The sequence below is a fragment of the Balaenoptera musculus genome, chromosome 15, assembly GCF_009873245.2.
Source record: "Balaenoptera musculus isolate JJ_BM4_2016_0621 chromosome 15, mBalMus1.pri.v3, whole genome shotgun sequence".
NCBI lineage: Eukaryota > Metazoa > Chordata > Mammalia > Artiodactyla > Balaenopteridae > Balaenoptera > Balaenoptera musculus.
Window position 1 is genome coordinate 16,575,798 of NC_045799.1, and position 60,948 is coordinate 16,636,745.

General features: G+C 49.1%; 2 protein-coding genes across 2 annotated transcripts; one reads left to right on the forward strand and one right to left on the reverse strand.

The window, feature by feature from the left end:
- Nucleotides 1-18,639: 18,639 nt before the first annotated feature.
- GTSF1L (gametocyte specific factor 1 like) lies at nucleotides 18,640-19,150 on the forward strand. Its single transcript, XM_036827313.1, is given in 2 exon segments — nucleotides 18,640-19,071; nucleotides 19,073-19,150. Coding segments are annotated over 2 exon segments (510 nt in total).
- Nucleotides 19,151-28,385: 9,235 nt separating this feature from the next.
- On the reverse strand, nucleotides 28,386-57,272 carry MYBL2 (MYB proto-oncogene like 2). The gene is made up of 14 exons (XM_036827111.1): nucleotides 57,100-57,272; nucleotides 52,859-52,952; nucleotides 48,517-48,588; nucleotides 47,522-47,614; nucleotides 47,115-47,335; nucleotides 44,873-45,035; nucleotides 41,432-41,719; nucleotides 38,086-38,508; nucleotides 35,723-35,862; nucleotides 34,149-34,248; nucleotides 32,256-32,369; nucleotides 30,896-31,000; nucleotides 29,477-29,623; nucleotides 28,386-28,916 (listed from the first exon to the last, which is right to left on the reverse strand). Exons 1-14 carry the CDS (start codon nucleotides 57,117-57,119, stop codon nucleotides 28,788-28,790), a joined length of 2,109 nt encoding a protein of 702 aa, XP_036683006.1. The 5' UTR covers nucleotides 57,120-57,272; the 3' UTR covers nucleotides 28,386-28,787.
- Between the last annotated feature and the right edge of the window lie 3,676 nt (nucleotides 57,273-60,948).

Here is a 60,948-nt window from a genome sequence, read left to right on the forward strand (position 1 = left end):
GACATTCCACCCAAAAACAACAGAATACACATTTTTCTCAAGTGCTCATGGAACATTCTCCAGGATAGATCATATCTTGGGTCACAAATCAAGCCTTGGTAAATTTAAGAAAATTGAAATCGTATCAAGTATCTTTTCCGACCACAATGCTATGAGACTAGATATCAATTACAGGAAAAGATCTGTAAAAAATACAAACACATGGAGGTTACACAATACACTACTTAATAACGAAGTGATCACTGAAGAAATCAAAGGGGAAATCAAAAATACCTAGAAACAAATGACAATGGAGACACGACGACCCAAAACCTATGGGATGCAGCAAAAGCAGTGCTAAGAGGGAAGTTTATAGCAATACAAGCCTACCTCAAGAAACAGGAAACATCTCGAATAAACAACCTAACCTTGCACCTGAAGCAATTAGAGAAAGAAGAACAAAAAAACCCCAAAGCTAGCAGAAGGAAAGAAATCATAAAGATCAGATCAGAAATAAATGAAAAAGAAATGAAGGAAACAATAGCAAAAATCAATGAAACTAAAAGCTGGTTCTTTGAGAAGATAAACAAAATTGATAAACCATTAGCCAGACTCATCAAGAGAAAAAGGGAGAAGACTCAAATCAATAGAATTAGAAATGAAAAAGGAGAAGTAACCACTGACACCAGAAATACAAAAGATCATGAGAGATTACTACAAGCAACTCTATGCCAATAAAATGGACAACCTGGAAGAAATGGACAGATTCTTAGAAATGCACAACCTGACGAGACTGAACCAGGAAGAAATAGAAAATATGAACAGACCAATCACAAGCACTGAAATTGAAACTGTGATTAAAAACCTTCCAACAAACAAAAGCCCAGGACCAGATGGCTTCACAGGTGAATTCTATCAAACATTTAGAGAAGAGCTAACACCTATCCTTCTCAAACTCTTCCAAAATATTGCAGAGGGAGGAACACTCCCAAACTCATTCTACGAGGCCACCATCACCCTGATACCAAAACCAGACAAAGATGTCACAAAGAAAGAAAACTACAGGCCAATATCACTGATGAACATAGATGCAAAAATCCTCAACAAAATACTAGCAAACAGAATCCAACAGCACATTAAAAGGATCATACACCATGATCAAGTGGGGTTTATCCCAGGAATGCAAGGATTCTTCAATATACGCAAATCAATCAACGTGATACACCATATTAACAAATTGAAGAATAAAAACCATATGATCATCTCAATAGATGCAGAGAAAGCTTTTGACAAAATTCAACACCCATTTATGATAAAAGCCCTGCAGAAAGTAGGCATAGAGGTTGGAACTTTCCTCAACATAATAAAGGCCATATATGACAAACCCACAGCCAACATTGTCCTCAATGGTGAAAAACTGAAACCATTTCCACTAAGATCAAGAACAAGACAAGGTTGCCCACTCTGACCACTATTATTCAACATAGTTTTGGAAGTGTTAGCCACAGCAATCAGAGAAGAAAAAGAAATAAAAGGAATCCAAATGGGAAAAGAAGAAGTAAAGCTGTCACTGTTTGCAGATGACATGATACTATACATAGAGAATCCTAAAGATGCTACCAGAAAACTACTAGAGCTAATCAATGAATTTGGTAAAGTAGCAGGATACAAAATTAATGCACAGAAATCTCTTGCATTTCTATACACTAATGACGAAAAATCTGAAAGTGAAATTAAGAAAACACTCCCGTTTACCATTGCAACAAAAAGAATAAAATATCTAGGAATAAACCTACCTAAGGAGACAAAAGACCTGTATGCAGAAAATTATAAGATGCTGATGAAAGAAATTAAAGATGATACAAATAGATGGAGAGATATACCATGTTCTTGGATTGGAAGAATCAACATTGTGAAAATGACTCTACTACCCAAAGCAATCTACAGATTCAATGCAATCCCTATCAAACTACCACTGGCATTTTTCACAGAACTAGAACAAAAAATTTCACAATTTGTATGGAAACACAAAAGACCCCGAATAGCCAAAGCAATCTTGAGAACGAAAAATGGAGCTGGGGGAATCAGGCTCCCTGACTTCAGACTATATTACAAAGCTACAGTAATCAAGACAGTTTGGTACTGGCACAAAAACAGAAATATAGATCAATGGAACAGGATAGAAAGCCCAGAGATAAACCCACGCACATATGGTCACCTTATCTTTGATAAAGGAGGCAAGCATATACAGTGGAGAAAAGACAGCCTCTTCAATAAGTGGTGCTGGGAAAATTGGACAGATACATGTAAAAGTATGAAATTAGAACACTCCCTGACACCATGCACAAAAATAAACTCAAAATGGATTAAAGACCTAAATGTAAGGCCAGACACTATCAAACTCTTAGAGGAAAACATAGGCAGAACACTCTATGACATAAATCACAGCAAGATTCTTTTTGACCCAGCTCCTAGAGAAATGGAAATAAAAACACAAATAAACAAATGGGACCTAATGAAACTTAAAAGCTTTTGCACAGCAAAGGAAACCATAAACAAGACCAAAAGACAACCATCAGAATGGGAGAAAATATTTGCAAATGAAGCAACTGACAAAGGATTAATCTCCAAGATTTACAAGCAGCTCATGCAGCTCAATAACAAAAAAACGAACAACCCAATCCAAAAATGGGCAGAAGACCTAAATAGACATTTCTCCAAAGAAGATATACAGATTGCCAACAGACACATGAAAGAATGCTCAACATCATTAATCATTAGAGAAATGCAAATCAAAACTACAATGAGATATCATCTCACACCGGTCAGAATGGCCATCATCAAAAAATCTACAAACAATAAATGCTGGAGAGGGTGTGGAGGAAAGGGAACTCTCTTGCACTGTTGGTGGGAATGTAAATTGATACAGCCACTATGGAGAACAGTATGGAGGTTCCTTAAAAAACTACAAATAGAACTACCATACGATCCAGCAATCCCACTACTGGGCATATACCCTGAGAAAACCATAGTTCAAAAAGAGTCATGTACCAAAATGTTCATTGCAGCTCTATTTACAATAGCCAGGACATGGAAGCAACCTAAATGTCCATCGACAGATGAATGGATAAAGAAGATGTGGCACATATATACAATGGAATATTACTCAGCCATAAAAAGAAATGAAATGGAGGTATTTGTAATGAGGTGGATGGAGTTAGAGTCTGTCATACAGAGTGAAGTAAGTCAGAAAGAGAAAAACAAATACAGTATGCTAACACATATATACGGAATCTAAGGGAAAAAAAAAAGCCATGAAGAACCTAGTGGCAAGACGGGAATAAAGACACAGACCTACTAGAGAATGGACTTGAGGATATGGGGAGGGGGTGGGGTGAGATGTGACAGGGTGAGAGAGTGTCATGGACATATATACACTACCAAATGTAAAATAGATAGCTAGTGGGAAGCAGCCGCATAGCACAGGGAGATCAGCTCGGTGCTTTGTGACCACCTAGAGGGGTGGGATGGGGAGGGTGGGAGGGAGGGAGATGCAAGAGGGAAGAGATATGGGAACATATTGTATATGTATAACTGATTAACTTTGTTATAAAGCAGAAGCTAACACACTATTGTAAGGCAATTATACTTCAATAAAGATGTTTAAAAAAAAAAAAAAATCTAGAAACAATAAATGCTGGAGAGGGTGTGGAAGAAAGGGAACACTCTTGCACTGTTGGTGGGAATGTAAATTGATACAGCCACTATGGAGAACAGTATGGAGGTTCCTTAAAAAACTACAAATAGAACTACCATACGACCCAGCAATCCCACTACTGGGCATATACCCTGAGAAAACCATAGTTCAAAAAGAGTCATGTACTAAAATGTTCATTGCAGCTCTATTTATAATAGCCAGGACATGGAAGCAACCTAAGTGTCCATCATCGGATGAATGGATAAAGAAGATGTGGCACATATATACAATGGAATATTACTCAGCCATAAAAAGAAATGAAATGGAGGTATTTGTAATGAGGTGGATGGAGTTAGAGTCTGTCATACAGAGTGAAGTAAGTCAGAAAGAGAAAAACAAATACAGTATGCTAACACATATATATGGAATCTAAGGAGAAAAAAAAAAAGGCCATGAAGAACCTAGTGGCAAGACGGGAATAAAGATACAGACCTACTAGAGAATGGACTTGAGGATATGGGGAGGGGGAGGGGTGAGATGTGACAGGGTGACAGAGTGTCATGGACATATATACACTACCAAATGTAAAATAGATAGCTAGTGGGAAGCAGCCGCATAGCACAGGGAGATCAGCTGGGTGCTTTGTGACCATCTAGAGGGGTGGGATGGGGAGGGTGGGAGGGAGGGAGATGCAAGAGGGAAGAGATATGGGAACATATGTATACGTATAACTGATTCACTTTGTTATAAAGCAGAAACTAACACACCATAAAAAAAATAAAAATAAAAAAAGAAACCTGAATCTTCACAGTAGATGGGGAAAAAAACCAATTTTACTCACTATAAATAGGACAGGGGAGGGACATATGGAGGAGTGGGGAAAAAAGAAAACAAGGATTACCAAAAATTTTTTTAAGTAAAGATTACCATTTGACAAACAAATATAAACAATGACTTGCCCAGGCGGTGAAAGTATAAAGAACAGCGCAGAAATTATCATAAAAGTCAGGATAGGGGTGATCTCTGGGTGAAGGAAGGAGGCTGTAATTGGGAAAGAATAGTGGGAGTTCCCAGAAACCCAACTCACCTTAATCTGAGAAGTCATTACAATCATGTGTTAACCTGGACATATGAGTTGACTGCATTTTTTTCTGTATTTTTATCTCACAATAAGAAAAAGTGATGAAACTTAAAAATAAGCAGTGAAATACAAGTAATTTACAACCACACACCTGAAACTAAGGGAGATGACATTGAGCAGCTGTGTTAGGGGCGGGGACCTACCTGGCCGTGGGATGCTGGGAAGAGCTCTTGGCCTCCTGATAAAACAGCTGGGCAGGGCCAGGAGCCCCGCCTGGATAAATGCTCCAGAAACAGGCTGACCAGCAAGGGGTCTCCCAGGTGATCCACCTCCAGGCAGCAGCCACCCAACCCCACCCCAAGCCCCCTTCCTTCCTTCCTGGGGGGCGGACAAGGCTGAGATTAAAGCTCAAAGCTTGGGGACTTCCCTGGTGGCGCAGTGGTTAAGAGTCCGCCTGCCAATGCAGGGGACATGGGTCTGAGCCCTGGTCCGGGGAGATCCCACATGCCAGGGAGCAGCTAAGCCCGGGAGCCACGACTACTGAGCCCACGCACCGCAACTACTGAAGCCCGTGCGCCTAGAGCCCGTGCTCTGCAACAAGAGAAGCCACCGCAATGAGAAGCCAGCGCACCGCAATGACGAGTAGTCCCTGATCCTGGCAACTAGAGAAAGCCCGCGCACAAAAACCAAGAAAAAAAAAGCTCAAAGCTTGGAGCATGTCTGTGGTGGCCGGGCTGCTGTTGGAGGGTCTTGGGTCCAGGGTGATGAAAACAAAATGAACCCACTCTCGGGGGACAGTTATCACCCCAATCACCAGGCGGGCTGCTCTGGTTCAGTTACGGGGAACTGGAGACCTTCAAGGGTTAGTCACTGACACTGTCCATTCTGATTGGTTGAGTCCTGCACTATGCCAGTTGTTGAATATGTTTGTGATCAGCCCTGCTGATATTCATTAAAGCGTGTGTGTAACTATTAACCGAAGCACGGCCCACCGAAACACCATCGCACATAGCTCACATACCTCCAGTGGGGCATGTACCGAGCCTCAGGGCGGGCGAGGCTTTACCCGGCCCCTCCCAGAGCGGCTCTAAGGATGCAAACATCACCACCAGGCAATCACCAGCGCGGAACCCCCGTACAGAGGAACGTGGGAGCTGGGACGCTCCCAGTACAGGTGAGCATGTTGAGGCCCAGAGGATGAAAGGAATTCCGCAGGGGAACTCACAAGTGCTCTGCTGTCTGTTTCTTATCTAATCCTCACAACACCCCTGCCCAGGAGCAGCTGGGGAAACTGAGGCCGGACCCAGCAACCACCATTCTTTCCCTTGACTGGATTTTGTTTTGTTTTGTTTTGTTCATTTTCCTCCTCTTTTCCATGTGCCTTTCCTTCAAGGAACCCTGCTGCTGACTCACTGAGTGCCGACCCCTCCTTGTCCCACCTTATTAAGCCCACCCCCATTTTTATCAAATGTGTGTGTCCAAGCATAGTGAGGAAATCTGGAAGAACAGACCCCATCACGTTGTTTTCTTCTTTCTACAATTTTGCATTTTCTGATTCTTTTTTATAATAAGGTTTGAAAATGAGAAAATACAGTTGTGTGTTAAGGAAATACAGCAGTGCAGTTTTGGACCATGAGCTCTAATATGAGAATGAGGAGGTGGGGGGTGGGTGGAGGCATCCTCTGCTTTCTAGTTGCTAAGTGACCCTAGGCAAGTCCTTCCCCTGCCTGGGCCTTAGTCTCCCCATCTATTCAATCAGAAGGATGTGCTAGCTATTCTTCACCTCCAGCCCCTACTCCACCCCACCCATTTTCCCACCCTGCTCTGTGCCCCAGAAGTTGGCCCCTGCGGACTGCACCACCCAGACACACTTGCCGGCTGCCTTCTGGGTCCCAGAAGCTGGGAGGAGAGAGAAAAGGCAATATTTCTTCCCTGCTGCCTTCCTCCTTTGGGTCTCATTTCTGGCAATAGCTCAGCCCTCTCCGTGACTACAGTTCCTGCAGGGTGGCCCCTGTTTTATGTCTCCAGTTCTCAGTGGAATCCCCGTCCCCTGCCCTTGTCCACCCACACTCCCATCCTTCCCACTGTTGCTCTTCCCTAGGACCCTGATGCCTGGGTTGGGTCCCTTTACCCCACCATTTTCCCCCTCATTAAATCCACCTGAATTGGATTCTGTTCCCTGCTGGAACCTCAAGTAACACAAGGAGTTGGTTAGTCCATGCAGCAAGTATAAATTTCCCAGACCACGTCCCCGGTATAAAAAACCTATTTCCCTATTTCTTCATATTTAAACCCATTCTAGCTTTTAAGCTCCCATTTCCACTGAAGGTAGGAAACAAAGTGCAAACATGAAACAGAACAGCCACTTCACTCCACTCTTCTTTCAGTAAATGCCCCTTGTCTTCAGATTTCACAGGCCACTCCAAGCCAGAGCCCAGAGGCGAGGGGGGGAGGGGTCACATACAGCACCAGCACCTGGGAGGGTTGTCGGGCTGGGAGTGGTCCTCAGTCCTCACTGGGCTCTGAGTCTGGGTCCCCCTGATTCCTGTTGCTGCAGGAACTAGAGTTCGGCCAAGGCCCCTGATAATTCCTGAGACCCTGAGGCCCACTCAGGACAGCATCCACACTCAGCCACATGCACGCCCTCTCTGGGGGCTTGAGGACTCTAGCCTGCCCCTCTATGCTGTGCTGGAGTCGCTGGCCTCACTGATGCTGTCCTCAGGCCACTCCATTCCTACACTTCCCTCGGCCACTCTGCTCCACCAGTCGGGCGCCATATTGGGCTTCCCTATGAGGCCCTCCCTACCACGTTAACTGGGGTTGACTTGGAGGATGGGATGCTGGACACGTTCTCGGGAACGCAGTAATTCTAAACCCTAACCACAGCCCCTCCATCTGGTCCTTCCACACTCGCTAATTGAACTCATCTCCTTTAGGGCAGGAGAACACTCTTCATCGCCACCCATTCTTCCCCACCCTGCGGTTTATGGTGTAAATTGTGTGCTCTGGGTCCCCTTGGCTTTGTGTGTGATATGCCAAGCCAAGCTTTGAGAACTAAAAAAACAAGCGAACAGACACATTTTTCTCTCTCCTGCATCTGGCTCTTGCAATCAAAAGCCATCGCTTTCAAGAGCACTTTGGAACTCAAAACTCTAGAAGTTGACTCTCAATTGCCCAGGCTTCTCAGGGATCCTCCCTCCCCTGGGGTCTCAGCCTCAAGGTCCACTCTTAGTAATAGGGATGATCTTCAGTGTCACTTGTAGCTGCGACCATCTCCAAATCATTCACTTACTCATTCAGTTAACAAATATTTCTTGGGTACTGTTAGGCACCAGGTGCTATGCTGGCCTCTGGGAATACAGTAGGGAATTGAAACAGACACGATCCATGTCTTTGGGGAGCCTGGAGCCTCCTGGGGAAGGCAGGTGCTCATCAGAAGAGGGACAGTAATGAACGTAAAGTGACAACGGCATACAGTGCTGTGAAGGAGAGGCACTGGGGCTACAAGGGCAAAGAATAGAGGAATTTAACCTAGCAAGGAGCTCAGGGGGCGTTGAGCTCTGAAGGACGAGTAGGAGCTTAACCACACAAAGAGGGAAAACCAGAGGTTCAAAGCAGGAGATGCCAAGGGCCCTTGGTGGCAGAGAGCACAGAGCCCGTGAGAGGCTGAGAAGAACAGAGAAGCAGAATCATCATGCTTCAGGCCCGGCTAGGTGTGCAGGGTCTTGTGGACACCTGAAGAATCCTAACTGTATCTTTTTTTTATTATTATTAAACCATAGTTGATTTATAATATTATATTAGTCTCAGGTGTACAACATAGCTTTTCAAAATTTTTATAGATTATACTCCATTTAAAGTTAGTATAAAATATTGGCTATGTTCCCTGTGCTGTACAATATGTCCTTGCAGCTTATTTATTTTATACATATCAGTTTGTACCCCTTAATCCTCTTCCCCTATCTTGCCCCTCCCCCATATCTTAATAGTAGTGGGAAGCAGGGTGGTGGGGGGTGGCACTGTATCTAGATTTCTAGATATTCCCTCTGGGTCTGGTGTAGACAGAGGTCAGAGGGGAGGTGGGGAGACTAGTTAGGAGACCTTAGACCAGAGCAGAGACAATAGTCCCTAGAATTAGTGCAGTGGTGATGGGATGAAGAAATCTGGATAGATTCAAAAGTTGCCCCGAAGTTAAGAGTGGTGGGACTTGGTGATGGATTTGACATGGGTGGGACAGAAGGGAGTGAGGGAAAGAAAGATTAGGGTCCCTGTTCTGCAGGAGTGGATAGAAGTGGACAGGTGATGGCGTGGTCGGCTGAGACGGGAACTCTGACACAGGACCAGGTAGGGCAGGAAGGTTGTTTTTAGACGGTTTGGGGCAGGCTAGGTGTGAGGGTCCCATGAGATGTCCAAGGGGAGGCGCCAATTAGCAAAGTGGATTTGTGGATTTGCACTCAGCAGGTGGTTTGGATCTTGAGACGCTTATTGGTGAGTTGTCTGCATACAGACAGTAAGAGTGAGAAGAGCAACCAGAGCCCCGAGGACTCCCGCGTTCAATGGCCTGGTGGCAGAGGATAAGACTGAAGAATCCAAACAGCGAATTCAAGCGTAGGGTAGAAACAGTACAAAGAAAATAGAAACTAACAACCAGAGTGCATGACAACCAGAACGCAAAAATGCAGGGCTGACTACAAATAATGAGGCATGAAACCCACTCCCAATTATCAGAAATAAGTATTAAAGCTGAAGATACACAATACGTTAAAATAATTTATTATGAATAACCATGATCATAATCATCTGCCTGTAAAAATCCCAAATAATTTCCCCCTAAAATGAGATATATGAGAGGAAGGAAAAGCATATGATGGGAAATCAAGATTTTTGTATTTAAGATAACCTCTGGTATAATAAAAACAAGAGGTATGACTTCTAACCCACCAAAGAAAACTAACTGGAGAAAGCATGGCTCATTGGAAACAAAATGACAGAAGTAAACCAAACATAATAGGTGACACAATAAATGTGCACAGATTAAATTCATCAAAGACTTAGACTGGATCCCAAACCCAAACCCAAATTGTTAGACTTCAAAGTGAGGTTTTCCTGATATTTGATGGTGGTTTGCTGGAAGACCCAGGAATACCAAATCCTGTGCTGGAGGACCCAGGAATACCAATACCAAACGACCCTTTCTCATGAAGTTCCCAAGAGACAGACTCTCCAAAAACAAAAGAAAATAGAAAACAAGTTTCCACATTATTATGTTTAGGCTTGAGCCCTAACAAGGACAAGGGCACCAGTTCATGGGTTGCCAGATACAGCAAGTAAAAATACAGGATGCCCATTTACATTTGATTTCAGATAAACACCAAAGAATTCTTTATTTTTTAAAATAAAAATGATATTTACTTTGCTTTGGAGAAATATGTCATGCAAGAAATGACAAAACAACAACAACAACAAAATAAAACCCAAAAAACTGACATGTTATATGATAGATCCTCTCCAGGCACAACAGCATTTATTAATGAATATTAAAAAGTAATTTTATTATTTTTGTCTGCTCTTTCCCCAGCTTTAACTACTTGTTTTTGGAAGCTTGAGTTTCTAAGAAAATTCCACAGCTATCCCAGCCCCTACGATGTGACTGAGCTTAAAATCCCATTCCCGTCATAGGGAAATAAATTTCTATCCTTGGGGATTCTGAGCTAGACCTTAGGAAGTTTTAAAAAAAACAAAAGGTGGGGCTTCCCTGGTGGCACAGTGGTTGAGAATCTGCCTGCCAATGCGGGGGACACGGGTTCGAGCCCTGGTCTGGGAAGATCCCACATGCCGCGGAGCAACTGGGCCCGTGAGCCACAACTACTGAGCCTGCGCGTCTGGAGCCTGTTCTCCGCAACAAGAGAGGCCGCGATAGTGAGAGGCCCGTGCACCGCGATGAAGAGTGGCCCCCACTTGCCGCAACTGGAGAAAGCCCTCGCACAGAAACGAAGACCCAACACAGCCATAAATAAATAAATAAAAATTTTAAAAAACAAAACAAAACAAAAGGTGCTTTCATTAGGATCCTTCTAACATGGGGAAAATGCAGCCACCGTGCATTTGAAACATGATCCAATTTGGATACATAAGTATATTTTCAGCATAAGTATGTCCCATGCAATATTTGGGACATACTTGAGCTAAAAAGGGATCATTATTTGAAATTCAAGTTTAACTGGGTGTCCTGTATTTTATGTAGCCACCCATCATGCCATAGCAGGTGTATTAGAAAATGAGATCCAGGAAAGAGGGAGATGGCACCCACCCAGCCACATAAGGGGGAACGTGGACCAGCAGGTGACCTTCCCACTAGTAAAAGCGGACTCACCAATCTGCACTCTGGCCAGTGAGGTCGGCACCTCCTCCTGGGAAGAAGTCAGAGTGAGCCAAGGGCAGCAGCTTTCCCTCCCTGTCCTCAAATCAATGATGTGTACGAAAAGCCCACGTCCAGGGAAATGCCACATAAAGGTTAAAAGTGAAGAGGTTTCCAGATGACTGGCGGTGGTATACAGATGCTTGCTGAAATGGTCAAAGGAAAAACACAGGAAAATCTATATGAGCATGTAAACCAGAAAGGAACCCAAACCACATGTTCACAGCCTCGTGGTGAAATGTAATAAGGGAAGGAAGGATTGACTGTTGGTGAGCTGGGTGGAGCTCGTGCTGCCTCACAAGAGCTGAAATTTGAGAGCTGGTTATTAAACCACCGGTAGCTTGAACTTGGCCTTAGCAGGAATGTCTACACCACGGAAATTGGCAGATGCTACAAAGCAAGAAAAAAACAATTTGAGCTGTTGGTTAAACATTTGTTGGATTGACGGCACCATAAGTCACCAAATAAGAGTGTCGGAAGTGGTCAGTGCCTCACCCATATCCGTGGGACCTTTCAGCGTTCTGGCCAATCCACCTCCAGTCTCTGCACTTGGGGGATTCGGGTGGACGGGCTCTTGTTCCCAGAACTGCCCACGCTTGGCAGGTTGGAAATGCCAGGGAAGTTACAAACGCTCCCACGATAGCCCTCAACAAATGAGTCTCTTGGAAGTTGGTGTATACATGCCCCAGGCCCCTCACCCTTTGACTGGGGTAACTCTGAGTTGTGTGCTTTACACCATTTCCCATAGTTTCCCGAAAGGCCTTCAGAAGAAGGGAGATGGCTTGATCACTCATACTGTTACCGAACGCAAGTCCATGTGCCTGACGCACAGTGAGGCAAAACAATACCAAATGTCAGAGTTTGGAGCAGAGAAAGGTTTATTGCAGGGCCATGCAAGGAGACAGGTGGCTCATGCCTTAAAAACCCTGAACTCCCCAAAAGCTTTCAGCAAGCGAGGGAGGGGCGTGGTTAGTTGTTGCAAACTTCTTGGTGTCAGATCTTTTGTTCTTAAGGTCAGGTCACAGTCAGGTCACAGATGTTCCTGTAAACCTCCACCAAAACAAATGTTATTCTCTGTGCTGACAAGAAAGGGCGAGGTCCCAAGGCTCAACTTTCACCCTCCTAGGTCCAGGCCCTGGCTAAGAGGAGGGGGTCCCTGCACGGGCTGGGTTACCCTGCCAGGGAGGGTTCGTCCAGCACCCAGTCTGGGTGCCCAGGCCCGGGTGAGGAGGCAGATATCAGCTGGTGGCGCCCTCAGGGCCAGGTCCCCAGACCCCGCCCAGCCGTCATCACTGAGGGAGCCAGGTGCCCAGGACCCAGCCGGCCCTTGGGCTTTTCATTTAAACTGGAGCGAATCATTTGTATAGGATCAATAGGAAAACGTGCGGTAGCAGATACCCGTCAGGTGAATTCCCAGCTCACAGCAATTGCCCTTCTTTGAGGACAGCCCCAATACAGAGGTGGACCTGAAGTAATGATGTGCAGTGTCCTTGCAACTTAACCCTAGGGGTAGACAGCTGATCTACGCTGTACCAATTTTTGAAACTTGAACGGAGAGACTGAAGCTGGTTGAAGCTGTTACCTTAATGGCAGTGTCCATATACTCCAGTTGCTGAGAGCTCCATGGACCTCGTGAGACACATGGGGACCACCACCGCCATGAGGTTGAGGAGGTGGGGATGGGGGAGGGGTTCACCGCTGCTTCAAGGCCTGGCCCTGGCAGTGGGTGGCCATGGCGAGGGCTCTGGAGTTCTGCGGGACACAGCCCCAGCCAGTCCCCGGGCCCCCCAGATCGCCTGCCAGCCCCAAGGCCAAAGGGTCTGGAGAGCCCCAGGGAGAAGGCCACGATCCGCACCTCTGTGGGGAGGACCCCTGCGAGCTGACTGTTGGCAGAGCGGGACTCTGACTGCCTCCCTCAGGGTCTTGAGATAACAGTCTCATGCTAACGGCTGCAAGCCCCCCACCCCACCCTTATTACAATCCTTTAAACTTTGTAAATTTTTACTCGTTTCCATAAATGTTTTTCTAAATATGATCTTTGCTTGATTCTTCTTGGTATGGAAAGATATGCTCAAGGAGGTTTTAGAAAGTATAGAGACTATACCACTACAATTTTTGTCTCATTCTTTTTTACCATCTGCACGTGAGTGTACATACAAATGTATCTCACTTCCCCAACCTTACCTGCACTTTCTGAATAAACTACTTGTACTTGACTCCTTGTCTCAGGCTCTGCTTCTGGGAGAACGCAGGTGAAGACAGTCACATCCCTGGTAGAACACCATGAAACTGGCGAGCTCCAAGCAGCAGGGAGCACGGAAGCAAATCCACAGGGCACCTGTCGGGGACTAATGCTCAGTGTCAAAGTGACCCCTGGGGAGGTGTGGGAGGGCTGGCTCATGGCACCCCGGGCCATGGCCCCACGTCACACCCCCATCACTGATGTTGGAATGAGGTCTGAGTTGCTCCTGGGGCCAAGTGTGGAAAGGGGGTCTGAATGACTTCAGGCTGCTAGAGCAGAGAGACCCTTTGGCACAGATCCTTGATCTTGGACGTCCAGTCTCCAGAATTATGAGAAAATGAACTTCTGTTGTTTCAGCCACCCAGTCTGTGATATTTTATTATGGCAGCCTGAGTTGACATGCATTCTCCATTGAACCCTCCAAATTAACTAGTGTACCATATGTATTTATTATTCTCTTTGTTTTATTTTTTTTGGCCACACCGCAGGGCATGTGGGATCTTAGTTCCAGAACCAGGGATCGAACCCATGCCCCCTGCAGTGGAAGCATGGAGTCCCAACCACTGGACCGCCAGGGAAGCTCCAGCATTCCCTTTTAATGTGAAAACTCTTCTCTGCAGCTTTGGCTAAATTTCCTTTGCTTTTCTTTCTTTCCTCCCACCCTCCTTCCTCCCCTCCTTCCTTCCTTCCTTTCCTTCTCTCTTTCTTTCTTCCTTCTTTTCTTTCTTTCTTTTCTTTCTTCCTTTTTCTTTCTTTCTCTTTTTTTTGTATCCTCTCTCTCACTTGCTTCCTGGCCCCTCCCTTTAGTGGGCTTTTACAAGTCTAGGTGTCTTATAGCGATTTACAAGTAGCTGAGTCTTAGATTTACCAGTTCTACTGATTTTTATGTTTTCCGTCTCATTAATTTTTACCTTTACTTTTAATTCTCTCCCTAGGTTTATCTTGTTGCTTATTTTCTAGCTTCTTGAGTTGGATGCTTCATTAAGTTTCAGTCTTCCCCATTTAACAACACAAACATTTAGAGCCATGGGAGTACTTGTTTACATTCCATGGGTTTTGCTGTGTGGAGTTCCAATTGTCATTATGTTCTGAATGGCCTATAATTGCAGTTTTGTTCCCTTCTTTGATTTGAGTTATTTAGGAATAAATTTCCAACTGGTTTAATTTTCTTTCTGTTTATCCTTTTGTTTTCAATTTCTGTTTTTTTTATTGCTTTGTGGTCAGATAATGTGGCTGGAAAAAGACTGCTTGTTAGTACCTCGGAGGTTGTCTTTGTGGCCTAGAATGGCATCTGTTTCTGTCAGTTCTTTACAGATGCTTGAATGAAATGTCTTTTCTGTTTGTATTTATTTATGACACTGAACTTATTTTTTCCAAGCTGACATTCCTTGGAGCATGAGTCCTGCAAGTAGCTCTGGGGATCCCAGTGCCACCAGCATGGACCCAGAAGTCCTCAGGCAGAACCACCATGGACCTTGCCCCACTCAGTGTCTCCTGAGTGCGGCCTTTTCTCCCAACACCTCATACCACTTCGAGCAGCTAGTTTTCCATGGAACGTATTTCAGAAAATCCCATTTTAAGGTTTTCTCTTATTTCTTGAGGATCAACTATTTATGAAGGGTCATGGGACAGGCATACCTCGTTTTTATGGCACTTTGCTTTATTGCGTTTTTTACCAATTGAAAGTTTGTGACAACCCTGCATCGAGCAAGTCTATTGGCATCATTTTTCCAATAGCATTTGCTTACTTCATGTCTCTGTGTCACGTTTTGGCAATTTTTGCAATATTTCAAACTTTTAGATTATTATTATATGGGTTATGGTGATCTGTGTTATCAGTGATCTTTGATGTTACTATTGTAAAAAGATTACGACTCCCTGAAGGCTGAGATGACGGTTAGAATTTTTTAGCCATAAAGTACTTTTAAATTAAAGTATGTAGATTGTTGCTTTAGACATAATTGTGTGACTCTTGCACACTATAGTGTAAACCTAACAAGGGAAAGTTCGGGGCGGGGGGGTGGGTAGGAAGCACCCCATCACTATATGACCGTCCTCCAGGGATGCCTGGGAGGGGATGCTGGCACTGGGAGAGAAGGTGGCCTGAATGTCACCAGAAGTCTCTCTGAGGGAATTCCCCGGAGGTCCCTCCAGGGAATGGAGGACTCCGCGCTCCCACTGCAGGGGGCAGGTGTTCGATCCCTGGTCGGGGAAATCAGATGCTGCACGCTGTGCAGCACAGCCAAAATAAATAAACAAACAAACAAAAAAAGAATTCTCCCCAAGCCTGAAGGATTCGGATTCATAGCGACTCTGGTTCTCCATCCCACCCCATAATGATAATTGCTGACTTGGCTGGCCAAGACACACAATTTTTCATTTTCAGGGAACATTGTTTCTGCACATTCTATGACCTCTTCTCCATGCCTGCTTTTCCAGCTGTTGGCAGCGTCTCTCAAGATGATCAGAGTGGGAAGGGAGGGAGAGAAAGCAGATCCGACCTCGCGTGCATTATTGGTCTCTGACGTGCACAGGCCTGAGAACTGCTGCCCAGATAGGGATGTGTCTGCATCCCTCTCTCCCTTCCTGTTGCCATGGTGAGTGACCTGTCAGGTCCCAGGCATGAAGTAGATGCTTGGAGAAGGCTGCAGGCTGGAGGACCATTCAAGACGTCTGTTAGAAACATTAACAAGCCAGGCCTTCCCTCTCTCCATAATGGATTAAATGTTAGCCTGCCCCGCTAATGGGTGCTTGGCCACAAAGAAACCTACAACAACTAATGCCCTGTTCCTTATTATGTGGATTTCAGTGACAGAAGAAATGCTTTCATTATCATCTCCATTAGCAGACTTACAGATGCTTGAATCACTTGAGCCTGGGCCACCCCTGGTCACGAGCATGAAAGAGGCTATGGGCCTGGGAACAAAAAAACATGGTCAACATCATCAACAAACACCATCCTGGGCTTTGGGGACACATCAGAGCAGATGCTGAACCACTTGTTAGCTCCCAGTAGGGCCAATAGTTCCTTCAATACTGGGTTGCAGGCTTAGAGGAAATGGGCTCTCTGTCACGTAAATGGTGTGGAAGTTACAATTTACCAAGGACTCCTTCTCAGCAAAGTATACCAGGAGCCATCCTTGTGTATAGGACATTCAAGTTGGTGGTAGGATACAGCGAGCATGACTCTGCAGGTCTCTCATTCCTCACAGGGGACAGCTTAGCTTCGTTGGAGACACTAGGATTCCCATCAGTGCAGAGTAAGGTCCTGGCTGGAACCCAGGAAGCCCCCAGTGAGCACTGGTTGAGCGTTTTTCACCAAGTCTGAGCTAGGACTTTGGGTTTTCTCTCTTGGGGAGAAGGCATGCTCTGTATGTGTGGAGAAAAGGGAAAAAAATACTGGTGACAAAAAGAACAGAATGGGGACATTCTTAGGACTCTTGTCAAAGTTCCTATTCTCCTCCTTCTGTGCATGTGACAGGCCTGTAGTTCCTCAACCCCTGAAGTTAGGTGTGGCCATGAAACTCACTTTGGACAATGAAATGTCAGTAGAATGAGCATTTACCATTTCAGTGGAAGTAAAAGAATAAGGTAGAAGCGATAACTGAAGAGACAATACCTGACCATTTTCCAAAACGAATGAAAGACACTAATCCATAGATTCCTGAGGTCCAGCCAACAAATAAAAGGAAAGAATAAATAAAAAGAAATCCACAGGTCGACATCATAGTGAAACTGTAGGAAAACCAAAGATAAAGAAAAGTTCTTTGAAACAGACCTATGAAAAGACATAGATTCACTTCAAAAAAAGTGAGGTAACCGTGGGATTCTGAATTCTCAACCACAGGATATAAGTTAGAAAGAAACTGGTCTCTGCTTCAACATGAAGAAAGAAAATAGCACAACTACTCTCAGCAAAAATAACTTCCAAGAAGGAGGGTGAAATAAAGACACTTTCAGACAAATGAAATCAAAAGAGTTTGTCAAGAGGAAATTCTAAAAAAAGAAAACTTTGAGCAGAAACAAAGTGATCCCACATGGTCAGTCTGAGATGCAAAAGCAGATAGAAGTAAATGTGAGCACAAGTGTAAACAAACTAGCAATACTATCTTGCGAAGTTTCCTTTAAAATTAGGCTTAAATACAGGGAACAAGAACATAATAAGGCAGGAGGGAAGTAAATGAAGAAAAAGCCCTGTATTATCCAGGAAGAAGGTAATACTTATTAACTTTAAGCCTTGATAGGTTATCTATAAATGTTTTCATTGTAGAGTAGCCACAAAACGATTAGTTCTACAATGCATAACTTACAAAGTAGTGAAAGAAATGGAAAGTTTTTTTTAACGTGTATTTAAAATAAGGGAAGAAAGGAGGAAAAAAATGAACCAAAGAGTAGGCTAGGAAGCACAAAACAAGATGGTAGATTTAAACCCAAATATATCAGAAATTATATTAAACGTGTAGGTTTAAAGACAGGTAAATAATAAATTAGGAGTTTGGGATTAGCAGATACAAACTATTATATATAAAATAGATAAACAACAAGGTCTCACTGTATAGCACAGGGAACTATATTCAATATCCTGTAATAAACCATAATGGAAAAGAATATATATGTGTGTGTATATATATGTATATATACATATATATATATATATATATATGTATCTGAATCACTTTGCTGTACACCAGAAACTAACACAATATTATAAATCAACTATACTTCAATTTAAAAAAAAGACAACAGTTTTGAATGGCAGCTTTCCCCAAACCCACCTCGTCCCTTGAAATCGACGGACAGCAAGCAGCCTTTTTCTGATGACACACGCTGCCCACTGTGACTGTCCATGACCGCCCCGAGACATCACATAGTTTGAGTCAGTGGCAAGGGCGGGCTGCCACGTACCTTCTTCACCTCCCTGAGGGGCTGCTGTGGTTTGGGCTCTTGCATCTGCTTTGTGTAGTCCTTCTGTCTCATGGGCCATTTGATGACTGTCTGTTCTCTGTGCAGCTGCTCCTAACAGCCCCTTGTCCTTCTTCCAACCCACCGCTCGTGGTCCCAAAGAACAGGGAGCACAGGTTGTTCAGACATGCGCCAACAGAGTTCCAAGGGCCAACGCTGGCAGAGGACTGCTCCATCCTTCTTACCAAAGTGCTTTTCCACGAAGGACGTTTCATTCTGACTCTGGGCATCGGACTACTCTGCTTCAAGAACTATTTCCCATGGAGCCAGAAGCCTTAGAAATTTGCCCTTACAACCCTCAACACCGAATCCCACTCAGAAGATTTCAGTACCACCTGGCATCATGCAGGAGAAAGAACCCCCAAAAGGCCAAAAAGATGGCCAGCTGCAAATACAACGCCTGCCACGTGCTCCCCATCGAAAAGCTGGAGGAGCCTGAGGCTGCCTGTGTCAACAGAAGCACAGTGGAGGAAGAGGACAGCTTGAGCCCTCTGAAGGTCAGCCTTCCGAGTTCAGAGCAGAACGGAGACACCCCTCCAGTGTCCCCCTGGCTCCCCAACCCCGATGTCTGGAATGTAGATAGCACGAATTGCCACCCCATGTTTGTCCTTAAGACTTTTGATCCCCAAAAGCTTGCTTGTGAAAGCGACACAAGAGAGTCAGAGAGAGAGGACCACCCCCCATCCCTGACCCCGCCCCCCAGAAGGTCATCAGACCAGGAGAGTAAACCGCCAGCCGCAGAAAGGAGATGCAGGCCTCTTAAATGCATGAAAGGAGATGCAACTCACCAGAATAAAAGGCATACAAAGTAAACTACAGTGGGATGCTTCTTTTTTTTTTTTTGCTTGTTTTTACCTAACAGATAGGTTTAATAACACTCTGCTGACAAAAAATGGGACTTTCATAACATTGGTGAGAGAATGTAAGTTGGTAAACTTCCCTGGAGGGCAATTTGACAATAGCTATAAACATTATCAACGTGATGGAATAATTCTACTTCTGGGTATTCATCCTGTTAATATATTCACACATGTGGACAATGAGGTAAGTACAAGGGTATTCATGGCAGCATTATGTGTAGCAGCAAAAGGTCAGAATTGATCTAAATATCCATTGGGAGTATTTGATTAAATAAAGTATGGTGCCAGCATGTAATGAAATAGTATGCTGCCGTGAAAAAGAGTGAGGACACTCTTTCCGTAAGACGTGGAAAGGCTAAGACATGTTGTTTAACTCAGAGAGGAGCACACTTTTTCTATAAAAGGCCAGAGAGTAAATATTTCAGGCTTTGAGAGCCATATGGTCTCTGTCACAACTATTCGGCTCTGCCTTGGTAACATGACAGCAGCCACAGGCAATATGTAGACCATGAACATAGGTTCCAACAGAACTGTTTACAGAAACCGGTGATGGGCTGGATTTGGCCTGTGGTCTATTGTATGCCAAGCCCTACTGCAACTGATCAAAGCCAAGTCCATGCCACTGTTTTTGTAGATTTGTGGAAGAGGACTGTGTAGGGATGTGCTTGTACTTGCGTAGAATTTCTATTCAAGGGTACATTAGTACAGGGGTCTGCCCACAAAGCCTGAAATGTTCACTGTCTGATCCCTTACAGAAAATATGTGCTGCCCTCTTCCCTAACATCAGCTGCCCCAGGGAAGACTAGGTGATTGCAGGACAGGGAAGAGAGAGTTTTTACCTATAGTACCTTTTATATATGAACACACTTGAATGCATCATCTGGTCAAAAAATTAAAATACACATTTTTTCTAAAACAGCAAAAGACTTCAATCTTTTGAAAGTTTTTCAGAAGGAAGTCTTAACTGCTAAGTTTTTTTTTAAGAACTCATAACTTTGTCACCCCTGGCCCCTTCAACTGTTTCTACAAAGTGTTACATAAAGATTTCTTCTTGGAAAAAAAGAGAAGTTCTGGGTGTTGGCCCTTGAAATTCCATGGTTAATAAAATGCTTGGACTAGAGAACTGCCACATAGGAAGTAGGTGAAATAAGAAAGTGGTGTGTAAGGCATATAGCTGCAAACTATAGGTCAACAAGACCAGGAAAAAAAGAGTAATTTGGTTTGGGGTATGAATAAAACAAATTGGTCATGAGTTAGTTATTGTTGAAGCTGAGTAAAGAATAAATTTTACATTCTCTCTACTTTTATATAAATGTGTTTATTTTACTATTTTACTATTCTCTATTTTTATATAAATTTGAAATCTTACATAATAAAAATAGTTTAAAATGTATTTTAATATATTTACAATATATTTTAATATAAAGATATATTATATCATACAATATTATATATTTTATATAAATTACATATATTATATATTTTAATAAAACGTTTTAAAAATACATATTATATAAATTTGAAATCTTCCATAATAAAAAGTTTTAAAATATATTTTAATATATTTTTATAATATATTTAATATTATATATAATATATAAAATATATTAGATATATTATAAAAATATATATTGGGGGAGGGATAAATTCAGAGTTTGGGATTAGCAGATACAAATTATTATACATAAGATAGATAAACAACAAGGTCCTACTGTATAGCACAGGGAACTATATTCAATATCTTATAATAAACTATAATGGAAAAGAATATGAAAAAGAATATATATATGTATATAAAACTGAATCACTTTGCAGTATACCAGAAGCTAACACAATATTGTAAATCAACTATACTTCAATTTTTAAAAATTTAAGCATATATATTATATTATATGTTATGTACAAATGTATATTATATATTATTTACAAATGTATATTATATATTATATTTTAATTAAAAGGTTTGAATATATAAATATACATTTATATGCAATATATATTTAAAATATATATTATAGAAGATTTCAAATTTATATAAAAATAAGAGATAGTAAGATAAACTATATATCTATGTATAGTGTATATATATAAATATATATATATATATATATATATATATATACTAAATGCAATGTAGTATCCTGGGTTGGATTCTGGACCAGAAAAAGATATTAGTGGAAAACCTGGTGAAATACAAATAAAGCCTGTAGTTTAGTTAATAGCATTCTACTGATGTGAATTTCTTAGTTTTGCTGAGTGCTTCATGGTCTTTTAAGATGTTAACATTAGGGAAAGCCTGGTGGAGGGTATAGGGGAACTCTTTGTACCATCTGTGCAAGTTTTCTGTAAATCTAAAATGATTTCAAAATAAAAAATTTAAACACAGAGCAAAGAGCAACATGATGGGCATAAGGAGGGACTCTCAACTACCTCCTACTGACCCTGGGCAGAGCAGGGACGACAAGCTCATAGGATGATGTGGAGGATTACAGGATTTAACACATGTAGGATTATTAGGACAGTGTCTGGTACAAAGGAAGCCCTCGGTTAATGCTAACTACTAGTAGTAGTAATGGTGGTTGTATTCAGCAAAAAGGAAATGTCATGTGGTAAGGGAAAAAATGATGAGCAAGTAAATTTATAAAATATAATCAAACAATCAACTGAGAAAAATCATCAATATTGCATTTAAAATGATAAAACAAAACTTCTAGATAAAGATAGTCTAGGGGAGGGGATTGTTCAGAAGGAAAAAAAACGTTGAAAAACAAATATGTATGTTAAAAAGGTTTAAAGAGCCCCTAAAATAAAAGAAATATTTTTTATATATTACAAACCAGCCAAGAGGAGAAAAGAGACCAGGAGATGACAGAAAACTTTATAAATGCAACAAAGAAAAGGAAAAAAAGGAATAGTAAAAAGAAAACACAAAATGAAATGGTAGAAATCAATCCAAATATTCATATAAATGTAAAGGGATTTAACTTACCTATTAAAAATTCTATTTATATTTCTAAATCAAATACATGTCCATTTTGATCAACACGAAGCAGTAGAGAATGATGGGAAATACATGACCTGTGTGCCACCAGCACCACCACCCACGCACATAACAGACATAACCAATCAATCACAACATTCTTTCCTGAGCCTGGACAATACCCTCAGAATTCTTCTCAACACAAGGTTCCAGGCTGCTATTACAGAGAGAGAGAAATCAGCTCTGTCTTGACAGAGCCCACCCCTAGGCAGGTTCCCCACTTGGCCCTCTCTTACCCTCATGTCCTGACTCAACGCCTTCCAGGAACAGTAAAGAAATACAGGGACTTAAGAAAAAGTCCTACCGGGAGATCTAGAGGAAAGACCAGGCAAGAGAGGAACGCCTGTTCTAAATTCCTGAGCTGGATCTCAGCCAGCTGTTCCCTCTCCTCCTCATTCCTTGTGTCTGCTGGCCCTGTCTGCGGGAGAACATCTGCAGCAAGCCAGACTCTAGCAGGGACCATCATAAAAACACTTGTTAGGGGCTTCCCTGGTGGCGCAGCAGTTGAGAATCCTCCTGCCAATGCAGGCGACGCGGGTTCGAGCCCTGCTCTGGAAAGATCCCACATGCCACGGAGCAGCTAAGCCCGTGCGCCACAACTACTGAAGCCCATGCGCCTAGAGCCGGTGGTCCGCAACAAGAGAAGCCACTGCAATGAGAAGCCCCCACACCGCAACGAAGAGTAGCCCCAGCTCACCGCAACAAGAGAAAAACCAGCACGTGGCAACGAAGACCCAGGGCAGCCAAAAATAAATAAATTTTAAAAAACAAAACAAAAAACACTTGTTAGCGAGCGGTGACAGTGACCACAGCAAGCCAGTGCTGGGCTGGGTGCCAGTGATTGAATCAGAGCTGAATGGGCTGGGGAAAGGTAGGCCCCACAGCCCTGGGCAGCGGGCGAACGTTCCAATCTCGTTTGAGGATTCCTGGCAAAGGAGGAGCCTGGCAGAAAAGCCATGTGCTCAGGCAGAGGGGGCTCTGGCACAGCAGAGGAAGGAGGAAAGAAAGGGGGGCTACCCTGGGGCAGGTGCCTTGTCCCAGGCACAATCCTGAGGAGAAAGTACTTTTATTTCCAATATACAGATGTGAAAAGTGTCTCAAAGAAGCTAATTAACTTGCCTTGGTTCGCAAAGTTAGTAAGTGGCAAGTGGCCTAATGAAATTGAACCGATCCGCAGCAGCTCTACTCCTAAATTTGTAGAAACCAGAAATATGTACATGAGTTTGCCAAAAGATGAGGACAGCTGTTTACAGCAGCACTATTTATAATGCCAACCTGAAAACACTCCGCCTGTCCTTCAGGAGAAATGGGTGCAGTATGGAAATGTCCCACGATGAAACACAATACAGGCATGAGAATGAACCAACTATAACTACCCAGTCAGCACGGGTAGTGTCACATAAAGTGAAATTCAGTTTACACAGTGTTTTTTTGGAAAAAGCAAGATAAATCGATGGTGTGTGAATTCAGGATGGTGGTTACCCTTGGCGGGGTAGGGAGGGGGGTTCTGGGGTGCCGGTCATGGTCTATTTCTCAATAACCATACTGGTTACCTGAGTGTGTTCACTTTGTGAAAATTCATCCAGCTGATCACTTGGGATCTGTGTATTGTCCTGTATGTTGAAATTCCATGGAAAGTCTTGAGAAATTGAACCTATACCTAATGTAGATGCTTTCTCTACTGTTTCTGATTCCCTGGCTAAGAAACAGATGGTTACACGAAACAGGGCACTAAAGTGCTAGCTTTAACTGGGCTCAAGTCCTGACTTGACCACGTTCTAGTAACTTCTGCTCAGAACAGTCAACTGAAACATGGACACTAACGTCTCCTTTGCAGGGTTCTCGTGCACAGAAAGAAATGAGAAAGCATCCTGTAATAGTATCGTAAGAGCCCATGTTTTCTGAGCCCCAAGTGTGTGCCAGTGTTCTATTCAACCCCTTCAACAACTCTGGAAGGTTAAGGATTCTCCCATTTTATAGCCAAGAACTCCAAGGCTCAGAGCAGAAAAGAGCCAGACTGGGATTCACATCCAGGTCTGTCTGATCCAAAGTCAGAGTTTTATCCATGGCTGCCAGGAAACCCGTGGAAAGCTTGCCAGATGTCCTGGGTAACAGTCAAGACACAGGCATCATCACAATGGCTCTGGATTCCGGAATCCTTCCTCCCACTTATTTCCAACAAAGTTCCTAGTCTCCTAAGTTCCTCCTCCACGCTGTTGAGCCCACCGTGCACTGCTCATTTCCTCAGGGTTCTTCAGCTGACACAAGCTACCTTCCTATCGGCTAGTTATTGTCACATTAATGCTGTGTAACAAACCACTCCAACATTCAGTGGCTTCAAACAACATTCTTATCATGTGTCATTTGGGGGTTGGCTAATCTAGGTCCACAAAAAAAAGCAGAAAAAAGAAAAAAGGGACACCGCCACCAGTGCCTGCAGACCTCACGTTTTTTCCCGATGCATAACACTGACAGAATTGATGATATGCTTGACCAGAAAAAGCAAATTTCAACACATTTCAAAGATTTGAAGCCACAGAGACTATGCTCCCTGAACACAGAAGAATTAAGCTAGGAATCAACACTAAAAAACCATGAAGCCACTAGGTTCTTCATGACCTTTTTTTTTTTTCCTTAGATTCCATATATATGTGTTAGCATACTGTATTTGTTTTTCTCTTTCTGACTTACTTCACTCTGCGTGACAGACTCTAACTCCATCCACCTCACTACAAGTAACTCAATTTCGTTTCTTTTTATGGCTGAGTAATATTCCATTGTATGTATATGAAGAACCTAGTGGTAAGACGGGAATAAAGACACAGACCTACTAGAGAATGGACTTGAGGATATGGGGAGGGGGAAGGGTAAGCTGTGACAAAGTGAGAGAGTGGCATGGACATATATACACTACCAAACGTAAAATAGATAGCTAGTGGGCAGCAGCCGCATAGCACAGGGAGATCAGCTGGGTGCTTTGTTACCACCTAGAGGGGTGGGATAGGGAGGATGGGAGGGAGGGAGATGCAAGAGGGAAGAGATATGGGAACATATGTATATGTATAACTGATTCACTTTGTTATAAAGCAGAAAATAACACACCATTGTAAAGCAATTATACTCCAATAAAGATGTTAAAAAAAAAAAAAAAATGAAGCCTTCCCTACCCGTCTAATCCTAGCTGCCCTAGGCTTCTCTCTTGGCCACATCACATCATGGCAGGATGAGATATCAATTAGCACCTACTGGGTACCAGGCCTGCTACTCAGGGAGAAGGACATCCCCCATGCCTTTCTGAAGAGCATTTGAGACTCAGGCCCTGTACCAGTCCTTGTCAGACTGTCCCGTTCATTACGTACTATAACCTAAATACCTATAGGTCAGCCCTAGTTAATATACAAGTAAAACACCATCCTGACCAGCTTGAGACCACTGGTCTGTATCAGTGAAAAGTTCGATTTTCAACTCATATCGAAACTCAGCTTTAATTGCTTTCAAACACATCCAGCCAAGGGTGGAAACATAAAATCTGTCTTAGAGGGGGTTAAATCACTGTCATTACTGCATCAGAGCCTTGGTGATCTCTGGAAATAGCTGGAACATAGAAATGATTCTCACTGGGGTCTGCTGAGAAAGTGGCTCATTCAAGCAATCACACTCCCAAGCTTATCCTGGCCTATCAGCTACCTGTCCTGAGAGCCTGATTTGCCCACCAACCAGCTTTCCTATTGCTTTTGATATTACAAGGGGGAAATTTTTTTCTCTGGGTAAAGAATCATTGCCTTCACAATTGCTGTCCAACAACGGAGCTGGCTGCCAAGTAAGAGCCACCTCTCCCCATCAGTGGAGGAGTTCAAGCAAAGGCCAGACAACTGCTTGATGTGGATGCTGAAGAAGGGGCCTGCAAATCAGAAAAATGCTTCAAAGACCTACCAAGAACTTCAAGAAACTTCTATTGTTCACTTTACCTGCTGCTGCAAACACACCAATGGCCACCAGGTGGTGATAGAGTTGCACCATCCTTGCAAAGGCTTTAACAGCCCAGTTTTTCGGCAAGTACCCAAAACCTAATTGAAACAAAATGTAAACTCAGAATAGGAAAAAAATCGGAATTCCATACGATCCATCAGTCTCACTGCTGGGCATTTAGATTGGCACCTCGGCTCCTTGCTGGCTAATTCCCTCTTGCTTGTCACTCTGGCCTGGAAAACACCAGGCTCCAGATGAGCCGGGATAGTCAAGTTCCCCAGGCTGCAGGCCCCGCTGGAGCACTGTGGCCCCCAGTCTCATGGTCAAACCACAAGCAGGGCCCTCAGCACCCTTGCAGTGGCACCCAATCCACCCTTCCCAAGTGGGCTCTTCCCTCCCTGTCCACACAGTGGACAAACCTTCTCTCAAACCTACCTCTTAGCAGACAGCCCAGCCCCCAGGCTATTACTCCCCTGCTGTTTTTCTTCGGAGCCCCTGTTGCCTCTGGCATGTTGTATATAGATCTGTCTGCCCTCTCTAGAGTCTAAGCTCCAGGAGAGTAAGGTTGTTTGGGGGTGGAGTCAGGTGGGGTATTTTTCTTTTTTTTTGCCCTCGGATCCTCAGCACCAGAAAGAACCATGCCTCACCGAAGCGGGGAAAGGAGGCAGTGGTTGGAGGGACCCTGGATGCGTGTTTATTTCAGGCACAGAGCAGAGAACAGCCCCAGGGCGAGCTAACAGGTCTGCAGTGGCTGCAGCCACCTCCCTTGGGGGACAGGGAAGAGCCGCAGGGTAAGTCCCAGTGGGTGGGGAGGACGTCGCTGGGCAGACGGCCCTGGCAGGTTGCAGGCCAGTCCACTGTGAATCACCCCCAGGAGCTTACGATGACCCCAGGGGGCGGGGAATCCCAAGTGGTCCCCAGGCACGCTGCGTCTGGGTCTGACGTGGGTGTTCCACACAGTACGATCCCCCTAGAGACAAAGTACCCCTGCCCCCACCCTCACTGCAGGGCAGGTCACCCATCAATGCCAGCAGCCCCGTGGGGAGAAGTCAGTGACAGCGCCTGGGTCACCAGGGGAAGGGATTTGGAGGTGGGCAGAGGGGTGTCCGGGCCAAGAAGTCAGGAAATGCACAGGGGCGTGAAGCTGGCACGGCCCAGCCATGGGACTGGCTGGAGTGTCCAGCTCAGCCACGTGGGCAGGAGGCAGGTGGGAAGGGTAGAGGCCCATCCCGGGTCTCAAACGGGGACCAGGACGCAGCCAGGCTCAAACCAGGCCTGGCTATGTGTGACCGATGGGGGCTGCCTGGGGAGGGCTGTCAATGCTGAGTGACAGAACCCTGTGTGCAGCCGACAGGACAGGGCTGTGTCAGAGTCAGGCAGACTTGAACCCTGGCGTCCTAACTCCCAGTCCTCTCTTTAGAGGGTGGGGACCCCAGGCAAGAGGACCTGCCCCCAAGTGTCCCTTGGGAACCAGAGGCACTGAAGCAGGGTGTGGATACCGGGCTGCCCAGACAGATGCCGTCCTGCAGTGAACTGAGACCGCAGCCCCCAGGGATGGTCACATGCCCTGTCCGATGGATCCCACTGCTGAAAACATCACTCCTTGATTTAGACCTCTCTAAATCAGGCACCTGCCCCTCTTCCGTCCCCAGGGACTCTTCCCGGCCACCAGTCAAGTGCCACAGTCTGTGCACTGGCCCATGACCAGGGTCCAGAGCCCAGGCTGGAACTGCTGCCTTGGCCTGGGGAAGTTAGGGCCACCGTGGCCAGAAGGTTCTGCCCAGCTGCCGGTCACTCCTTGTTTACCAGCCTGATCTGGGGGTGGGGCTCATCACAGGCCAGTTCAGCCAACCACGGCAAGGGCCAACCACTGCCCCCCCACCCCCGCCTTCCCCAAGTCCTCAGAGCTTTGTGAAACACCCACTGGGTACAGAGAAAACTGCCTCCAGCACATTGGGTCCCTGGGGGCAACAGAGTCCAGAGACCCAGGCCTGGGCTGTGCAGACAAGATTGCACTCTGAGGATGAGGGCCCCGGTCCCTGCATCCCTCAGGGCCCTAAGGACAGTCACCAGGCAAGCACTGTCACCAGGGAACCACGAGCAGGATCCAGGAGGAAGGTGGGGTCCAGAGCACAGGAGAAAGACAACTTTTATTCTTTCAAGAAAATGTACCAACGGGTTGAAGGAAGGAGCATGCTGGCCACATCCCCTGTCCTAAGCAGGGGTCTGAGATGAGGCCAGGCCTGACCAGGGCTTGGGAGAAGCTAACGGGGCTCCCTGTGGCACTGGGGGGAGGGCTGGGCCAGCTCAGAGGTGGGACTTTGTTCTGTTAGCACCAGGAACCGCCCGCAGCTGCAGCCGGACTCGGAGACAGGACAGTGGGTGGCCCTGCTCTGCCTCCACCTGAGCAGTCTGGGGAGGGGCCGGCAGCAGAAGGCTCCCTGCAGGCGGTCGTCTTTGTGTGATTCTCAAATTCACAGCCTAGACTCGGCCCCCAGCCCCTTGTAAACATGAGAATGGGCTCGTGACTGCCAAGCCCCTAAGACAAGATGAGGGTCCGAGATGTGTGGCTGGGCTTCAGGCGGCCCAGGAGCTGCCGGGCTTTCTCCTGCATGAAGAGCTGGTCCCTGGTCCCCCCACAGGCCACCATCTTCCAGGCGCTGGTCATCTGGGAGGAGGCAAAAGGGTTACCACCCAGGCAGGGGCAGCGTGCTCCCAGGGGAAGCCTGGCGACTCTGGTCGGGGAGGGGTGGGGACATTTCTATGACGCTCCCTCCCTCTAGAAGCCACAAGTCTTTCTGTGCTCACTGCACCTTCCTGGTGGACCTGGGAGTCCTCAGATGTAGAACAAGGAGGCTGGACCAGGACACAAGCCCCACCCTCCCCACCCCTACTACACGGCACCAGCCTCCGCATGAGGAAAAGCTACAGCCACGCAGGCTGGTGAGGAGCAGAGAGGGGTTGACCCGTGCAGATGGTGAGAGGAGCAGGCAGGGCACCCCTGCCTTCAAGGACAGAAGTCACAGAGACAATGTCTTAATTACGAGTGAGACCACATCATGAAGGAGGGGCTTTGTGGAGGGGGTGGTCTCTAGTACACAGATTCCCTGAGGGAGTGATGTCCGGACAGAGATGTGAAGCCTAAGTTAATCAGGCAGAGGCAAAGCCTGTGCAAAGGCCCTGAGGTGTGAAGCGCACAGAGCAAGGGCCCGAGGAGGATGCACTCACGGGGGCAGGAGTCAGAAAGTGGCCTCGGGGCTTCTGGGCCGCCGGCTTCTCGGGCTTGGCCTGCAGGAAGCCCTCGTTGAGCAGGCTGCTGTCCTCTCTGCTGCCCGACGGGGTGAGGCCGGAGGAGCCTGGTGGGATGTTGGTTGGCTGAAACCAAAACCAAATCGAAGGCTCAACATTTTGCCATGAGCTCTTTGTGGGAAGGAGAAAACGAAACAGCAGGTACATCCCAGCACCACCATCTCTGTTAGGATCTTGGGCAGGATATTACTTCTTTAAGCCTGTTTCCTCTTCCAGATGGGAATTCATTTAAAGATTCAGTAGGAAAACAGCTGTAAAGTGCCTGTTTCAGAGCCTGGCACCTAGTAAACGCCCAATAATGCTGGTTCCTTTTTACATGAATCTGGTTCCTCCCCGTCCCAGGTGGATACGAAGATGCTCCAGCTTCTCCTGGGACCAGAAACACCCACAGAGGTGCCTGCGTCGACTAGAACTCACTGGGAGCTGCACAAAGCACCCCAGGACTCCCGGACAGGCCTTTACCCTCCTAACAGCCTACTGGGCTCAGTGCCCTCATTACAGGCAAGAACCTGAGGCTCAGGGACCTAAGAGACACCAGAGACCAGGGCCCGGTGTCAGGACTCACCCTAGGCCCCCCACTCCACCTCCTCTGTTCTTAACCACTTGCCCTAACTTTTTCTCTTTCTGCTAATTATTTTACTTGCCCAAGGCGATGCTGGCTGCAGGTCTGGCTGGCAGGGATGCCTGGCCAAAGGGAGGTTTGCCTGCAAGGGCTATGAGAGCAGCAGGCGCGCCTGCAGGATCTGGTCAGGCACTCCTGTCTCGTGAGCTCTGCCACAGCCCTCACTGTCTGCTACCAGCGGAAGACGGGCTCAGCCCACTGTCTGCTGCAAGGGATCAATAGCATGGCATGGTTTCTGCGGCCCAGCCTCTGTGTAGGCAGCAGCCCCCTTGCTGGAGGTTGGCCTGGGAACTGGGAAGCACCCATGCCAGAGATGAGGTGCCCCAATCCCCTGGCTATGCCCTGAGGCACGTCACTGACCCTCTCCTGGGTCACCCTCAGGAGCAGAACGCAAGGGAAGGCGCCGGGGACTCAGAAACCACGGCTGTCAAACGTGTTCTAGCAATGCAACTCTTGCCAAATAAACCTTTATGTGAAAGACACAAGCAGGGCTGTCTGAAGCCAGGGGGGTGGTGCCCAGCTGCCCCCTCCCTGCTGAGCCCGGCACGTGGAAGCCCAGCCCGAGAATCACCAGACTCCACCTCCAGGGTCCTCTCCAGGCTAAAGGGCTCAAGAGGTGAAGGCCCCCAGGGAGACTCCAACCCCCCAGCCTCCTGCAGCTCGCGTGGGGAGTAGCAGGTGGGCTCACAGGATGGCTTCTCTCCCAGACCCCTTACCAAGGGCAGAGCCTTGGGCAGCGCGGACATCATCAGCTTCATGTCCTCATCCACGATGTCAAGGGCCAGGGACTTGCGGACTTTCTTGATGGGGCTTCGCCGCAGCTGGGGGAGGAGGAGGTGCTTAGGGCAGGCGTTTGGATTCCCCCGGGTCACCACCAGCGCCTGATGACGCCGGCCCCAGCTGCCCTGGTCACAGAACCAGGCCCTGGTGCAGGGGAGTCCTTGAGCATGCCCGGCTGGCGAGGATTTTCTGGGGGGGGCATGGGGGACCAGGACACTTTGGCCCCGCTGCAGACCCTGCCCACAGAGCAGACCGTCCTGCCAGATGCTCAGTGCTGGTACTGAGGACACCAACGCCACCCTCCACCCAACCTCATCCCCAAAGGGACCAAGCGCAGCCCCCAAGTCTCTACTGCACGAAACGCTCCCCTAAACAGCCAAGTTACAGCTAAAACACCTACCTGCCGGTGAGTGACATGGAGACGTGGGACCCCACGGGACACAGGCGTTACAGGAATGCTCAGCCCCACCCCCGCACTTCCTATAAGCAGGCCAGGGGTCAGCTCCAATGCCAGGGAGGGGCTCTGAGACTAGTATTCACCCCCCAACCCAGCACTGTGCCCCAAACAGGTGCCACCACGGCTCAGAACCACCTTCGGACACAGAGGGGCCAGAGAGGGTCCCGGCCATGCTCTACGTACACGCCCAGGGGCCCAGCCCAGTGGGTCCCTCCCAGCCTGGCCACCCACCTTCGCACCCACCCTCCACCCCGGCACACTCCCATCTTCCCTGCTCCCCAGGAGAGCACCTGGGGAGAAAGGGGCACAAAGACAGAGGGGACAAGGAGCCACCTGCTGTTGGGAAACCCCACACGCCAGGCGGTGGGAGAGCTTGTCCAGCATGGCCCGGCCCTGCCCAGAGCAGCTCCCCACCTCAGCGGAGCCCACTGTCCCCCACCTGCTCGTGCAGCCAGGACACCTGGCTGGTTCCATACCAAGGGTTTCCCTTGAAATCCTCTTTGTGCCCTTTCTACCCCCTTAACACCGTACGTATTGAGTCACTAGGGTGTTTGCTGTTTCCACCCGCTGAACTCCTGGAGGGAGCGACCACTCTGGGTCCTACTCACTGTTCTGCCGCCCCACCCAGCCCAGAGCCCGCTTCAGAGGGGTCCAAACAATGCTGAATAACTAAGGCACCAGTTCAAAGGGGAAGAGGGAAGGGTCCCAGGCACCAAGGCCTTACATTGGTTGGTTTCACGGACAACCACTCCGCAGGAACAAAGGGCCGGGGCCACAGTTCCACTTCCCCCGGTGCCTTATGTCTACCAGACCCGCTCCCCGCTCCGCCAGCCACTCACCCCAGCCTTCCTCTTCTGCTTCTCGGGCCTCACTTCGTCCTCAATGATGAGCTCGATGCCGGCCTCGGAGCGTAGCACCTCCTTCAAGTCCTCCTCCAGGTGCGGGGTCTGGGGCTACGGGCAGGGATGTGAGTGAGGCCCTGTGCCCAAGCCGTAGGGCACAGGCAGGGCCTGCTCACGGGAGCGGCGGGGCAGACCCAGGCAACGCAGGGAGGAGGCCCAGTGCCGGGACACTGGCCTCACACACAGTACCCACGGCCACTAACTGTCCTGCCTGGGACACTGGCCTCAGCTCACTGAGGGCCGCACAGGCCCGGAGTGTCCCCACTTGACCACAGCCAACCTCACACAACCCGGGGAAATAGCTGTCATCTTCCACAAGGTAGAATCGGAGGCTCAGAGAGGGCGAGACCCCAGCCCAAGGCCACAGAGCTGTGAGGTTAGAACCTGGATGCACTCAAAACCCTAACTCCTTCACCCCTCGGTCCCACACTAACGGGGACGTTGACTCCATTTCCCTTTCTCGGGCCTGGGGGCTCAGGCGGCAGAGACCAGGGGAGGGAGAGAGCTACTGAGCAGCAGGTGTAGGGTACAGTAACACCCAAGAAGTCGCTCTAAAAGCCCCCATGTGGGCTTCCCTGGTGGTGCAGTGGTTAAGAATCCGCCTGCCAGTGCAGGGGACACGGGTTCGAGCCCTGGTCCGGGAAGATCCCACACGCCACGGAGCAACTAAGGCCGGGCGCCACAACTACTGAGCCTGCGTGCCGCAACTACTGAAGCCCATGCGCCTAGAGCCCGTGCTCCACAACAAGAGAAGCCACCGCAATGAGAAGCCCGTGCACCGCAACGAAGAGTAGCCCCCGCTCGCCGCAACTAGAGAAAGCCCGCGTGCAGCAACGAAGACCCAACGCAGCCAAAAATAAATTAATTAATAAATAAATTTATTTAAAAAAAAAAAAGTAAAAAAATAAAAGCCCCTATGTGCTTGAACTATCGCTGCCAAGGGCAGATTCACCCTCCAGCCGTGCCTGGAGAGCATGCAGACCTCTTAGTATCTGGGAGCCGAACCCCACTCACACAGGAAAGGGCAGTGCTGACTGGGGCCTGGCCTGGGGCCTGTGCAACTCCACCAGCTGCATCCCAGGATGCGGGGACCACGGCCCCACCACCCAGACCCCACGTGGTGAGCACGGAGGGGAGCTCGCTGCAGGCTTTGTCCACAGGCAAACGCTTCTCCACAACCTGCCTTTCTCCCACCTTCAGCTGGTTTCTAAGACACAGCCTATTTCGGAAAACCCGGGGTGCCAGCTCTCTCTTTTGCCCTTGGGGAAAGCAGGACCGTCCCATGAACTGGGAAGAGTCAGGGGAGAAGGGCCGTTCTCACACTGCTGGGGAAGCACCCCAGGAGGTGTCTCCTCACTGGCTAGCCATCTCCATCCAGCCCACCCATGAGTGCTTTCCCGTGTTTTGCAAAGGACGGGCAGCTGGTCAAAAGGCTTAGGTTTGAGGAGCAATTCGCCACTTTCCTGAACCAGCCCCGGCGCCTGAGCAAGTCCTTCTCCGTCCCAACTCCTGCCCATGTTCTGCTTGGCATGGCCAGGTGCTGAGTATTTAGTCATTTATGCGTTTACATGCCGACTGCCAGCTTCCACCACCCCAAACTCCCAGCTTCACCAGGACGCCACCGTGGCTCCAGCACCCAGCACCGCCTGGCACGTGGCAGCTGCTCAGGAGATGTCTGATGAACTGGTAACTCCACCTCGGGGGCCCCATTTATAAAACTAGGGTATCTGCAACTTCTCAGGGCTGCTGGGAGAATCTAATGAGATCTCAGAGGGACAGGGCCCTGTGAACCGTAAATGGCTGGAGGACCAGCCCGGCCATACCACGTACCAGGGGCTTTAGTGGTCCGTACTTCTCCAGGGCGTTCTTGAACGGGGTCGGTGTGTGAGGAGTGCTGTCCCTGGAGTACTTCTGATCTGGGGTTACAAACCTGCCGGGGACAGAGGAGGAGGCTTCACGACGGGGCTGGGGGCAGACACCAGCTGCTCCGCTGCAGGCTGCCCGTGATTCCCACACCGCCCTCCACCGGACCTCTGGCCTCAGCAGCAGGGAGGCAACCCCCGGACACAGTCTCTTCCCATCACACTTGCCGACCCACCCACCTCCCCACCCCCAAAGGGAGTTACAGGGGCTGAGAGGAAGGGCTATCCTCAGAAACGGGAAAGAACAGGGAAGAGTCTGAGAGGGTCCAGCACACCAGAAAGGCTGGAAGGACGACTGAGAAGGCTGCTGTCACTAGGATTCTCCATAAAACAAGGCCGGCCTGTGGCCACACTGCAGAACCAGCGAGAGAAGGGGGAGGCGAGGAAGGTGGGGATCCAGGAAGACCGCATCCCTCTCCAACCTCTCTCCGGAGAAGCAGCGACTCCTTTTGCGATTCCAGCTGTCTGTTTAAGAACTTCAAGTCCAGGATTTTGGCTTGAATAGAGAATCATTTCTCATGAAACATATCTAAGTATCAATTCTTTTTCTTGGTTCCAGCATATGTTTAAGAGCTTAGATTTGAAGCCCAAGATTTTGGCTTGAAGGGAGAATCATTTCTCATGAAGCCTACTTATGTTAAATGTTAGATCAACTCCTGAGAGACTGACTTCTGACCAAGCAATTCATACATCTTTTCTGAAATTACATATCATTACAAGAACTAAAACTCCTGAACTGATTCCTGAATTACAGCTTAACTGCTGAAACATAAATAGCAATGCTTCTCCCCCGGCACATGTAACAAGCAGAAGACCAGTTAAGTAACTCTCTCTACCTGGAATTCAAGAGTCACGATGGCACAAGGAAGGAAACTTATTGTGAAAGCACCTCCATAGAAGCAGGTAAGCAACCTGTACAGGTTGAAGGTGAAACGCTGTGCTTCATACGCACGGGAGGTGGGGCACGGCCATCCCTCCTGACTAAGCACCAAAGAGACAGAGAGAACTAGGGGCCCTTCTGTCCTTCATGTAGGGCTACTCAAACACAATGGATCTGCACTTGAAACTTATAAAGGATGCAGAGATTAAATTTTTCGTGGCAATGTGGACTCTCTCCATTTCTGAGATTAGAAAACCATCAAGTTAAAAAATAAAAACGGGGAATTCCCTAGCGGTCCAGTGGTTAGAATTCCGCGTGCTTTCACTGCCAAGGGCGCAGGTTCAATTCCTGGTCAGGGAACTAAGATTCCTCACACCATGCGGCGTGGCCAAAAAAAAGAAAGAATTAGAACAGAGGTGAAGCAGCAGACTATCCTGACGGAAGTGAAGAGGTGTGGTGACCAGGAGGAGGCTGCCTTCCTGTAACAGAGTCTCAGGTGGTTTTCCAAGGGGTCCCTCCCCCAGAGAACCTTCTCCGCCAGGCCGGCCACTGTTTGGGGAGAGGCAGGCCCAGCGCAGGTGCGGCGTGGGCACAGCACTCACGCAGCGTGTTTCTGGTGCAGGGGCGTCTTATCCCGGTGCAGCGGCGTGGTGACCACCACCTTCTGGCTGCACACGGGGGTGGACGTCAGCGAGGGGCTCTCCAGCTCTAGTGTGTCCTGTTTGTTCCAGAAGTTCAGAAACTGCCAGGAAGACCAAGGAAACAAGATAAGGTGATGACCTAAGAGCCCACCGGCAGGCGCCAGGGAGCAAAGGCCAGGACAGATGGGCAGGGACCCATTGAGCAGGTCCATGTAGACCCCAGGCTGGGCATCACCCAATCCTCGCTTTGCCAGGATGATGGGAGGTCCATCCCCCACCCCCACGCGCTGATGACAGTGTACTTAAGGCAAAGAAAGCTGACTGAGAGCAGCTCCTTTTCAGAAGAAAAAAAAAAGTAGCTCTTAAATGAACTGCGACAGACGGGTCAGTGATGATGGAGATGGTGACATCAACACTTAGACACACCCTCTCACACCAGAGCTGAGCACTGCACACTGAGAATTTCACATAGTTTTCACAGATCCTCTGAAATGTAAAGATTACAATCCCCCTTTACAGATAAGAGAGGTTTGGATTCTTGCGCTGAGTGCTAGAGGCGGGACTCAAACCCAGATCTGAAGCACTACCCTCTCCCCTCTGCCCTGAAGGTGCCCTTGGCAGCCCAGGGCCACCTGCAGCCCTCAGGCCCACTGCCCTCTGCAGGGTCCCTGGGCAGGGCAGCTGCACCCCGTCACCCTGGGCTGCTCTCTGGGCAGCTCCAGCCCTGCTGTCTTCCTTCTCCAGCCAGCAGCCCTCACGGGAGGCCTGCTATGGGCTAAACCGTTTTCTCCCCAAATTCACATATTTACACCGTAACTCCCAGCACCTCAGACTGTGACTGTATTTGGAGATGGGCCTTTAAAGAGGTGATTATGGTAAAATGAGGCCACATGGGTGGGCCCTGATCCAATAAGACTGGTGTCCTTAGAAGAAGTTTACAAAAGAAGAAGAGATTATAAGAGAAAAGAGATTAGGACACAGACACTGAAGGAAGACCAAGTGAAGACACAGAGAGGAGATTACCACGTAGAAGCCAGAGACCTCAGAGGAAACCAATCCTGCTCACACCCTGATCTCGGACTTCTAGATTCCAGAACTAAGAAAATGAATCTGCTGTTCCAGTCCTCCTGTGTGCAGTTCTTTGTCATGGCAGCCTCAGTGAACTAACACAGGGCACCTTGCAGAAACACCACCAGACATCCCAACACATAGGCCTGGCCTCAGTCCCTCTACAGCAGAGGGTTGCCTCTGGAAACGTGCCACCATTGGGCCTCATTCTCTCACGTCCCCACAGGAGGGAGGAGACCCTTGAGACCCAAAGCCTCTGCCCGCCCCCCTCCTGCCCTGGGCCTGCCTCTTGCCCACCCCTCCAGTCCATCCCCCACCCCACAGCCCCCAGCGCAGTGGATACCCCGTAGCTGTACCCAGGACCTTCCGAGGCCCCAGCCCCCATCCCTCAACCCTTCTCCTGCCCCCCATCACTCCTCCTGCCCCCATCACTCCACCTGCCCCCATCACTCCTCCTGCCCCCATCACTCCTCCTGCCCCCATCACTCCTCCTGCCCCCATCACTCCTCCTGCCCCCCATCAGTCCTCTTGCCCCCGTCACTCCTCCTGCCCCCCATCCATGAGTCCTAGCTCTGGACTTCACACCATACTCTGCTCTCCCCTTGACTCCAAGCCTATATTCAAGCCGATCAATCAATCAACAAACCCCACGTGAGACACCACTCTCTGAGTGCCTCCCTCACCTCTAGGAAAGACAGGGCCCTCCAGGCTCCCCCCAACACTGTGTCTATTACAAACAGAGCCTGGGAAGCAGTACTCAACACAACAAGCTCTCATCAACTCAGTAACTGCTCCTCCCACAGCCCTCTCCTCAGGACATTCTGACCACCGAGTCCCCCACCCCAGCCATCCTCTCCATGGGCAGGGCTGTCATCGGCCCCTTCGCTCCCCAGGGCTGGCAAATCTGCTATAAAATCGGTGCTCAGTAAACCCACTCTTTTAACACACACTGAGTCCTCTTCCCTTCCTGGTCCGTTTATCACCCTCTGCCCTCAGCTCCAGCAATCCCCCTGCTCATAGAAGCCTGCCTGGCTGACACCCTTCCCCGACTAGATGCACCCGAAGTACCATAAGCCGCCTTTTCCACTCCATTCGTCACGTTTATTTGGGTCCTTTTTTATTAACTGGTCTTCCCATCAGCACGGACGCTTCATGAGGGCAGGGCCAGGCCTGTTTCTGCCCTCCAGGGTCCCCAGCACTGGGCACAGGGGGCTGTCACCCGCGCCCAGAGATCAGTCGGGGTGGGGTCCACGCACCTGGGAGGGCGAGAAGGGCAGGGTCTTGACGGGCGTGCTCTTCGGGGTGAGGCTGTTGCAGGAGTCCAGGAAGGACAGGCTGGCGCTGTTCTCTGTGACAGGTGACAGGGCGACTCGCCTCTTCTTCTGCCGCTTGAGCACCGAGGGCGGTGTGCTGATGCCCGAGCCCCCCACGTCAGTGCTGGGGGAGATGGGGATCAGCTCGCCCCGGCTGCTCCGGCTCAGGTCCGAGATGGTGTGGCCGTCCAGGCGGTACTCGGTCACGCTGGGCACAGCGGCGGCAGGCTGGCGGGTTGGCGGGGCCTGCTGCTGCTGCTGCTGCTGCGATGGATGGGGCTGCACCGGGCTGCCGCCAACGCTGCCCTCTGCGGATGGCTCCTCGGGGAGGTCAAACTTACTCAGGTCACACCAAGCATCGGGGTCCTGCCCAGAGAGGGGGTTTAGGAATAACTGCAACGGCTCTGCTTTTCTACCGGTTGATATACCACAGGGCTCATTCGTTAAAGGAAAGTACACAGGCATCAAGCATGATCCCACAGGGACTTCCCTGGTGGCCCAGTGGTTAAGACTCCACGCTTCCACTGCATGGGGCACGGGTTCGTTCCCTGGTCAGGGAACTAAGATCCCGCAAGCCGCATGGCCCAGCCAAAAAAAAAAAAAAAGTATGATCCCACAGCCCAGGAACGATCACCCTTAACATTGTCTTGCCTTTCCTCAGATTCTTCTGTGTCTTTGTATCTGTATTTGGAAACGTAACTGAAGTCATATCGTGCCTGTGGCTGCTTGCTGTTATTTACAAAAATGTCCTGTGCGTTTTTAAGATGTACAAAAAGCACAAAGAAAAATACAAAGAAAACTCACATACCCATCAATAAGCCTAAGAAATAAAACCTTATCACTAAAGCTCCAGGTCCACCTGGCACATCCTCTGCCTGCATGCAGGAAATCACTGCCGGAATTTGGTATTTACCATCTTTATGCATTTGTTTATCAATTACCACTTACATGTGCCCCTAAATATTTAGTATTTTCAATGTTTCTAACTTTAGTACAAATCATTTCTATTTAACTTCTTTTTTCCATTTAAAGTTTCGGTAAAGCTGCAATAATGACTGCACCTCATTCTATTACCTGTGAGTTTAATATTTACTATCAATATTAGTTGTTATTATAGTGAAAAAAGGTCAACTTTTAACAATTTTAATGGCTGTAAAATATACCACCATTTGAACATGTTACATAATTATCCCCTTTCTATAGGACATTAGGTTTTTCCCTCTAATTCTTAAAAATTAAAAATAGCATCTTTATGAACATCTTGGATGTAAATCTTCTCCTGCATTTGTAGCTATTTCCTTAACAGAGAACTGGAAGTGAGGCTTTGGGCCCAAGGCCGTGAGCAGGTTGAAGGGTCTTGATTTGCCAGCCACGTACCCAGAGAGGAGGCGCCACTGGGCCCCATGAGCCTGTCAATCGCAGCACCTCCTTGGGTGCTTCACCTACACTGTTTCCAACCCCACAGACACCCTGCTAGAGAAGCATTACTTTCCCCTCTCGTACTGAGGAAGCCAGGTCGGAGGGGGTGTGATCGGCCCGAGGTCACTAAGTTTCTGAGAGCAATTCTAAGAGGCACGCCCAGGTCTTTCTGCCTTTGCCCAGTAAATTACAACCCAGCCCAAGGGCTTCTAGATACAGAAGTTTCCACTGGTCCCTGGAGGTCTGGCCCTGAATGGACTGAGACCCTAGTGGTGATTTCTGGTCCTTGGAGCTCACAGAAGCCTGGCAAGTTCATTGCTAAGGGTGGAGGCCGGCTCAGAGCTGTGCTGTCTCCAGGCATTCCTCCCAGCAGCCAACCCCAACCTCGGAGAGGCCCCGGAATGGATGGCATCTAACAGACCGGAGCACATGCTACAAGGACTGCCCGGAGGGACAGACGGCAGTTTCTGCAACCACTATCACTCCCCATCAGTCGCTGAAGGTCATCGTGGAGAGAGCTCGAGCCCGGCACTCACCAGCTGTGTGACGCTGGACAAGCCTCCTAACCTCTCTGAGCTTGAGCTGAGTCCACCACCCACTTCACAGGCTGTTAAAGAACTAAGAGCATATAGAGAGGTAGCAAGTAACAAGCCTGGCACATGGCAGGCACTCAAATGATAGAAACTATCATTACAAAAGAAGCACCAGGCCTGGCATACAGCGGGCACTCAAGAGAGCAGTCTGAGGGTGGACGGAGGCAACATCGTGAAGCACCAGCAGTGCAGAGTGGGCCCACTCTCATCTCAACCCTTCCTCAGAGCCCAAAAGAGGGACAGCCCACAGTGGCCCCGGGGCTATTTGCTGAACAGACTGACACACGCATCGCTACTCTGAAATCCCTTGTAGTGAAGGGGACACCACAGTCCCAGCCACTAGGGGCAAGAGGTGAGACCCAGAGCCAGAGGGTCTGAGCAGACAGCCCACCTGAGAGCCACCCCACCATCCAAACGCTCACTGGGCAGGACAGTGGAGCACAGCATGATGGTTAAGACCTAGGCACCTTACTTGCTGTGTGACCTTTGACCTTTGGGTACACTTACTTGATCTCTCTGAGCCTCAGTCTCATCTGCAAAACACAGAAAGGACCCCCCTCACAGGATACCGTGTGGACTATACATTAAGCCCACAGCCTGGTATTTAGCAAATGCTCAATAAACAGCGTCAATATTCTCAGCCAATAGGAGGAAGCCCAAGTGGGAAGGTGAGTGTGGGCGCTGCCCACTGGACCCCTCTACCCCTGGTCGCCGGCCTCTTGCCCACCACCTCCTAAAACCCACTTCACACCACAGGCCTGGCTGATGGACCTGGGAGGTCACACCAAGAAGTACACCTCCCACTGGGGTGCCTTCCCCAAAGGGGCACAATCCACAGCCGGCGCGGCCCCAGGGGCTGCTCTACCTGAGTAACCAGGACCCACTCACCACTGTAGCCCCAAACCCTGGCCCTTCCCAGGGTCCTCTCCGGGGACACCCAACCACCAGTGCTGCCACAGACACCAATGCCCACCCGGGTTGTGTTATCGCTTCCAACACCCTCCCCCGTCACCCCTGAGGACTCCTGTACCGCTTCCACCGCGAGCCCTCCCACCCCACCCTGCGCTGTACAGGTGAGGCAGGAGCTCCCCGAGGGCAGGCACTGCACAGCCACTATCTTGGTGGCACCAGGCCCTGGTGCTGGGCTGGGTACGCGGCACCAGTTCAGCCACATCAGCGAGACAACGAACGGACAGAAGGACGGACGCCTACGGAGAGAAAGCGCTCCCTGCTGGGGGTGCTCGGGGCCCACTGTGAAGCGCCGTGACCAACATTACCGACTCGATCAAGTCCAGGGCTTCAGAGAGGCTGGACCCCACGGCAGGGATGAGGAGGTTGGCGGCCTCCACCACCCACTTGTAGGGCAGGCTGGTTTCCGGCGAGGAGCCCTCCTGGTCTTCACGCTTGGGGAAGTCCTCCAGGGGCTCTGGCGTCTGCACTCCGTCCAGCTCTGCGGGGACAGGCTCCTGCTCCTGGGAGGGGGCAGCCCCCGCGGCCTCCTCCTCACTGCTCTCCTCTTCCTTCAGGGCAGGGAACGCCGGGGGCCAGCTGGTCACGAGACCTCCCTGGTGGGCACAGGGCATGCGGTTTGGATTTTTCATTATGAGATATAAACCATGCCGTATTCCAGCTAACAGCGCACAACCCGAATCTAATAATAAGGAAACTCAAGTGAACCCAAATTGAGAGACAGTCTATAACATAACTAGCCCTACCTTACGCTTCAAAGACATCAGTATCGTGAAAGGCTAGGAAAGGCTGATGAACTATTCCAGATAAAATTAGATGAAAGACATATGACAACGAAACAGTGTCTAATCCTGGACTGGATCATGGGCAGGAAAAAATGGAATCTAGACGGTAGATTAGTCAAAAGTCCCACACCAATGTTAAATTCCAAGTGCGTACTGTCGTCACACAGGTGAATGTCCTTATTTTTAGGAAACACACACTCAAGTATTAAGAAATAAAAGGCACAGTGTATGGAACCAACTCTCAAATAACTCAGGTTAAAAAAATATGCATATTGGAACTTCCCTGGCGGTCCAGTGGCTAAGACTCCAGGCTTCCACTGCAGGGGGCCTGGATCCGCATGCCACGGCCATTAAGTAAATAATTAACTACAGGGTCTTTAAAAAAAATAAATGTACATAGAGAAAGATAAAGCAAATCTGACAAATGTTAAAAATTAATGAACCCAGTAAAGGATATAGGTGAGCAGTCTTCTTTCAACTTTTCTGTATACTTAATATTATTTCGAAATGAAAGTTTGAAAAAGGAGTGGAGACTAATTTTGTGACAGAAAAAAAATAAAGAAAAAGAGGTAGATTGTTGTGGCAATCGCTCTCCTGGCAGAACCTCAGAAACAAGCTTGACTCGTTGACCGGACAGCCCCTGAGGAGCCTTGAAAACAGCACACGTGATTAACACAGGCCTGGTCGAGAGCGAGAAGCGGGGTCCCGTGTTAATGGGGGGAGAACATGGGCTCTGGATGCAGACAGAGCTTTGCCATTTTCCAGCTTGGGCAAGCTTGTGATGAGGGTCAGTTTCCTTGCCTAGAAAATGAGGACACTGAGGCTTACTGAGCAGGGAGGGTACACAGATCAACAACTGTGTGAAAACCTTTCAACCTAATTAGTAGCTATTATTGCCACTGCCATCAAGGGAACAGAATGGAAATGGTTTGAGATATAAGCAAAGGAAGAAAAGGAGATAAGAGCAGATTGGATTAAACACTTATAACTGCTATAATTGGAGGGGAAGAATGCTATTTAAAAGCTACCAACATGTGATTCCCACTTCAGAAAACAGCCACTTTGAAAAAAGTTTGGCAATTTCTAATAAAATTCAGTACTTATCATTTATCATTGCAAGCATTGACTAGTGAGGTAGTCCCATACACACAGAACAGGCAAACGTTTTCTGGCAGGCAATCTAGCAAAACGTATTAACGTCTATTTTGTTTTTGTCTTTTGGGGGCGGGGGGCCATGTCACAGCATGCGTGATCTTAGTGCCCTGATCAGGGAATGGAACCCAGGCCCCCTGCACTGGAAGCGGGAGTCTTAACCACTGGCCCACCAGGGAAGTTCCTTAAAGTTTTTAAAGAATGTTATCTAGCTACCTTTAGGAATTTCCCAAGAGACAACTGAGCAAATAAGCAGTGATTTAGCTACAAGGACAACCATTAAAGTTTTGTTTCTAACAACAAAAAGTCAGGTGTAACCTTAATTAAATAAATTACCAGCACAATAGAACCATTAAAATGACAGTGGAGAGGAGTGGGTGAGGCTGAAACCCACACTGTAACCTGACCTGTGTGCTCAGGATCAAGGTCTGGAGCTCCCCCTGGCCCAAGAGGGCCAGCCTCCCAGACACAAAGCGTCAGGGGGGTGAAAACAGAGTCAAGGAAATGACTTTCAGCCAAGGAGGATTTTCAGAGACTACTGTCCACTCTGCCCTATCCTGAAAGATGACTTCTCCGTGTTTGCTGAAGCACATTGTTTCTCTCTGTGGCACGGATGCTTTTTATTTAATCAGAAGTAAAAGCCTGGAAAACATATTACTTAGGCATACAAGAAACTGAGAAGTGAATTCCTCTGGTTAGGGGACCCATGGGGAATCCAGACAGGAGGGAGAAGTCCTTTTACATTTCACTTTACAGCTTTTTCAACTGTTACCGCATAGATGCTCTCATATCTGGGAAGCAAGGAATAGTCTCTGAAGCGGAAAAATCCAGAAAGAGAGGCAAAAACATGATATAATGCTCTAGCAGGGTGTTGCAGAAGAACTGGAGCAGTGAACAGTTATAATCTGGCCAGCAGGAAAAGGAAAGGTGGAGTGTTAAAAAGAACTATTCAATAGTTCACAATTACAGAAAAGATTGGAAAACAGTGTAGAGGAAGCGTGTCACCTGCCATGTACCCAGCAACGTCCCATCTTCATACTCCGACACATGTGCTTCAAATCTTTGTTTTTTAAGAATAAATCATATGAGATAGTTCAAAAATAACCATAAACACCCGAAACTACTATAATATTGTAAATCAACTATACTTCAATTTAAAAAAAGTATGCTCTGGAGTGTAGGATGGGAGATGTTAACAATTGTAAATGTAATACCATATGACTTCATTTATATGACTTTCTAGAAAATTATAGAGACAGCAAACAGATGAAGGGTGCCAGGGACTAAGGATGGGAGAAGGGCTGAAAGAATATGGGGGGTGACGGAGACGTTCTGTGTTGACTATGGTGGTGGCTACAGGACTGTTTAAAGCTGTCATGACTCAGACCTGCACACGAAACACAGTGAATTTTACTGTATGTGCTTGTACCTCAACAAATCTGATTTTTTTTAGAATTGCATACGTGCTTTTAGTATGAAAAGGCTGGAAAGAGCAACGGGTAGGAAGGAAGCTGTTGAGGACAGGAGGAGGCTGAGGACCTCCCCACCTGACCCTTCTTCACCTGACGTCGGCCCTGGCATCCTGCATCTGTGGGCAGATGAGCACCAAGCATGGGCACAGGTGACACAGGGAAAGGCCCTCGTGAGAGACGTGAGGCCACAGTGAGAACCTCTTGCAGGATTAAGGAACAGCCACGGAACAGGTGAAAAAGGAGGAATAGGTGTTGATGAGACGGCATCAGATACACGTGAAAACAAACCAACTAACCCAAGCCCAGTGGCCGAGCTGCCTGACACCCCCGCCCCACTCACCTGGCCTTCCGAGGCCGGGGCACTCTGGTGGCCGTCCTTGTCCTCCAGCTCCAGCAGCAAGTACATGGGGGGCTTGCTGTCTCTGGACTCACTCAGGAAGCCTCCCGTGTCCACCTTCCTCTTGATAGTGGAGTTCCAGTGATTCTTCACAGCATTGTCTGTCCTGCAGGGGCCAACCGGGGATCTTTGACCCCAGCACCGGGGCCCATGCGCCACCGGGCGTGTCACTAGCCTCCCTGAGCTGAGCTCCCGCTTCTGTAAATGAGGGTTCAACCTGAGGAGTTCTAAGCGCTCTTAGCTCTAAGATGAAGTCTGACATGCTTGCAGCCTGTAACGATTTACGGAAGATTTTCACACACCTCTGAGAAATAAGCAAAGGTCTTATTCAGCCTACAGGGTAAAATCCTAACACTGAAACATTCTGGGAACTCTCATTCCCTTTCCCACTCACTCTGCATTTGTAGAAACCGTAAGTAAGCTGCTGGCCGCTGGCCCCTGTCCTGAGGCTCAGTGACCTGGAACACAAGCCCTGATCACGTCCCAAAGACAGAAAATGGCCAAAGAGGGCACAGCCAGAGGACAGAGGATCCACTACTGACCACTCTGAGCCTTGGCTTTTTTATCTGGAGAATCAAAAGACTACTTCACTCTCCATCACTTGCTGAAGATTAAAGAGGAAACATATATGGTATTAAGTCAGAGTAGTATACCACACTACAGAAGCAGAAAGTAGCACAGTGGTACAGGAGTCGGGGAAGCGTGGAGGGAGAGAAGCAGACAGGTACAGCAGGACAGAGTAACAGAGTAGTAGGAGCAGACAGCAGTATGAAGCACAAAGAAGTACGAAACTACAGAAGCACACAGCAGCACCATAGTGAGTAGCACGGGGGGCTCAGCAGCGTCAGAGCCCACAGACCTACAGCAGTTCAGAACTGCAGACACACAGAGGCGCTGCCTTCTTTGGGTTTCCACGCAGAGTGCTTTTCCCTTGAACGGTGAACAGAGAATAACAGCTTGACGGAGCCACCAGTCTAAGAGGAGGGTCTGGATCTCTGTTCATTCCCACTGCAGGCTGTCAGGACACAGTGCTGACTGGGCAGGGGTCAGGGCACTATGGGGAGGTGGCCAGGGACTGACCACAGTTGGAAAGGACAGAGAAACCTTCCCTGAGGAAATAACGTCCCCACTTAGAACCAAAGGATGAGAGCGTGTTGGCTACGTGATGGGCACAAGTTAGAGGGCACCCAAGCTGCCAGGAGCACAGGGCGTTCGTTCTCAGAAAAGAGCTCTCCCATGTCTAAGGGAGAGAGGAGGTCGGAGCAGCTAAGGCCCCACAGATGAGCAAGGGTGACGGCAGATCAAGGCGAGGCTGGTGGCCTCAGCCAAGCCAGGCTGGCCACACGGGAAAGAGGCTCGAGTCTTCAACCCAAGTGTTATAAGAAGTGCCAAAAGGATAACACACTCGGGTTTGAGTTTTGGAAACAGATGATTCCAGACTCCAGGGGAAAGAGACCATCTGGCATTTTATTTCCTCTCCTTCCCAGGACCGCAGTGCCACGGCAAAGAAAGGAAACAAAATAAGGTAAAAACGCACACAGACGAAAAGAGCAGGGTAGAAGACAGTGGTGAGTAAGTGATTTTTTATAAGTTTCCAGAAGATGGAAAGCAGTTAGGGGAGCAGTGAGCAACTTAGGAGACTGGGAGTTGACCCTGGAGGAGGATTCTAGCAAGGATGGAGCCAAGTCGTCCTAGTGCTCCCTGCAGAACTCCAAGAGGCCCAGGGCTTGGAGGGGCCAGGCCCAGCGTGAAGAGTAGGGTGCAAACGGGCAGTGGTTCGGACGTCCAGATCCTGGCCCTGACCTCACAGGACGTCCAGATCCTGGCCCTGAAAATGGGCAGTGGTTCGGACGTCCAGATCCTGGCCCTGACCTCACAGGCAGGAGGAAAGAGGTTTATTCTCTAAAAACATAACCAGGCCACCTCGGCCACAGCAGAGGGCAGGGATGGCACAGAGCCGAGAGCGGGACCAGATGAGAGTCTGCACAGTGAACGGGAGGCCCCCAGGGCCCCCTCCCTTCCCTGTTCCAGACTCCCTGCAGCTGGGCCCCGCCCCACCCCCCCATCCCCTCCCACCCCGGCAAGAATCTGAAGGACTCATTCGCTTCTGGGAAAAGTGAACAACTCCACAGAAATCGGACTGGGCCTTGGAACATCCCCGCAAAGGCCCCGGCAGGCAGCTCACCTCCCCGGCAGCATCTTGGCGATCTCGGCCCAGCGGTTGCCCAGCACCTTGTGGGCCTCACAGATGATGCGGTCCTCTTCCTCCGTCCAGCAGGACTTCTTCACTTCGGGGTTGAGGTGATTGTGCCAGCGCTCGCGGCACTGCTTCCCCAGCCGGCCCTTCAGGTGCTTGGCGATCAGCGTCCACTGCTTCGTGCCGTACTTCTTGACCAGCTCGATGACCTTGGGGGAAAGCTGCTGTGAGGCCAGCAGGACCGGCCCGTTCCCCACCCCAGCACCAACCAGCGGGATGTCACACACCCAAGGTCCAGCCGGACAGCCCAGCCAACACCCAGGGCAGCCTCAGTCCCTTGACTCCCTGGGGTGGGTGAAGGCCCGCCATGGGGCAGGCACTGTCCTGGGCGTTACCTTCTGGTCCTCCTCTTTGGTCCATGGCCCCTTGACGAGGTCTGGATTCAAGACCCTCAGCCACCGGTACTGGCACTGCTGGTCAGTGCGGTTCTGGGAAGAGGACAGGCACCCGTGAGAACTCCTGGGATGGTGGCCCTGGACCCTGGACACACACTGGGCTCAGGGGACACCTCAGCGGGGTTCTGTCTTGTTCCCTGCACCACCACACACTGCCTGCCCACGGGCCGGAACACGCATGGCTTCCCTGTGCTACCAGAGGGCCCGGATGGAACCAGGCAAACTCAGAACCACGTGGGAAGCCACTGCCTGCTGCCCTAACACAAGGGGGCCGCCCCGTCCCAGCCTGTAGGCTACATCAGGGATCCTTGCTTGCTTCTGGGAGGGTCGTATCTCCCTGAAGGTTTCAGATCACATGGAGGAGGAGGAGGAGGAGGTGAGGAGGGGAGGTGAGCAGGGTCTGGTGACTTGGTCCCTGAGCTGCCCGATGAGCCAGGAGATAAGCCGACAGTGGCTCCTGCCGCATCCCCTCCCTGCCAGACGCCGGCAGTGCTGGGGATGGGGGACCCGAGGGGGACCCGCATCACCAGGAGCCTCTAGATGCTGCACGTGGTGGCACCAGCCAGCTCCGCAGGGGCCTCACCCTGGAGCCCGCTCAGGTATTGTTTCCCCTCAGTTTCAGTTTCACGGTTGAGAAACCGAGCACCAACTCGCTCCTGACTTGCAGGAAGAAATGCAAATATGTCACTGATCTGATTTCATGATCACGGAGCCCAAGACCCCCAGGCACACGGAGGCTGCTGCGTGGAGACGCTTACACCAGGGTGCCTTGGATTCCGGTTTGGGAAGAAAGGGCCTAGGAAGCCTGGAAGGTTGTTTTGTTGGGAGAGCTGGGGGGGGGACTTGGTAAGGAACCCCCCTTTCTTCTCCTTGACAGAAAGTCTGTCCCGGGCCCACTGTCCTGGGGGAGGGGGCCGCAGAGGGGCTGCACTCACGGGAAAGTGGCTGGCCAGGAACTTCCAGTCTTGCTGTCCAAACTGCCTCACCAGGGCCCTCAGCTGCTCATCCTGCCAAAGCCGGAAAGACAGGGGGCTCAGCTACACGCGTGCAGAAAACAGCTGCTCTTGACGGAGCCCTCCCCAAAGGAAACGGCCTCACTCAGCCACTCAGTCATGAAGTGATCACCTGCTACACACCAGGCACACCAGGCACGGCAGCGGGCAGCACTGGAGCTGCCCAAGCTCATGGGACTCAAAGTCTAGCTAGAGGGAAGCAGATGTTAATCAAAGGCTCCTGCAAACAAAAGGAAAGGTGCTGGGGGGGTACGGAGAGGTCGATGGCGAGGCCTATTTGGGGGGGTCCAAGGGACAGGCTCCAAGGAAGTCCAGTGAGGCTAGAATGCAGGAGGCAAGCAAGAGGGATGCAAGAGGATTCTGGAGGGGACGGCAGGGACCAGACCACACGCAGGGTTGATCCGGGCCTCTGCGTCATGCAAAGCCACTGATGCGCTAAAGCAGTGGGTGGTCACGGTTCGGTGTGCTTGTTATGAACTTCACTTTGGCAGCTGCAGGAAAAGGGGCTACAGGTGGGCAGAATGAACGAGAGGAGGCCATTACAGGCACCTGGGCCAGAGACGACAGTGACCCAGCACTGGAGATGGGGCACATGGGCAGAATCAAGAGCACTCAGAAGGGAAGGAAAACAGTACCTGTTAAAACGTTCTCCTGAATATCAACGACTGATTTACGCAACAACACGAAATCACAGTATCACTGTGATGAGGGAAAGAAGCCAGACATAAAGAATATACACTGCATGATTCTGTGCTTAAGAACTTCTAGAAAATGTAAACTCAGCTATAGGGACAAAAAGATAGTCAGTGGTGTCTGAGGTCAGGGGTGGTGGTAGGGAGAAATGGACAGCAAAGGGAGTAAGAAATGCCTGGGGTGATGGAAACGCTCTACGGTGACGGTGCTGGGAGTTTCATGGTAGCATGTCCATTGAAACTCACTGAATTGTACTTTAATGGTTGTAGTTGATTGTATGTAAAGTATTCTTCCATCGAATCAATTTTTTAATATCTTATATATATAAAGGAAATGTAGGAAATCCCCTGGCGGTCCGGTGGTTAGAATTCCGCACTTTCACTGCCGAGGGCCTGGGTTCAATCAAAAAAAAAGAAAAAGAAGAAAATGTAGTATATCCATACAGTAGAATATTATTCAGCCTTAAAACAGAAGGAAATTCTGTTACAAGCTACAACGTGGATGACCCTTGAAGACATTATGCTAAGCGAAATAAGCCAGACACAAAAGGACAGTGTATGAGTCCACTCTTGTGAAGAATCTAAAGCAGTCAAAATCATAGAAACAGAAAGTAGAAAAAGGTGGTTGCCAAGGGCTAGGAGGAGGGGGGGGGAATTAAGTGTTTAATGATTCAGTTTTGCATGATGACAAAGTTCTAGAGACCTGCTGCACAGTGAGAATATACTTCACGTATTGAACTGTACACTTAAAAATAGTTACGATGGTACATTTAACGTTAGGTGTTTTTACACACACACACTCTCTCTCTCTCTCTCTCTCTTTTTCTCTCTCTCTCCTGGACAGAAAAAAAGGCCACCAGAGAAATCCAGACCCTCAACTGCAGCTTGGCCACAGCCCAGCATCGGCTGGACAAAGTCCCCATAAATCCTGTAGCTGAGCCAGCCCACGCCCACACAGCCAGCCCCGGACACCCTGCCCTCCCCTGCCACCTGCCCGACCTGGCCAGGCCAACCCCTGCCTTCCGCCCATGTCCCCTGTGTCCATCTCCAGCACCACCATCCTCCCCGACGACTGGGGGGGTCACTTTCGTCTCCAGCTCCTGCCGGACCCCATGGGCCCCCTCCACCTGTCCGCTCCCGCCTGCATTGCCCTCGTCCCTCCGCAGCCATCTTATCCCACCTGCCCGGCACAGCACCCTCTCCAACTCCCTCAGCCTCAGGCTGCCCCCAAATCCCTTACCCACCCTACACACAGCAGACTAGCTCCCTGGAGCTCAGCTGTGGTCACGTCCCACATCTGCTTCAAAAACCTTCAATGGCTTCACCTTGCCAGCTGAACAAGCCTACATCTCTGCGTCCGAAGTCCAAGGCCTTCCGGGATTGGACCCCATTCGATCTTTCCATCTTAATCAACCACGCTTCCTCTTTAAGGACCCTTCGCTCCAGCCAAACGGGGGTTCCTCTTGCTTTTCTCCACCTATAACCCGTTTCCTATTGACTTACCCACCATTTTGCACACCTGACTGATGAATTTCCAAATCCTTACCCATGAAACTGTTCTCAACCTCTCAGACAACAGTAAACTCAACTTCTAAAAGCATTTCGGGGAATTCCCAGGTGGTCCAGTGGTTAGGACTCTGCGTGTTCACTGCTGAGGGTGCGAGTTATAATCCCTGGTCGTGGAACTAAGATCCCACAAGCCTCTAGGCCAAAAAGAAAAAAAAAAGAGAGAGAAAGAGAAAAAAAAAAAATGGCATTTCGACAATTAAAGGTGCCTCCTACGTCTAGGAGGCTTAGTATAAGACAGGAGAGACACCACAGTGAGCACAAAAGACACCAGTCTTGGGACTTCCCTGGTGGCACAGTGGTTGGGAGTCCGCCTGCCAATGCAGGGGATACGGGGTCGAGCCCTGGTCCGGGAAGATCCCACATGCCACGGAGCAACTAAGCCCGTGCACCACAACTACTGAGCCTGTGCTCTAGAGCCCGTGAGTCACAACTACTGAAGCCCACGTGCCTAGAGCCCGTGCTCCTTAACAAAAGAAGTCACTGCAATGAGAAGCCTGCACACCGCAACGAAGAGTAGGCCCCGCTCACCACAACTAGAGAAAGCCCGTGTGCAGCAATGAAGACCCAACGCAGCCAAAAATAAATTAAAAAAAAAAAAAGAGACGCCGGTCTTGCCAGCACCATGATGGCCACAGCATGTCCACAGGCCTGTGCATGGTCCAGGCAGAGAGATGTTCTGGGGTAGGGACCCCGTCTTGCTTGTTCTTCTAAGCCTGCAAGACTGGAATACAGTCCCTGGCCCACAGTGGGATGAACAGAAAAGGCTGGCTTAGCACTCCTCTGAAGAAACATCTTTTATGATTTAAGAGTGTTTCACAACTCAAACAGTAAGGGGGAAAAAAAAAAAGACTTAAAACTAAACACATACAGGAAAATAGAGGTAGAATAAAAAGATAAGGCCAGTAGGAGTCTAAATTGGTACAACTAAGTCAGAAAAAAACCTGACAGTTTCTAAACTAAACATATACGTACACCATGAGCGTACCTAAGTATCCTCTCTAGATGAATGAAAACATAATCCTCAAAAATTAGGCAAGAATTTTCACAGCCACTCTATACACAATAGCCAAAAACTAGAAATAGCCCAAATGCCCATCAAGGGAAACATACTATGGTCTATCCATACAATGGAATACTATTCAGGAAGAAAAAATGAACAAATTACTGAATCGTGCAACATTATGCTGAACAAAAGAAGCCAGATAGAAAAGAGTAGAGCTGTATGATTTCATTTGTAGGACATTCGAGAACAGGCAAAACGATCAAACAGAGAGACACTGGATGGGCGACTGCCTGGAGCTGGGAAAGATGGACCACAGAGGGAACTTCCGGGGATAATCAAGGTGGTGCTTATGTGAGTAATATACATTTATCAAAACTGTTGGAACTGTTCACTTTAAAAAGGTGCATTTGACTGTATATAAATTATACTTCATAAACTTGATTAAAGAATAAAATCAATTCAGAGCTTGGTATTGCAGACAAAATACAATGATTTTTTTTAAATGATAATAAAGAGGGGGTTTGCAGATTTGGCTAAACCTCCCAGCAGTTAAAGGACAAGAAGCACAATTAAAGTCCACGATGCAGAACACACCAGCTTTCAAGAGACACAACGGCAATTGCTGGCCCCAAGGTCTGAGAGATGCATCCCCCTAAGAGTTCTCAATACTGAGAGTGCCCAGGAATGCTCTGAGAAGAAGCATCATCAGGGAGAACCAGAGTGCCTATCTGCTTCTTTTTTGTTGTTTTTTGGCCGCACCACGCAGCTTGTGGGATCTTAGTTCCCCCGACCAGTGACTGAACCCGGGCCCCCAGCACTGGAAGCACGGAGTCCTAAAGCTGGACCGCTAGGGAATTCCCCCATCTGCTTCCTTCATCAGCTCCTCCTCTTCATCATACTGGTCGGGGCATCAGGCAGACACAACCCAGGCTCTGTTCCTGGTCCAGCCTCCCAGCTGCCATCACCTCCACCCCCTCAATTGCCCCTCGGTGTCACTCACCTCCTCGTGGGTCCACTTGACCTTGCACTTGCTGTCTCGCTGCTCCGGCACATCTGAATCTGTGTCCTGGTAGTGCAGCTCATCCAGCTCCTCACTGCAGGGAAAGCAAGCCAGAGGTCAGGACATGTGTCTCTCTACCTGCTGCCCCATGATGGACGGACAGTGTGGACTGTGGCCATGACCTCTAGGGAAAGGTTTTGGGGACGCAGGCTTTTACTGTAGGTAAAATGTAGGTACTTCCACCCTCCTCTTTTTAAAAACTTTTTAATGAAATGGGATTATGGGCTATTTTTTTCTTTACTCTCTCTTTTTTAAAAACTTATTTATTTATTTATTTATTTTTGGCTGCGTTGGGTCTTTGCTGCTGTGCGCGGGCTTCCTCTAGTTGCAGCGAGCGGGGGCTACTCTTTGTTATGGTGCACGGGCTTCTCATTGCGGTGACTTGTCTTTGTTGCAGAGCACGGGCTCTAGGCGTACAGGCTCAGTAGTTGTGGCTTGCAGGCTCTAGAGCGCAGGCTTCAGTAGTTGTGGCGCACGGGCTTAGTTGCTCCGCAGCATGTGGGATCTTCCCGGACCAGGGCTCGAACCCGTCTCCCCTGCGTTGGCAGGCGGATTCTTTACCACTGCACCACCAGGGAAGTCCTCTTTACTCTTTCATTTTCAGTTAACACTCTAATGATTTCAAAAGCTACAAGAAAAAAGAAGTTAACATTTCACCAAGGACTTCCCTGGTGGCACAGTGGATAAGAATCCACCTGCCAATGCAGGGGACACGGGTTCGAGCCCTGGGCCGGGAAGTTCCCACATGCCGCGGAGCAACTAAGCCCGTGTGCCACAACTACTGGAGCCTGCGCTCTAGAGCCGGCAAGCCACAACTACTGAGCCCGCACGCCACAAATGCTTAAGGCTGTGCGCCTAGAGCCGGAGCTCCACAACAAGAGAAGCCACTGCAGTAAGAAGCCCGCGCACTGCAACAAAGAGTATCCGCCACTTGCCGCAAGTAGAGAAAGCCGGTGTGCAGCAATGAAGACCCATCGCAGCCAAAAATAAATAAATAAATTTATAAAAGAAAAAGGATTTCACCAAGAATATTATATTCAACACCAAACACCTATTTCAAATTTTCTTTTAAATAACAAAACTTTTTCAACTTGCATGGGTATTTTAAGGATTAAAGCCGATGATGTATGTGGGCTTCCCTGGTGGCGCAGTGGCTGAGAATCCGCCTGCCAATGCAGAAGACACGGGGTGGAGCCCTGGTCCGGGAAGATCCCACATGCCGCAGAGCAACTAAGCCCCCGCGCCACAACTACTGAGCCTGTGCTCTAGCACCCGCGAGCCACAACTACTGAGCCCGCGTGCTACAACTACTGAAGCCCGTGTGCCTAGAGCCCGAGCTCCGCAACAAGAGGAGCCACCACAATGAGAAGCCCGCACAACACAACCAAGAGTAGCCCCCGCTCGCTGCAATTAGAGAAAGCCGTGTGCAGCAACAAAGACCCAACACAGCCACAAAAAAAAAAAAAAAAACAAGCTGATGACGTATGTAATCATCAAGCACCAGGATTTTAAGAAATATTGTTTGAGAAAACCATTTAAAATATGTTATCTCAGTAACTATGTCCATTTTTGCATACCCCTTCTCAATCCTTGCCTACACATAGGTCTAGTTTATGGAGCGAAAAATCAGAGTACAAGCAGCTTTGAATTCTGGATGCTTTTATTTTCTAACAGGTAATTTTCCAAGTTACTCCAAAATCTTCCTATTTATCAGGTTTAATAGTTACAAAAATGGAGATCATGCTATCCACCCCCAGGCATGTCCGGGGCTCACAAGAGCACCCTCCCAACTCCATTAGTCACCTCTGTCAGGGACATTCCGAAGTCAGGCATTTTTAAGTGGGAAAAGCCTACACGTCTCCAAACAAGCAAGGCAAGCACAGGCCTCTCCAAAAGAGGAAGAGGACTTCCTTCTGTGGCCACGCTCCTTTCCCCTTCTCAGCATCTTCCTAACCACACCCACACTCCCCAGAGCACATTGGAAATCCTCCCGTCTCATAACATAAGCCCTTAGGCTGCAAGTGCCTGTCTCCTTGACAACCTGGACGGAGGTCAGCTCCACCTCACATCTGTAGGGCCTTTGGGGGGGTAGCACCAAAATGCCTTAAGAAATGTTTGCTCTGGGAATGGCTGGATATAGGAATGAATAAACATGCAAAACTGCTGCCTCTTAGTCGATAAGAAATGCTAATATAAGTAAACTTTTTAGAATTAGGAAAGGAAGGGACAGACGGATTTCTAAACCCAGCAATACATCAGTCACAGGAGGAGCTGGAATTCAGCCTTGTCTTGTCATTCCCAACCCAATTCATGGGGTCCTCCACTATCGCAAAGTAGGAGGCAAAAAAACTCTACAAGATTCTAATAACAGAAGGAAGCTGGCTTTAACATCAACTGCCCCCAGACTCTGTTTTGAAAGAAACTATCTTTGGTTCTCCAGCACCCAGCTTCTGACAGAAGCTCAGCAAATGTTCGAGGAAGAAACTGTTTCTGTGTGAACACTCTCTGCTGCTCCAAAATACTCTAATGGGGAGAGCAGCTCAGACGGCTGGGAGAATTCTGTGAGGTAATATACTTCTATCACCAACACGATGATGACTGTCTACTTCACATGCATTCTCATTATCCCCATTTAATAGATGTGAACATTGAGGCTCACAGGGGTTATGCCACCTGCCAATTCCACTAAGCCAGGCTCCAACTGGCACCTTCCAGTCCTCATCTCGTAATCCCAGCTGGAAAAGCAGAGGCTAAGTCGGTAGTGGCAACCACATGGAGGTCCAACACACCCTTTCTATGCCCTTTCATGTGCTGGGCTCTGCTCCAGGTAGGGTGAGTCAGAAGCTGAGCAGGAAGTAGGGCACTGGTGCAGAGGAGAGTTACAGCGAGTGGCCAAGAATCAAACTGAATGCTGTTCCAGGGTACAGAACTCATCCCTCACCTGGGGGGACGGGGCGGGGGGTCCTCCACTGAGCCCCAGGGGAGAAGTAGCAGAGGACCTGGGAGTTGTCTGGGGCCTTGGTTGTTGCCTGGAGTTAACACTTCCTGAACCAGAAATTCAGGGCCTGACAAGTGCCTGCCCAGAACAACCCTTGGGAATTGGAGCTGCCCTGAGAAATTGTGGCCTGAGGAAGACACACCCTGAGCCTGACCACTGCCCAGGGATCAGATGCTTCCTTGCTGAAAGGAATTCTAGGGAAAGCCAGCAACGATTGCTTCTCAGGTCTATATGCTGGGCCTGAGAAGGCAAACACCATCTGAAGTGGGGTTTGAAGTTATCTGGGCTGCATGAATCCAGGGAGGCAACAGGGCAGAATCCCATTGTCCTCCGTGACTCCCAGACTGGTTGAAAAGCCCAGAGCTCAGGCACCGGGTGCACAGGTCTAAGACAGCGACCTGGAGCCCACAGACCTGGTTCCTGGCTTGACTCTGCTACTCATTCTCTGGCGAGTTAAGTAAGATGGAGACCGCAGTTCCTGCCTCCACCCCAGGGGCTGCTGGCACAGAGCGGTCTCGATACACATCAGTCTCTCTTCCCCTCGCCTTCAACCTCAGCTGCCCCAAACCCCTCATGTGGAACAGGAAGACAGGTCTCCGAAACGAAAACGAGCTGGGGTCCACAACCCAGGTGGTGGGGGACCAAAAAGTCACCCCCCCCCGCCCCTGCATCCTTCCTAGGTCGGGGGAGGGAGCTTGGGGTTCTGTGTTTCCCCAAATGTTAAGAAATGCCCACCGGCAAATCTGAACCCCAAAAGGCTTGAACGACAAGAGCCTCCCAGGCTTTGGCCGCCCGCTCGCCGTGACTTGGAAAATCACTTTCCTTCTCCAGGGGTCGCCTCCCTCCCCGGTAAAGCCCCTTCTAGCTGACACCGCCGTCCCACCCCCACCCCGCAATTAGGCGGGAGACAAAATGACATCATGCAGGGCTTGGCCCGGGTCCCAGGAGACCCGCCCGCCCCAGCTCCGAGGCCCAGGGAGCCGAGCGAGGGGCCCCCGAGAGCCCCCCGGCTTCGCGCGTACCCCCCGCGTCTCCCCGCGTCGGGCGACACAGGACACTGCGTTTCCTGAGGACCCCACCCCCGCCCGGCCCAGAAGGGCCACGGCGAGGGTGGGGGCAGAGGTCGGGGTGGGGGGGAGGTCGGGGAGGGGGGAGGGGCCCTTAGCCTCCCGGCTCCTCTCACCCGCGTGTCCGCCGAGACATCCCCCCGGCCCGGGCCGCGCCGCGCTCGCCCGCCCGCCGGCTGAGCCCGGAGCGGGAGCCGGGCCGGGGTCAGGGTGCGGGCTGCTCCGGCCGCTCCGGGCCCCGGGGCCGCGCTGCGAAGCGTCAGCGTGGCCGCAGGTCCCGCCGCTGCTCGCAGGGGCTGCGGTAGCCGCCGGCGCGCACAGAAGCACTTTTCTATCTCCCGCCAAGCGCGTCGGCGCCGCCCGGGCCTGGCGCGCGGGCGGGCTGGCGTGCGCGGGGCGGGGCCAGCGGGCGGGGCGTGCTCGGGGGGCAGGGCCGGAGAGCCGAAGAACGCCGCACCTGCGCAGAGCCCTGAAGCCCCAGGGCAGGGAGGGCGTGGGTGTGGCTCAAAACAGGCAGCCAGGTGACTGAGGCCTGGCCCGAGCCAAGAGTGATCGGGGCGGCCCTGGAGGAAAGACTGAGCAAAGGGAGTGAGCCGCAAAGATGGGAGAGTCAGGCCGGGGAAACCACCTGTGCAAAAGGGCCAGCTCTAGTCCAAGCCTCTCCTGCGTCCCTACAGCCCCACCCCAAAGCGGCCCCCTCACCCCTACCTAGACCGGGTCCGTGCCTTGAAACCATCTCCCTGCTTCCTTTCCAGCCTCGAATTCAATGGCTCCAGCTCCTCAGCTTGACTCCTGGCAGCCAAAAGCAAGCCTCCTAGAATGCAAACCTGATCTTGACTCTCCAGAACTTAAAATCTAGGTCCTCTCCCTCAGGGTTAAATAGTCTGTAATCAGGAATTTATAGGATTCTGCCAGATCACCGCCCCACCCCCCAGCCCCCAGCCAAAGGAAACTCGCCAGCCTCCTGGCTTTTACTCGGGCCGAGTACACTTCCCACCCCTCCCACCTGACTAGTTCCTGTTTATCGTTAGAGTTAGTTCATGGCCCAGCCTGCTTGTTGACTTGTGTGTCTCCCCATTTGAACTATGGGCTTGCTAAGGTCCAAGTGGCCCCTCAATTCACAGCAGTATCCCCAGGGCCCAGAATTCAACTGTTGCACTGAATTCAGCTTACCACATGCTTAAACTCCTAGAGGCTTAGCAAGGATTTTCCATTTTAAGTTGCCATTTACCAAGTACCTCCTGAGTGTCACCCCACATCCAAGACAGGGTGCTGAAAGGGGGATAAATGAATTATGAGACAGGAGCCTGGGGAGATGGGCTTAAACCTCAGCCTCTTAGCCCCTGCTTATGCCTCAGACCCCTCTTCCAGAAACTTCTGGCCACATGGGGACAGTCCAGCCCACTGCTGCAAACTTCACTTACCACAACAGAAGGAACATTGACATCTTATTACACTTGCTAGAAGCTTCCACATCAATTAACTCAGGGCTTCCCCCACCCACTTCCCTCATAAAGTAATTCATGTGGACATCCCCTCTTCATTGCTAGGGCATAATATTTAAGAGTGTAGGCTCTGAAGCCAGACTTCCTAGGGTTTCATTCCCAGCTCCATCATTTACTAGTTATGTGATCATAGGCAAATAACTTCTCTGTGCCTCAGTTTTCTCATCTATAAAAATGAGATTTATCAAAGACTTAGATAGTTTTTACTATGTGCCAGCCACTGTTCTGTATGCTTTATACATTTTAATTCATTTAATCCTCATAGCAACCCTATGAGGTAGTATTAGTATTCTCTTCTTTTGTCAGATGGGGACACTGAGACACAGGCCTCCCCCAGGTCACACTGCTAGTAAATGGCAAAGAAGGGATTCAAGCCTGGGCTGTCTAGTTCCAGAGTATATGCTATTAATCACTACACTGGTACCTACTTTGTGGGATGGTGTTAGGATTAAATAAATTTATATATGTAAACCACTGAGAACAATCTCTGGTACATAATAAGCACTATATTACTTTTTGTTATTATTATAACTCTTCAGCTGCTCTCATGCTTGTCCTTTGAGGTCTAGGAAGCTGCTTTGCACACAGCACACACTCTCACATGGATTATTAGTCCCATTTCAGGAGAGAGACAGGACCTGCCAGCTCAGGCAAGGTATTTGCCCAAGGCAAGAGACAGGGAGCAGCTGTCTCCAGTTGCTAGCCAGTTGACCAACACACTTATCGACTGAAAAAGAATGCACAACCTAGAAGTTGAGAATTATGTTTTATTCAGCAGTATTCCTGAGAACTTAAGCCTGGGCTATAGCATCTCAGATAGCTGAGGGACTGTTCCGGAGAGGTAAGGGAGGAGCCAGGATATATAGTAGTTTTTGCAAAAACAAAAACAAAAAAAACCCAAGTAGTCAGAACATCAAAAGATTACTGCTAACTGAAGAAAACCAGACACCTTAAGTTAATGAATTTAGCACTCTTCTATGTGTGGGAAGATGCAGGAGTTTGAGCTTATTGAAATTACTTGTTTGATACACACCTTAACTATCTAGGGCCAGCATCCTATTTTTCTCCATCCTGAATCCCCCAGGGCGCACCATCAGGGGTCGCTGCAGTGGCCGAGGGCTTGATGGCCACAACAGCCTTTGTTTACTGAAGTGGCAGGTGATGTTCTTTGTCCATATCAGAGTCTAAGAAGCCTGGAGTCAGTGCTTCGAGTCAGAGAGCAGGGAGGTCACCCTGGTACCAGATGGAATCTGGTTATCTGCACAAGTGTGTCTTCTCCAGTTATCGTCATGCCAACAGATACCCCTGGAGAGAAGACTCCAAGTGTCCTGGGTGCAGCCACGGCTGGGAGTGGTCCCTGGGCTCAGGACTGATAACATACAGACTGCACTCTACCAGGAACTTTTTCCTGCACATGCCCTCCTTGGACAGGGAGGCTTCAGTCATTTGGTCATTCCACAGTTTGCCCCACCCCAGGTTCCAGACCCCAGGGCCTGCCCCCGTCTTGGGAAGACAGCATCAAATCTATTAAATGCTCGGGATGCAGCATCAGCCTGGACACAAAACAAACACTGATTGATAACAAATAAATGATAAGTCGGATCACATGTCCCTCTGCCTGGCGTCTTCCCCTCCACCTACTGAGCACCTCCCTTTTCACCCTTGTCCTCCCACCGTACTTCCTCTGCCCATAATCTTACTGCTCTCTCAAGAGCAGACAGCCCCACATTCACATTTCATCTTCAGATGTTGACCATAATGTTTGGCTCCTGGCAGGTACTCACAGAAGGGCTTTTACACATTTTTAATTGAATGAATGAAATGTTAAAGCTAACATTTGGGCTGGAGAGTTGTTAGGAAGGCACAGAACTGGGGGAACTTGGACTGCTAGAGTTTTGATTGTGTCTTATACGGACAATCAAAAGAGATTTTGAAACAAAGGAATGTTTTTCAGATACTTCTGCCCAAGGAATTCCCTGGCGGTCCAGTGGTTAAGACTCTGCGCTCTCAATGCCTAGGGCTCAGGTTCAATCCCTGAAGGGAACTAAGATCCCCCAAGACACACTGTGCGGCCGGAAAAGAAGAAAAAAGTTTTAAAAAAAAGATACTTCTGCCTCACCCCCAAGGGCATCAGTGTAGAGGACAGAGTCATGGCAGCAGGTAAGTGGCCAGAGGCATGAGAGGTCCAGGACCAGCAGTGGAAATGGGAAACTTTCAACAACAGGGTGGATCCCAATGCAGGGAAGCAATTCAATTAACTGATTCAAGAAATCAGACCTCAACAGATAAATTTCCTCGCCCACTTCTCAAAAGATTGAGATTTTATGAATAACTATTTGCAAAGCACCTATATTTGAGTTCCAGCAAAGGACCTGCAAAATATTCAGGTCAGAAAATAATAGCTGGATTTTACTGGGGAAGACACCATGGGCCAGGCACCATACTAAGAGCTTTGCCTTC

Coding starts and splice junctions, on each gene's coding strand:
- MYBL2 (XM_036827111.1), bottom strand. CDS start 57,119: ATGTCTCGGCGGACACGCGG. Junction 34,249..35,722: donor CTGCACCAGAAACACGCTGC/GTGAGTGCTGTG, acceptor TGTCCCCGGCAG/GTTTGTAACCCCAGATCAGA. Junction 28,917..29,476: donor ACTTTCTGACTCCTGCCCCC/GTGAGTGCATCC, acceptor GCCTCCTCCCAG/ATGACCAGCGCCTGGAAGAT.